This window comes from Chiloscyllium plagiosum, unplaced genomic scaffold, assembly GCF_037043375.1.
Source record: "Chiloscyllium plagiosum isolate Xiang-an unplaced genomic scaffold, Cpla_swu_hap1 HiC_scaffold_46, whole genome shotgun sequence".
Taxonomy (NCBI): Eukaryota; Metazoa; Chordata; class Chondrichthyes; order Orectolobiformes; family Hemiscylliidae; genus Chiloscyllium; species Chiloscyllium plagiosum.
Genome location: NW_028270184.1, coordinates 64,668,453 through 64,740,541, shown reverse-complemented (window position 1 = coordinate 64,740,541; position 72,089 = coordinate 64,668,453).

Below are 72,089 nucleotides of genomic sequence, written 5' to 3'. Positions count from 1 at the left end.
AGGTGCATTGGCCATGCTAAATTGCCCGTAGTGTTAGGTGAAGGGGTAAGTGTAGGGGTATAGGTGGGTTGCGCTTCGGTGGGTCGGTGTGGACTTGTTGGGCCGAAGGGCCCGTTTCCACACTGTAAGTAATCTTATCTATGGCATTAGATTAGATTAGATTCAGTGTTGGAGAGGGAACACAGAACAGAAAGATCTCAGGCAGCATTCCCACCCTCTTGTGAGAGGCCTGCTTTCCCCTCTGTTGTACGGATACTCACTAAGACAGCACAGGCCTGGATTGATAACTCTGAATTCCCGATGCTGTCTCAGTGCAACGTAAGTTAAAGTAGGAGCGGTGATTGAGCCTGGGGTGTGTGTGAACTGTGCTCCACCTCCAACACTGTAACTATGTCATGTCTTGTTTTGCGATGTTTGGAGCCCTCTCATTGCTCTCTGCGCTGTGCACTGTGAGTGATCTTACTTCACTGCAGGATTTATTGAAGGCTCCAGATCTCCCTGACCTTTGTTGCTCTGGCTGACCGACCATTTTCAATGAGACACCCAGCACCTGGGAAGTCTATTTTGTCAGGAACTTCCCGAGTAACTACAGGAGACAGAGAAATAGACAGAATGGGAAATTAGACTGATGCAGTGAAGGTTCCACATGGAGAATGGTCCCGAGTCCCACTGAGATCTGGGAAATCCAAGTGTCCATCCCTGGCCTGTGCTGCCTTGTCTCTCTGGAGTGGAGAGTTATGTTGGCTCAGGAGCTGGAGTAGCTGCAAAAGCTCTGTGCCTCCGCATTTCAATACCTCAGGAGGGAGACCGTCTGCTCCAGCAGCCTTGTTGTTCCTGAGCTGGCATTAAATCCTAATGCAAAATATTTGTTCAGTATCTCACCCATCAGCAGTGATTCCACACAGACAGCCTCATTGACCTTTCAGTGGCCCTATTCTCTCCCGAGCTAATTTTTAGCCCTTGTTGAATCTTGTCAAAATGCTTCTGAAATTTCAAATATCCCCCTAGCGCTACTAGCCTCCCCCAGATTTAACTATTCTGCCATTTATGGTCACACCAAAATATAGAATGCAACAAATTTAAAAATATTCCCCTTTTATAAAATCATGCCTCTCCCATTGTTTCTAAGTGTCTAGTTATCATTTTTTTTGTCATATCCTTTATAACACATTCCAGCATGTTTCTGACTTACTGTCAGGCTAACACCGTTTGGTTTCAGATTGACTGCACAAAGGGTTTTGGGAATCCTTGTGGATCATTCTGTAAAAGGTAGTTTACAGTGTCAGCAGGTAATAGAGAAGACAGATCAAATGCTGCCATTTATTACAGAGGGAATGGAGTCTAAATATAGGGAGGTCTAGTTAAAACGATGCAAGGTACAAGTCAGACCACACCTAGATTGTAATGAACAGTATGCGTGCCCTAAGGAAAGATATTCTTGTATTGGAGGCAGACCAGGGAAAGTTCTTTCGGCTGATCCTGGAGATGGCGGGATGTTCCAATGAGAAGAGGTGGAGTAGATTGACCTTGAACCTATTGGGGTTTTGAAGAGTTGGAGAGAAATTGAATGAAACATCGAGGATTCTGAGGGGCTTTGACAGGGTAGATGCTGTGAAGTTAGAAAATCGAACAGTACAGCAGAGTAATAGACCCTCCGGCCCACCATGGCTGTGCTGACTATGATGCTATTCTAAACTAATCCCATCTGCCTGCACATGATTTATATCCATCCTTCTCTGCCTGTTTATGTGTCTATCTGAATGCCACTTCAAAACTTCGCCCTCGTTGCCACTTCTCCCACCTCCTGAGCAGCGTCCACTCTCTCTGTCAAGAACATTGGCCTCATTCATCTCATTTAAAACTTCTCACTCTCACCTTCAACCAAGGTGCCCTAGTATTTGAGATTTCAACATTGGAAGAAGGATTCTAATTATTCACACTATCCATGCTTTTCCTAATGCTATATATCTGTACCAGGTCACCCCCTCAGCCGCCGATACTCTCTCAAGACAATCCAACTGTGTCTCAACTCCTTACAGTAAACACATTCTCATCCAGACAACATTCTGATAACCCTCTGTTGCACGCTCCCCAAAGCCTCCACATCTTTCCCGTAGTGTGTCGATGAGACCTACACACAACATACCAAACATGGCCGAATGAAGTTTCATTCAGTCACAACATGACATGCAAACGTCTGTACTCAATACTGTGACCAATGAAAGCGAGCAGGCCATACGCCTCCTTTACCACCACATTCTGCTGTGTTGTTATTTTCAGGGAGCTATGGATTTGCATCCAATGTCGCCTGTTTTATCAATGTTTCCAATTAGTCAATTGGTGTAATTCTATCTTACATTTGACTTCATAAATGCATCACTTCACACTTGTCCCGATGAAATTCGATTTGCCATTTCTCTGCCCAGCGTTCCAGCTGATCTACACGCTGCTGCAACTTTTAACACTCTTCCTCACTATCCACAATTCCCCGAACTACCCCTAATCATTACATGCCTCTCCAAATGTTGTCTGCAAAATTACTAATCAAACTGCTGACCTTTTCATCTTGTTCACAGAGATAAATTACAAACAGATATCGCAGCACTGATCCTGTGAAACACCATTGGCCACAGATGTCCAATCAGAAATTCACCACTGCACATGCCTCTTGTCTACTATCACCAATAAAATATTGTATCCAACTTACCAATGACCATTGATTCCATGGATTGTGATTTGATCTTCCAGATTTCCCTTGCTATTTGAAAGTTGTCCATTCAACATGACTATATTTTGATTCCCAGATTAAATTGGTTGTCTCAGGATGCACTGACTGCATCCTTTCTTCACAACAAAACAGGACCTTGTTTGGTTTTTTACTGATCCTGCCTAAATCCCTACAACCCCTCAATAATCACATCCCAGCCATGATCATTCTGCAGCCCCATCTCCATAACAACATTTCGATCATATCTCTTCTCTTCAGTAAATGGTATCATTCCATCTGCCTTGTTGCAAATGCATGGCGCATGTCACCGAGACAGGATCTTTGAGGGATGGATAGAGGTCACAAGATGTTTGGGAGTGCGACGATGTTACAGGGTTAAGCATAGCTACAGTTGCTAGCGAATGTTCACAGGAGAAAACATTTTATTGTTTGAAGGAAGTTAGAGAGATAAAGTGTCTTTGATTAGATTTTAGAGATAGGGACGTGTATAGGGTTGTGGATCGTTACATGGACTATACTGATCAGGGTGTAGAAACATTCGCATGATTCCAGGATGTGGTACATTTAGCAATAGTTGTAGGATCTGGAGAATATCACAGTGATAGGGAGGATGGCATGGACTGGAAAATAGTACAGGGAAAGGGAGGGTGGTATGGACTGGAGAATGTCGCAAGCACATGGAAGATAATATAGACTGGAGAATGTTGTACGGATAGGGAGGAAATTGTGGACTGAATAAACTTGAAAGGAGAGATGATTTTATGCTCTGGAATGTACTTCAGAGAGAGTGAGTGCTGTGCATGCTGCAAGTTACGACAGGGATAGGGAAGCTTGTAGAGACTGGACGAGAGAGTCATAGAGAGGCTTGTGAGAGACCAGATTCACTTATGAGCATAGGATGTGCTACAGCGAGCAGAGCCTTTTGAAGATATAAACGAGGATACAATGGCCACAAAGCAGTCACACCATTACATAGGTATATAGGAACTGAAGGAATTGAAGAGATTACACAGACTGGGAGTGTTGTATGCAGTGGAGGAGATTTAACTTGTAGGGATGGCTTTAGAGACTCAACAACATTCGGAAATAATGGGGGTTGCAATGGTGAGAGTAGGTTTCAGCACGTTGGAAGGTATAGACCTGAAGGAGCTTTCACAGAAAGCGATGGCTTTCGGGTGTGGTGGGGGCTGCAAAGTAAAGGGGATTGTAGAGACTGGAGGCATTTACACAGATAGGGAGAGAATTAGTGGTCGGCAGAATTCACAAAAACGGATCTGCAGGACACGACAGAAATCAGAAGGGTTGTATCAACTTGATGGTGTACACAGGCAGGAAAGCTTGTGGGGGATTGGAGCAGCTCAACATGATAGGGAGGGGCATGGAGACTGGAGATGTTGCAGAAAGATTACTATGTTTAATGCTTTAGAACTCCACATAAGTTTGTTCTGGTTCCTTCTTTATGTTTCTGAACCGCTGTCGATACGCTTCTGGTACTAATCCATAAGCACATAAAATAGCCTGTTTGATATGTGCATCATCTCTTGACCACTCATGGGACAGCGCTGCAAATAGCTCACTGGCTCTGCTTAACAGCTTAGACTGAACTGGCGTTACCCACAAGACCTCAGGCCACTCCATCTGTTAATCCAATTTTTTAAATGAAGTACAGAGGTCGTTGAAAGTAGAGTCACAGGTAGATAGGATAGCAAAGAAGGCACTTGGTATGCATTCCTTTATTAGTCAGAGTATTGAGCACAGGAGTTGGGAGGTCATGTTGCGGCTGTACAGGACATGGTTAGGCTACTTTTGAAATGCCGTGTACAATTCTGGTCTCCTTCCTATCGGAAGGATGTTGTGAAACTTGAATGGGTTCAGAAAAGATTTACAAGGATTTTGCCATTTTTGGAGGATTTGAGCTACAGAGAGAGGCTGAACGGGGTGGGGCTGTTTTCCCTGGAGGTTGAGGGGTGACCTTATAGAGGTTGAGGGGTGACCTTATAGAGATTTATAAAATCATGAGGGGCATGGATAGGATAAATAGGCAAAGTATTTTCCCTGGGGTCGGGTGTCCAGTTCTAGAGGACATAGGTTTAGGGTGAGCGGGGAAAGATATAAAAGAGACCTAAGGAGCAACTTTATCACACAGGGGGTGGTACGTGTTTGGAATGAGCTGCCAGAAGAAGTGGTGGAGGCTAGTACAATTGCAACACTTAAAAGGCATCTGGATGGGTACACGAATAGGAAGGGTTTAGAGGGAGATGGGCCAGGGGCTGATTGGTGCGACTGGATTGTCAAGGACAAGTTGGACCAAAGGGTCTGCTTCCATGCTGTACATCTCTATGATTCTCTGACTTTAATTGCCGAAGTTTCAAATCACTGCAGGCAGTTAGAGACTGAGATAGAATTGTAAGGTCTTTTGGAGGTTCCACAGTTCGGGAGGATTGCAGGACTTAATGATGTTGTACATGGAAGTAGAGTTATAGGGACTGAAGCTGGAAACAGAGATAGAGAGACTTGCAGGGGATTACAGAGATATGGTGGCCAGTGGTCTCTGGTGAAGTTCCATGTAGAGGGATGGTTTTTGGAACTCTTGGACTTTAGAAAGATAGGTAGATTTGGAGGGGCTTGAGGTGTTTACAGATGCATGGAGAAATGTAGTGACTGGAGCATACGGAGATGGTGAGGGCTGGAGGAGTTGCAATAATTTGGCTGGACTGTAGAAACTGGAGGGATTCTCACAGACAAGGAGGATTGTACGAAGGTGGGGAGTTTACGGAGATAGAGGGTTGGAGAATTCTCAGTAATTAGTGGTTTGGAGCACTGCCCAGACTAGGGAACGCTTCAGAATGATGGAGGGGCAGAGCAAAAGATAGCGGTCGCAAAAATTATAGGACATAAACATGTCACTTCGGTGCTGTGCCACTGAGGGTTATCAGGAGGACAGTCTTTCTCATTAAAATGTACAGACCCTCAGGGGAATGGACAGGTGGATGCTGAAAGGATACTTCCTTCTCCTTATGGGAGAGAGGCAGACAACGAGACTCTGTTGACAAAGGTGGAGAAGAGGGAGTTGTCTTTTTGTCCCAATGGCCCAAACCTACTTCAGGTTTGTTTCCACACAGCTCAAAGGAAAGCAATGCGATAACAAAGAGCAAGGTTGTTTGGGACTGCAGGAGATATGAGACGAAGGCCAGGTTGGAAGGGCTGGAGGGAGTGAGAGAGAAGGGAGATGTTCAACAGTAAGAAGGGTTTACAGGGACTGGACATTGTCAGGACTGGAGAACATGCCATGCTCACTCATGAGAGGGAGATAACGATATGGCACAAGGTCAAACACAGCAGGAGGATCCCAAGCTCCGTACCTGTCATTTACTCAGGCAGCGGCTCTCACCCAGTCTGGTGCCAAGCTCCAATGCAAACAGCATGAGGTTTCCCAGTTCCTGGTGCTCAGACCCCAGTGCACTCACCCCTGAACCAGTCGGTGAAGTATTTACACAGTTGTACATTTCCAGAAACATTGTGTCCTAGCTGACATAAACTGGTAAATTCACAATCTACCAGGCAAAGACCATCTGCACTCAGATTTCCTGGTGATACAAACCTCTGAGTGACAGTCTGCAGAGAACAACAGAATCCACGAATCCCCATTGCATGGGTCAGGGTCAATGACAAAAGTTTCCTTATTTCAAAAATGACAACTCCTCAATTCCTGCATCTCACAAAACTACCATTTAAAAATGTGAAAATAAAGAACATTCCAAATGAAGGCTTTGATGAGGTGAGCTCTGGTCAGTAACATAGATCTGGATGTTACGGAGAGTACTTTCTACCAGAGCACCACCAGGTCAGTATCAGGCACACAGACAGAACCGGCAAATAGTTTCACAACGGAATTCACATCTCACAGCCTGGCAACTTGAAGCTGTGCTCACCCATTCCGGTAAAGATCTCGAGAAACAGGACATCAGAACTAGGAGACTGGAGGTTGGCTATCGTGTTGCTACTATTTAAGGAAGGCAGTAAAGAAAATCCAGGAAACTATGGACTGTTGAGCCTGACATCGGTGGGCAAGTTGTTGGAGGGAATCGTAAAGGAGAGGATGTACATGTATTTGGAAAGGCAAGGACTGATTAGGGATAGTCAACATTGCTTTGTGAGTGAGAAATCATGTCTCTCAAACTTGATTGAGATTTTTGAAGAAATAACATAGCGGATTGCTGAGGGCAGAGCGGTGGATGTGATCTATATGGACTTCAGTCAGGCGTTCAACAAGGTTCCCCATGGGAGACTGGTTAGCAAGGATAGATCTCACGGAATACAGGGAGAACTAGCCAATTGGTACAGAACTGGCTCAAAGGTAGAAGACCGAGGCTGCTGGGGGAGGGTTGGTTTTCAAACTGGAGGCCTGTGACGAGTGGAGTGCCACAAGGATCGGGGCTGGGTCCAATACTTTGCATTGTTTACATAAATGATTTGGATGTGAGCATAAGAGGTATACTTTGTAAGTGTTCAGTTGACAACAAAATTGGAGGTGTAGTGGTCAGTGAAAGAGGTTACATCCGATTGCAATGGGATTTTGATCAGATGGGCCAATGGGCTGAGAAATGGCAGGTGGAGATTAATTCAGATAAATGCGAGATGCTGCATTTTACAAAAGCAAATCTTTGCTGGACTTATACACTTAACGGTAAGGCCTGACAGAGTGTTGCTGAACATAGGGAAATTGGAGTGCAGGTTCATAGCTCCTTGAAAGCAGAGTCGCAGATAGGTAGGATAGTGAAGAAGGCGTTTGGTATGCTTTCTTTTTTTGGTCAGAGTATTGAGTACAGGAGTTGGGAGGTCATGTTGTGGCTGTACAGGACATTAGTTAGGTCACTTTTGGAATATTGTGTGCAATTCTGGTGACCTTCCTATCGGAAGGATGTTGCGAAACTTGAAAGGGTTCAGAAAAGATTTACAAGGATGTTGCCAGGATTGGAGGGGTTGAGCTATAGAGAGAGGTTGAACAGGCTGGGGCTGTTTTGCCCGGAGCCTCGAGGCTGAGGGGTGACCTTACAGAGGTGTACAAAATTATGAGGGGTGACCTTATAGAGGTTTATAAAATCGTGAGGGGCATGGAGAGGGTAAAGAGACAAAGTCTTTACCCTTCAGTTTGGCAGTCCAGAACTGGAGGTCATCAGTTTATGGTTCGAGGGGAAAGATATAAAAAAGACTGAAGGAGCATTCTTTTTTCTGCAGAGGGTGCTACGTGTATGGAATGAGCTGCCAGAGGGAGTGGTGGAGGCTGATACAAAGGCATCTGGATAGGTATATGAATAGGAAGGGTTTGAAAGAATATGGGCCAGATGCTGGTAGGTGGGACTAGATTGGGTTGGGATATCTGGTCGGCATGGACGGGTTGGACTGAAGGGTCTGTTTCCGTGCTGTACATCTCTTTTACTCTAAGTGGGGCTGAACGGTCCAATCAAAAATGACCTGTGGTTCAAATCATAACATCCTTCAGTTTCCGTAATCCATTCTTGGTTCCATCTCGCAGGCTCTATGAATCCCGCTCCCTCTACACTCCTACAGGACCCACGTTCCTTCCCATGTTTGTACCATCGTCCAGGTTCTGCAGCCCTTCCTGCCTCTGTAACATGGCCCGGACTCTACAACTCTTCCTTCCTCTGCAATGTTCCCTAGAAGGGCACTGGAGCCCGGTGGCATTTACAGAGTTAGGGAGGGATATCGGGCCTGGAGCATTTTGCAGGCATTAGGAATATATGGACTTGAGGAGGTTTCACAATTTATGAGTGTTGTAGGGACTGGAGGAAGTTACAAAGATAGGGATGGTTTCAGATTGGAGGATTCTGCAGAAAAAAAAACTTTACATGATTAAAGACAGGATACTTAGCAGTGTGCACGAACAGTGTATCCCTGAAGTTACTACTCAAGTTGAGAGGGTGTTAAGAAGGTGTATGTGTGTTGGCTTTCATTAGCGGGGGTTTGAGCTTAAGAGATCCAGGGTTTTGCTGCAGCTCTATAGAGCCCCAGTTACACCACACTTGGAATACTGTGAACAGTTCTGTTCACCTCATTATAGGAAGGATGTGGAAGCTTTAAAGACAGGACAGAGGATACTTAGCAAGATGTTGCCTGGATTGGAGGGCATGCCCATTGAAGGTCGGTTGTGGAAGCTCGGGCTTTTCAGATCGGAGTGAACAAGGAAGAATTGCGACAAGGTAATGAGAGGCATCAATTGCATGGATAACTAGAGGCAACTTCCCATGGCAAAATGGCTATCACAAGGGGACATATTTTTAAGGTAATTGGTGGAAGATTTAGCTTAGATATCAGAGGTACGTTATTTACACGGAGTGTGGTGTGTGCGTGGAATGGACTTCCAGCTGTGGTAGTAGATTCAGACACATTAAGGGCATCTAAGCAACTCTTGCATTGGCACAGCGATTTTTGCAAAATGTAGGGTATGTAGGTTAGTTTAGTCTTCAGAGTAGGATAGAAAGTCAGCACAATATCAAGGGCTGAAGGGCTTGTACTGGGCTGTCCTATTCTATGTTCTAAATAGCGAGGGTTATGATGGCAGGAAGAGGTTTCAGGAAACTGGAGAGGTTGGGGTCTGAATGAAGAGACACAAAGAGGAGGCGTTGCTAAGGTTGTATGAGGTAACAGAGACAGAGGGTTGTGGGGACTGGTGATGGTGCATAGAGCCACAGGAGGTTACAGAAATGTGGAGAGCTGTAGGGCCTACAGGGGTTTCATGGAGCTGGGGTGGTTGGGAGGGTTGGATCAGTTTACAAGGATAAGAACATTGGTAGGATGGGGTGTTTTACACAGACAGGAATGTTTCAGGTGAATGGAGCAGATTACAGAGAAAAAGTGGGTTGTACAAACCCACAAACAGACATATGGAGGGTAGTCATGACTGAAGATGTTTATAGATACAGGAAGGCTTAGGTTCTGCAGGTTATTTAGACATGGAAAGTGTGGAATCATGCAGATTTTCCAAGTGATAATGACAGCAATTTTGTTTGGAGACGGTTTCACAGATTAGGGAGCATTAGGAACCTCCTCCAGTTTGGTCAAATTGTGAAGAGTTGTAGGGGAGGGTGATGTTTACACATGCAAGAAGATTATGGGAATGAGTAGATGGATGGAGACACTGGAGGAGCTTACATTGACAGGGTGGGTGCTGGCAACGGGAAGGTACCACATAGATAGAGGGTCATGTAGGAACTGGATCGGAAGAGTCACAGGCATTGGAATGACTTCTGCAGATTGGGAGTGTTACAGAGACTGAGAGGATTGTGGGGTCTCCATAGATTGTTCGTGTCTTTAAGAATAGATGAGTTTATGTAGATACTGAATGCAGTCTACATTTCAAGACCAGAGCCTTATTTATCCCTCATCAGCCAAGGTTCCCTCACCCTGCCAGTTTTTCCCTTTCCCCCAATGGGGCATACTGGTCCTGGATTCTTGATATCACACTTTGCAAAGCCTCCATTTGCCAGTTGTTCCTTTTCCTTCAAACATACTCACCCGATCGATTAGAATCATAATATGGAGGTGCCGGTGTTGGACTGGGGGTGGACAAAGTTAAAAATCACCCAACACTCGGTTCCAGTCCAACCGGTTTATTTGAAAGCACTAGCTGTCAGAGCACTGCTTCTTCATCAGGTGGTTGTGGAGCACAATCCTAAGGCACAGAATTTATAGCAACAGGATGGCAGTGTCATGGAATGTAATATCAAACAAATTTAGTTTTAGCCTTTCATCTGTTACAGTGATCACCAGCGCTTCCAAAGCGAGTTGGATTATAGCTGGGCATTGTGCAATTTTAAATTCACTGCATTGACATCTGCCAGATCCTGCAGAATGGCCCCAAACCTGGCCCTGTTCCAGTATTCCTCTTCAATCTGTGGACCTATCCTATCTCTTTCCATAACTATGTTAAAATGAAGACAGTTGTGGGCACTGGACCCAAAGTGCTCTCCAAATGACACTTCAGTCACTTGCCCGACCTCGTTTTCTGAGATGAGGTCCAGTGTTGCACCTGCCTGAGTAGAGTAGGCCCCTCTGCATATTGATTTAGGAACCTTTCTTGGACACAAATTGAAAAATTGCTCTCCTTCCAGGTATTTTATACTCTGGCTGGTCCAGTCAATACAGGGAAAATTAAAATCTCCAACCAATACTCCTCTATTATTCCTATAGTTATCTGCAATCTCTCTACACATCTGCTCCTCTGGCATGTGTTGGATCTACAACAGTCTACAATACAGTCCCAACAAAGCGACCCCCCTTCTTCTTTTTAACTTCTAACCATGTGACCTCATTTGATGACCACTTAAGAGTATCCTCTCTGAACACTGTGACTATGTCTTCCCTTATCAAAAGGACAAATCTCCATCTTCACCCCCTCACATACTTGTCCTTCTATCACTCCTGTAGTTTCTTTATCCTGGAACACTGAGCTGCCAGTCCTGCCCTTCTTTCAACCATGTTTCTGATATGACTATAATATCCCAGTCCTCAGAGCTAATCCATGCTCTGAGCCCATCTGCCTTACCAGTCAGGCCTCGTGCGTTGAAATAAATGCCCTTTAAACCAGAAGCCTTTTCCCTGCCTATCCTGAATAGAAAACTTGCTCTCGATGGCTGATGTATTTTCCCCTGACAGGTCGATGGTCCCTCTCTTATTCAGAGTCCCTACCCCCTGCCAAACTAGTTTAAACCCTCGCGGGTAACGTGAACAAATCACCGCACAGGGATGCTGGTGCCCCTCTGCTTCAAGTCTAACCTGTCAACTCTACCTCAGAAGAGGTCCCATTGATCCAAGAACTGACAAGCCTGCCCACTTTAAGAGCTCCTCAATCACATATCCATCTGGCCTATCTTTCTATTTCTATCCTCACTGGCACATGGCATTGGGGGTAATCGGGAGATCCCTTCTCCTGAGGTCTTGCTTTTTAACTTCTTACCAAACTGAGTGGGGTTCTTCCAGGCGCTCCGGTTTCCTCCCAAAATCCAAAGATGTACAGATTAGGTGAATTGGCCATGCTAAATCGCCCATAGTGTCAGGTGCGTTAGTCAAGGGTAAATATAGGGAAGGGGAATGCGTCTGGGTGAGTTACTCTTTGGTGGGTCGGTGTGGACTTGTTGGGCCAAAGGACCTGTTTCTATAATGTAGCGAATCTAATCTAATCGAACTACTTGTGCACATTTCACAAGACACCATCCCTTTTTTTAACTATGGCATGTGTACCAATTGCACAATGACCTCTGGCTGTTCATGCTCCCCCTTCAAAGTGTTCTGCAACTGCTCAGAGATATTCTTGACCCTGGAACCCGGGAGGGAGCAGACCATCCTGGGGTCGCTTCTGCAGCCACACAGTCTCCTGCTTGTCCCTCTAACAACAAAGTCACCTATCAGTATCAATAGTATCAGTATCTCCTATCAGTATCATTAGACAGAGACTGTGAGGAACTACCTGCAGTTGGATCTATATTCGGAAAGTGGGAGTAGTTTAAAGTGATACAGTGAGAATTCAGGGCCAGCGTATTCCTGTCGAATAGTAAAGGCCACATGTCCAGCGATATTGTGAGTTTCATAAAGAAAGTACAGTGCAATAAAAACAGGTGAAGCTCTTCAAAATTTCAGTGAGTGAAAGAGGATTGTCGAAAATGAAAGGCAAACAATAGACAAGAAATATATTTAGCAGATATGATTGAGGAAAAGCCACAAGGTATTTTATCAGCTTGTTAGAGTAAGTGAATTACTGGGGAAAGAATGGTGCCGATTAGAAACCAAAGGGACAATTGTTACATGGAGCCAGAGGAAGTAGGTGAGGTCTTCAATGAATACTTCCAATCTGTATTTACACAGGAGAAAGACACTGTAGCCGGGGATTTAGGTGGGATGGTGAGGTCCCAGAACATGTTAAGATCAATAAGGAAGAGGTATTAAATGTTTTCACAGGCATAAAATGTGCAGAAATCCCCAGTGCCCAATGAAATGTATCTCAGGCTGCTGTGGAAGGTAAGGGAGCAGATTGCTGGGGCCCTGGCAGAGATATTTAATACTTTGCTGGCCACAGGTGAAATTCAAGAAGGGCAGCAGGGATAGGCCAGGTATTTAGAGTGTATAGCCCAACATCAGTGTGAGGGAAATTATTGGAAACAATTGTGAGGGTCAATTTGAATCAATAATTGGAAAGGCAGTGATCGATTAGGTATACTCAGTACGGATTTGGTAGGAGAAGATTCTGTCTGATGAATTCAGCTAATTGTTCTTTGAAATTACAATTAAAAATATTGAAGAGGGTAGTGTAGATGACATGGGTTCCATGGAGTTCATTAAGGTCTTTGACAAGGTCCTACATGGAGAGCTCATCCAAATGGTCTGAGCCCATGGGATCCAAAGCAAGTTGGAAACTTGGATCCAAAATTGGTGCAGGATTGGTTTTGTGATTGAAAGCCTTTGCCCAGCGGGTGTACCACAGGGATCTGTGCAGCAACCATTGCTGTTTATTATGTACATTAATGAGTTGGATGTGAAAGCAGAAGGTATCATTAGTAGGTTTGCAGATGACATGAAAGGTGAGGGTGTTGTCTACAGTGAGGGGGACAGTCTCAGGCTACAGTCTGAAGGTTGAGGCTGGATCAGAATTTCAAGAGAGTCATTTCAATTGACAAGGCAGGCAAGAGCACAGCACCGATGAGGGAAAACTAATGTATTAAACTGCATTTACTTTGATATAAAATGCCTGACAGGAAAGGCAGATGAATGCATGGCATGGATAGGAACATGGGACAGGGATATCACAGGAATTACAGAGGTACCGCTGAGGGAAGGATAGGCCAAGCAACTTAATGTTCTGGGGTACAGATGCTACAGGATGAAGAGAAGGAGAAGCATTTGAGGAGGAGGAGGAAGAGGAGCGGATGTTTTGATCAGTGAAAACATCACTGCAGGATTTAGAGAGGATATTCCTGGCGATCACTCAGTGAAGCTCTAATAGTGCAACTGATAAATGAGAATGGGTCGTCAGTTTGGTATGACTGTACTACAGGTCCTCAGTAGTCAGCAGGAATTTGAGCAACAGATATGTGGGAGATGTCAGATATTTGGTCCACAAGACGTGACATCGATACAGTGCTGGAGGGACAGCACTGTACAGAAAGTTCCCAGTCAGCATTACAACCTACTCATGGGAAACCTGCTTTCCCCTCTGTTGTACTGATGCTCGCTAAGACAGCACGGGCCTGGATTGATAACTGTGACACCCTCGGTGCCGACTTAGTACAACAAAACTTACAGTCGGGGTAGTGACTGAGCCTGGATATGTCTGTACTGTGCTCCCCCTCCGGCACTATATCCATGTCATGTCTTGTTAGCTGATGTTTGGAGCCCTCTCATTGCTCTCTGTTGTGTGCACTATGAGTGATCTTACCTCACTGCAGGATTTATTGAAGGCTCCAGATCTCCCTCCCCTTTGTCTCTCTGGCTGACCGACCATCTTCAATGTGGCGATGGACGATACATCCAGCAGTTGGGAAGTCTACTGAGTCAGGAACTTCCTGAGTACCTACAGGAGATAGAGAGATAGACAGAATGGGAAATTAGACTGATGCAGTTAGGGTTACATGTGGAGAATGGCACTGAGTTCCACAGAGATCTGGAAAATCGCAGTCTCCATCTATGGCTTGTGCTGTTGCGTCTCTCTAGAGGCAGCAATTAGACCCTCACAGTGTAGGTTACCACATGGAGAGAGACCGACTGATATCACTAGAGTGGAGGAAGATGGCAGGATCGCACAATTGTGTCGGAAGAACGGGTTTTACTTCATGATGCACTGGTATAACTGGTCAGGAATGAGCAACCAGTGAGCAGGCGAAGTGATGGCCTAGTGGTATTATTGCTAGAGCATGTATCCCAAACCTCAGCTCATGTTCAGGGGAGGCAGGTTTGAATACCACCATTTGAAATGGTGGAATTTTAAATGAATATACTTTTTAAAAATCGGAATTAACAATCCATAAATAAGTATCGATAAAAATCCAAACACTTGACCTTCAGAGAAAGACAACAGTTCACTCTCACGTGGTCTGCAGGACATACCCACAGCAAAGTGTTTGCCTCTCATTAGCCCTCTGAAATGGGCGAGCCCGCTGCTTAGCTCAAGGGCAACAAGGGATGGGCAATAAAGGCTAGTCAGCCAGAGACATCCACATCCCATACCTGATTTTAAAAATAAAAATCCATTCAGATTGTTCCACTGGAACGAGCTGGGACCAGGGTCCTGGCCAATCACGTCGGTAGGTTTATGGACAGGGCTTTAAACTGACAGAGAGGACAGGGTTCAGGTGAAAGGAGCTCTCCAAATCCAAAGAGAAAAGGTGAAGCATCAGGGCAGCATGGGAATGTGACCGAAGACAACAGAAAGGAACAGATGGGACAAAGTTTAACTAAAACTGTACATCAGCAAATCGATTTGTGACAGGAAATTGTGGGAAAGAGTAAATTATGTTTTATTTTAATGGACAAAGTCTCTGCATCAAGGTAGTTGGATTTGTGACAGAGATAAAAGAGATTTATCACCAGGGAATTGTGGTTACAGGGTGAACAAAAGGTGGAACATAAATATTCAATGGTTCACAACTTTGCGGAAACTCAGGCAAAATGGGCAACGCTAACAATAATGGATAACAAAGGCCTTACAGAGAAAGCATTTGGTCTCAGATCATGAAGTAGAGTCAGTCTGAAGTAAATTCTGGCTATTACTTACCAGGGACACAAGCAGCAGAACAGTTTTAGACCACCGAACAGTATTTCATTGCCCATCACTGCAATAAATAGGAATTCAATGGAATTTTTAATAAAGGCACTGTGAAAATTTAGTGAAACGTCAATATTCACACTGACAAGAGTGATATTGGAAGAGGAGTTCGGAGAATTTTTTTTCAGTGTTTCTTTGAATAATACATTGTGCAAATAGCTAGGGACATAACTATCGCAGAGCGACAGTTGTGGTGATGACACTTCGTGAGTGACTAATGTCACTTGGAGAGATCCTCTGGGAAATTGTGATAAAGTGCAGTTTAAAGAAATATAAAGTTTTAAAGTGAATCACAGAAAGGACAAACTACAACTAGAAACAAAAATAGACAATGACATGAGTTTGAGAGGAGAACTGACCAAGGTAAACAGGCTGAACAGACTGAAACATGTGTCTGTAAATGAACAGTGGAAAACTTTTGAAGGAACAGTGTAAAACACTCAAAAGGTCATTCCACTGAACCAGACAAAACCTCAGCAAGAAATCCCCACTGGTCCCTCACTCAGGACAAAATGGATCATATTAGATGATCAGGCTGAGAAGATCACCACAAAGTACTTAAAGTCATGAAATGAGAGAGTGTTTTAGGAGTAAGTTTTGAAGGGATTGTAAAGGGTCTGCTAGCAGGGGGAGGGCAGTGGGAGGGGGAATTCATGGGATGTGGGTGTCACTGCCGAGACCAGCATTCTTTGACCCCATGCTAATTACCCAGAGATTGCTGGGGCCCTGGTGGATATATTTAATACTTTGCTGGCGACAGGTGAAGTGCTGAATGACTGGAGGATCGCTAATGTGGTTCCTTTGTTCAAGAAGGGCAGCAGGGATAGGCCAGGTAATTACAGAGCAGATAGTCTAACAGCAGGAGGAGGGAAATTATTGGAAACAATTGTGAGGATGAATCAACACTTGCAAAGGCAAGGATCAACTCGGTTTGGTCATCACGGATTTGGCAGAGGAAGATACTGTCTGAGGAATTCAGTTCAGTTTTTTTTAAAATGGTGCTTAAGTATATTGATGAGGGATGTGCAGATGATGTGGTTTACACGGACTTGACTAAGTCCTTAAACAAGATCCAACATGGAAGGCTGGTCCAAAAGGATTGGGTTCCAAGGCAAGTTGGCAAATTGGATGCAAAATTGGTGGATAGCATACTTTCACCAGCGGGTGTACCACAGGGATCTGTGCAGGAAACATTGCTGGTTATTCTGTCAAATAGTAACTTTGAAGTGAGAGCAGAAGGTATCAAGAGTAGGTTTGCAGATGACATGAAAGATGAGGGTGTTGTTCACAGTGAGGAGGATGGTCTCTGTCTGCAGTCCGATGTCGATCGGATGATAATCGAAGCAGAGTTTAGTTCTGATTGAAGTGAGGTAACACTCTGTGGGAGGTACCATAAGCGAAGGACAGACATAATGAATGGTAGGACCATGAGGAGTACTGAGAAATACAGGGACCTTGGTGGGCAAGTCCATAGATCCCTGAAGGTGTCAGCACAGGGAGACAGGGTGGGAAAGGCATCTCAACTGGGAGCAGGAGAGGGACCCACATCCTGGTGGGGTGAATTGCTAGAGCTGCTTGAGAGGATATAACCTAATCTGGCAGGGTGTTGGACCTTAAACAGTCGTAAGGCCAGAAAGAAGATTGAGGCTGGTACACAAGTTAAAGAGAGTGATTTCAAACGACAAGGCAGGCAAGAACACAGCAGGGAATGGGGGAAAACTGGTTATTAAACTACATGTATTTCAATGCATGGGGCCTGACAGCTAAGGAAGATGAACTCAGGGCATGGACTAGAACATCAGACTGGGAGATTATAGTTATCACAGAAACACAGCTGAGGGAGGGGCAGGGCTGGCAACTCATTGTTTCAAGGTAGAGGGACTGCAGGAAGCATCGAAGGGGAGGCAAGAGAGGATGAGTGGTGATAAGTCCGTGAATAGGAAATGTTTGGAGGGATATGGGCCAGCAACAGGCAGCTGGGATGGGTTTAGTTTGAGATTATGTTTTCTACCAACTGTAGGGTCTGTTTCCATGCTGTACAACTATGACAAAAATATCGTTTTGGTCCATTTTTTGAGAAACACTGTGATAGAATGCTAGGGAACTAAAGACCAATTAGCCAGATGTCAGGGATGGGTAGGTTGTGGAAGTGATTCTGCCAGGCAGGAGTTACATGCATTTGCACAGGCCAGGATTTATGAAAGCTAGTCAGCACAAAGTCAGGACTCACTAACTTTGTGCGTACAAAGTCAGGTCTCACTAACTTGATTGCTTCTGTTGAAGTGGTGACCATACATTGTCTACACTCAAGTCAGCAGGACCTTTTGACAGGGTTTAGCATGATATACTGGTTCAGAAGGTTAGATCACATGGGATCAGGGAGAGTTAGCCAACTGGATACAAAATTGGCTTGACAGTTGGAGACAGAGGGTGGTGGGAGAGGATTGTTGTTCAGACTGGAGGCCTGTGACCAGCGGTGTGCTATAAGGATCGGGGCTGGGTCCACTGATATGTATCATCTACATAAACGATTTGGTTGAGAATATAGGAGTCATTGTTAGTAAGTTTTTAGATGATCAAATTAATAGAGTCGTGTCGAGTGAATATGGTTATCAAAGGGGCTCTTGAACAACGGGGCCAGTGGACCAAGGAATGAAAGATGGGGTTGATGTATGGTGTTGGGTTTTGTTGAGACAAACCAGGGAGGACTAACTAATGGTTTGGCCCTGGACAGTGTTGCTGAACAGAGAGAGACCAAGGGGTGCAGTTACATTGTTCCTTGGAAGTGGCATTGCAGTTGGACAGGGTGGGGAAAGCAGTATTTGACGCACTTTCCTTCACTGTCCAGAGCTTTGATATGAATTGGAGACATTTGTAACATTGTCCTCAATATTTGCCTTAGGCAGAGGAGGCTACAGATTGACCTTATAAAGGTTTATAAAACCATGCGGGGCCTCAGTAAGGTGAATAGCCAAAGGTAGGTGAGTCCAAAGCTAGAGGGTGTAAACGTGGGGTGAGAGAGCAAGGATTTAAAGAGGGAGCTGAGGGACAACATTTTCCACAGAGGATGGTGCATAGACGGAATTGACTGCCAGAGGAAATGGTAACAATTGCAACATGGAAAAGACATTTGGGGAGATACATGGAGAGGAGAAGGTTTGAAGGGATAAGGGCCAAACACATGCGACATGTTTAGTATAAGAATCATGGTCAGCATTGATGGGTTGGAGTGAAGGTCCTGTTTCCGTGCTACATGACTCTGTCTCCAGTTAAAGAGGAGGAGACTACTGAGATAAGGCATGTTGTAGACACTGAAGCAAGTTACAGCGATAGGGATGGTCGGCTGGAATGCAGTACGTTTCAAATTAGTGAAGTAACTATAAGGAAGGGAGGAGGCTACAAAGATAGCAACTGTTATAGGATTTTAAAAAATATTGAAGACATTGGTCAACAAGATATGATATAGATTCAGTGTTGCAGTGTAGTTAGTCTTAGTACAACAGACCTTACATTATGGGCAGGGATTGAGCCTGGGGTATGTCTGTATTGTGCTCCCCCTCCAGCACTGTATCTGTGTCATGTCCTGTTAGCTGATGGTTGGAGCCCTCTCATGGCTCTCTGCCCTGTGCACTGTGAGTGATCTTACCTCACTCCAGGATTTTTTGAGGACTCCAGATCTCCCTGATCTTTGTCTCTCTGGCTGACTAACCATCTTCAATGAGGTGATGGACGACACACCCAGCAGTTGGGAAGTCTATTGAGTCAGCACCTTCCTGAGTACGTGTAGGAGACAGAGAGATAGACAGAATGGGAAATTAGACTGGTGCTGTGAGGTTTACACATGGAAATGGCACTGTGTCCCACAGAGATCTGGAAAATCCCAGTTTCCATCCCTGGCCTGTGCTGCTGCGTCTCTCTGGAGTGGAGAATTCTGTTGGCTCAGGATCTGGAGTAGCTATAAGAGCAAGAGACACAGACAGAGGCAGCAATTAGACCCACACAGTGACGGATACCACATGGAGAGAGACTGAGTGATATCACCAGAGTGCAGCAAGTTATCAAGATCAAACAATTGTGTTGGAAGAACGGGTTTAGCTTCATGATGCACTAGTGTCAGTGTTCAGGGATGGGCAACCAGTGAGCAGGTGAAGTGATGGCTGAGTGATATTATTACAGCATGTATCCAAAACCTCAGCTAATGTACAGGGGAGAAAGGTTTGAATCCCACCATCAGAAATGGTGGAATTTGAAATCAATAATTTTAAAAATCGTAATTAACAATCCACATGTAAGTATGAGACCATTGCTGATGTACAAAAAGCCCAAACACTTGTCCTTCAGAGATGGACATCTGCCCATCCTAACATGGTCTACACTACATAACCACAGCAAAGTGTTTGCCTCTGAAATGGTTGAGCAAGTTACTCAGCTCAATGGCAGCTAGGGCTGGGCAAGAAAGGCTGGTCAGCCAGATACACCCACATCCCATAGCTGATTTTTAAAAAAATAATCCATTAGGATGGACCCACTGGAACCGTGCTGGGAACAGTGCCCGGGCCAATCATGTCGGTAGGTTTATGTACAAGGCTTTAAACTGACAGATAGGATGCAGGGACAGGGTACAGGTGAAGTAACATTCCAAATCCAAAGAAAGGTGACGCATCGGAACAGCATGGGAATTTGGCTGAAGACAAGCAGAAAGGAACCGAAAGGGACAGAGTTTAACTTAACCTGTACTTCAGCGAATAGGTATGTGACAGGACATTGTGGGAAAGAGTAAATTATGTCTTTTTTTAACATGGGCAAGATCTCCGCAATAAGGTAGATGGATTTGTGACACAGAGATAAAAGAAATTTAGACACCAGGGAGACATGGTTACAGGGCGAACAAAAGGTGAACATAAGTATTAAATTGCTCACAATCTTGCGGAAACTCAGGCAAAATGCGCAACGAGAACTATAATGGATAACAAAGGCATTACAGAGAAAGCATTTGGCTGCAGATCATGAAGTAGAGTCGGAATCGTACTTCGTATGAGGAAAGGCTGAGGCACTTGGGGTTGCTTTCATTGGAGAAAAGAAGGTTTAGGGGTGACTTGATAGAGGTTTACAAGATGATTAGGGGTTTAGATAGGGTTGACCGTGAGAACCTTTTTCCACGTATGGAGTCAGCTATTACGAGGGGGCATAGCTTTAAATTAAGTGGTGGTAGGTATAGGACAGATGTTAGGAGTAGGTTCTTTACTCAGCGAGTCATGAGTTCATGAAATGCCCTGCCAGTAGCAGTGGTGGACTCTCCCTCTTTATGGGCATTTAAGCGGACATTTGGATAGGCATATGGAGGATAGAGGGCTAGTGTAGGTTAGGTGGGCTTGGATCGGCGCAACATCGAGGGCCAAAGGGCCTGCACTGTGCTGTATTCTTCTATGTTCTATGTACTTGCCAAGCACAGAAAAAGTAGAACAGATTTAGCCACCGAACAGCATTTCATTGCACATCACTGCATTAAACAAGAATTAATTGGATTTTTTTAACAAAGATATTGTGATAATTTTGGGAAACTTCAATATTCGCATAATCTGGGATAATCACACTGACAACAGTGATAGTGGAAGGGGAGTTCGGAGAATTTTTTTTCAGTGTTTCTTTGAATAACACATTGTACAACTAGCTATGGACATAACTGTCAGATCGATGGTTTTGTGATGAAACTTAGTAATGTCACCTGGAGAGATCCTCCGGGAAATTGTGATAAAGTGCAGTTTAAAGAAATATAAAGTTTTAAAGTGAATCACAGAAAGGACAAATTACAATGAAAAACAAAAATAGCCAATTGCATAAATTTGACAGAAGTGACCAAGGTAAACAGGCTAAACAGACAGGAACATGTGTCTGTAAATGAACAGTGGAAAACATTTGAAGGAACAGTGTAAATCACTCAAAAAAGTACATTCCATCGAAACAGACAAAACCTCAACAAGAAACTCACTCCTGTCCCTCACTCAGGACAAAATGGATCATGTTAAATTATGAGGCAAACAAGATCAACAAAACGTGCTTAAAATCCAGAAGTGAGAGCGTGCTTTAAGAGTAAGTTTTAAAGGGTCTGCTCGCAGGAAGAGGGCAGTGGGAAGGGGAATCATTGTCAGGGTTTAATGACGTGACAGGAACAGGGAGAGATGAAGGTGCTGGAGGTGGTGAGAGTGTTACAGAGAGTGGCCAGGTCCTGAACGGTGTTACAAAGCCAGTACGGATTGCTGCAGCTGAAGGGGTTTGCAGAGATAGGGAGGGACATTGGAGGGAGAGAATCAACCAGCTGCTCATCCAAAACCACCACATCAGTGGCCACAGGATTTTTCATAAACACTACTGACCATCCTCAGGCAAAGGATTACTCACACACATTATTGACCATCTTCAGGCCACAGGATTATTCACACAGTTTTGAGCATTCACAGTGCACAGGATTATTCATACTCTATTGACCATGCACAGGCCACAGTATAATTAACAAACAGAAATGACCATGCAGAGACCACAGATTATTAACACACAGCATTGACCACCCACAGGCCACATTATTACTGGATTATACCTCTTCCCACCTTACCTCTTGCAAAAATGCCATCCCGTATTCCCAATTCCTCCGCCTCCGCCGGATCTGCTCCCAGGAGGACCAGTTCCACCACAGAACACCCCAGATGACCTCCTTCTTTAGAGACCGCAATTTCCCTTCCCACATAGTTAAAGATGCCCTCCAATGCATCCCGTCTACATCCCGCACCTCCGCCCTCAGACCCCACCCCTCCAACCGTAACAAGGACAGAACGCCCCTGGTGCTCACCTTCCACCCTACCAACCTTCGCATAAACCAAATCATCCACCGACATTTCCGCCACCTCCAAACAGACCCCACCACCAGGGATATATTTCCCTCCCCACCCCTTCCTGCCTTCTGCAAAGACCGTTCCCTCCGTGACTACCTGGTCAGGTCCACGCCCCCCTACAACCCACCCTCCCATCCTGGCACTTTCCCCTGCCACCGCAGGAACTGTAAAACCTGCGCCCACACCTCCTCCCTCACCTCTATCCAAGGCCCTAACGGAGCCTTCCACATCCATCAAAGTTTTACTTGCACATCGACTAATATCATTTATTGTATCCGTTGCTCCCGATGCGGTCTCCTCAACATTGGGGAGACTGGGCGCCTCCTAGCAGAGCGCTTTAGGGAACATCTCTCGGACACCCGCACCAATCAACCACACCGCCCCGGGCCCAACATTTCAACTCCCCCTCCTACTCTGCCGAGGACATGTAGGTCCTGGGCCTCCTTCATCGTCGCTTCCTCACCACCAGACACCTGGAGGAAGAACCCCTCATCTTCCGCCTCGGAGCACTTCAACCCCAGGGCATCAATGTGGACTTCAACAGTTTCCTCATTTCCCCTTCCCCCAACTCACCCTAGTTCTAAACTTCCAGCTCAGCACCATCCCCATGACTTGTCCTACCTGCCTATCTCCTTTTCCACCTATCCACTCCACCCTCTCCTCCCTGACCTATCACCTTCATCCCCTCCCCCACTCACCCATTGTACTCTATGCTACTTTCTCCCCACCCCCACCCTCCTCGAGCTTATCTCTCCACGCTTCAGGTTCACTGCCTTTATTCCTGATGAAGGGCTTTTGCCCGAAACGTCGATTTTGAAGCTCCTTGGATGCTGCCTGAACTGCTGTGCTCTTCCAGCACCACTAATCCAGAATCTGGTTTCCAGCATCTGCAGTCATTGTTTTTATCACATTATTACTCAAACACAGTCTTGACGAATCACAGGCCACAAAGTTTATTAACATACAGTATTGACCATTCTCAGGCTGCAGGATTATTCACACACAGTATTGCCCATTCATAGGTCTCAGGATTATTAATACACAGTATTGAACAACCTCAGGCAACAGGATTATTCACACACTGCATTGACCATCCTCAGGCCACAGGAGTATTCACACACAGTATTGAATATCCTCAAGGCACAGGATTATTCCCACACAGTATTGACTATTTTCAGGCCACAGGCTTATTGCCACACAGCATTGACCATCATCAGGCTACCGGATTAGTCACACACATTATTGAACATCCTCAAGCAACAGGATTATTCCCACACAGTATTGATCATTATCAGGCCACAGGATTATCCACATACAGTATTGACCATCCTCGGGTCACAGGATTTCTCACACACTGTATTGACCAGCCTATGGCCACAGGACTTTTGAACACACTGTCTTGAACATTTACAGGTCACAGGATTACCCACACACAGTATTGACTACCCTCAGGCCACAGGATTATTCACACACATTATTGACCATTCACAGGACGCAGTATTATTAACAAAGAGTATTGACTATGCACAGGCCACAGATTATTAACACACAGTAGTAACCATTCAATGGCCACAGCCTTATTCCCGCACAGAATTGACTATCCTCAGGCCACTGGATTATTCCCACAAAGTATTGACTACACTCAGACCACATGTTTATTCACGCAGAGTATTGAGCGATCACAGTGCACAGAATTATTAACACTCAGTATTGACGATCCTTAGGCAAAGGTTTATTCCCACAGAGTATTGACGATTCACAGGCTACAGCAATATTCATACACATCATTGACCATCATCAGTCTGGACGATTATTCACACACAATATTGACCATCCTCAGGCCACAGGTTTATTCACACACAGTATTGACCATTGACAGTCCAAAGGATTAATCGCACATCGTGTTGACCATCCTCAGTCCACAGGATTACTCACATACAGTATTGACCATCCGAAGACCACAGGATTATTCACTCACAGTATTGACCATTCACAGCCCACAGGATTATTCACACAATTCACAGGTAACAAGATTATTCTCACGCAGGATTGAACAACCTCAGGCAACAGGATTAATCACACATAGTATTGATCATCCATAGGCTACAGGATTACTCACACACAGTTTTAGTCATCCTGAGGCCAACGGTTATTCACACACAGTACTAATGATTCACACGCCAGAGGATTAGTCACGCATAGTATTGATCATCCTCCGGCAAGAGGACTAATGGACACACTGTTTTGACCACTTACAGGCCACAGAATTATTCACACACAGTATTGACCATCCACAGGCCACAGAATTATTCACACACATTATTGAGCATTCACAGTGCACAGGATTATTCAACACTTTGTATAGTCCATCCACAGGCCACACTATTATTAACAAACAGTATTGACGGATCACAGGCCACAGGATTGTTCACACACAGTTTTCACCATCCTCAGGTCAAGTGTTATTCACACACAGTATTGATGATTCACAGGCCGGAGGATTATTCACACATGATATTTACCATTCACTATCTAATGATAATTCACACACAGCATTGACCGTCACAGGCCACAGGTTTATTCACACACAATATTGAATATCCTCAGAGCACAGGATTATTCACGGTATTGACCATCATCAGACCACAAGATTATTCACACACTGTATTAACCAGCCTCCGGCCACAAGATTATTCACAACAGTATTGACCATTCACAGGCAACAGCCTTATTCACACACAGTATTGACTATCCTTAGGCCACTGGATTATTCCCACAATTTATTGACTACTCTCAGGCCACAGGTTTATTCATACAGAGTATTGCGCAGTCACAGTGCACAGGATTATTCACACACAGTATTGACCATCCTCAGGCCACAATATTATTAACAAACAGAAATGACCATCCACAGGCCACAGGATTTTTCATCCACAGTATTGAACAACCACAGGCAACAGGATTAATCACATAGTTTTGACCATCCTCATGCCACAGCATTTTTCACACGTGGTATTGACCATCCTCAGGCCAAGAGTTATTCACACACAGTATTGATGATTCACAGGCCAGTGGATTATTCACACGTGGTATTGACCATTCATTGTCCAAGGATAATTCACACACAGTATTGACCGTTCACAGGCCACAGGATTATTCACACACATTATTGACCATCCACAGGCCAAGGGTTATTCACACACGGTATTGACCAGTCTACGGCCACAGGATTATTCACACACATTATTGACAAACCTTAGGCCACAGGTGTATTCATAAACAGTATTGAGCATTCATAGTTCCCAGGATTATTTACACACAGTATTGACAATCCACAGTCCACAGAATTATTCATACAAGTATCCTCCATCCTCAAGCTGCAGGATTATTCGCACACAGTATTCTACATCCTCGGGTCTCAGAATTATTCACACACTGTATTGACCATTCACAGTACAAAGGAATAATTACACATCGTGTTGACCATCCTCAGTCCACAGGATTATTCACACACAGTATTGACCATCCGTAGACCACAGGATTGACCATCCGTAGACCACAGGATTATTCACTCACAGTATTGACCATTCACCGGTAACAGGATTATTCTCACACAGGATTGAACAACCTCAGGCTACAGGATTAATCACACATAGAGTTGATCATCCTCAAGCCACAGGATTATTCACACATGGAACTGACCATTCACTGTCCAAAGGATTATTCACACACAGTATTGACCATCCTCAAACCACCGGATTAGTGGCACACATTATTGAACATCCTCAGGCAATAGGATTATTCACATGCAATATTGACCATCCTCACGCCAAGAATTATTCACACACAGTATAGACCACCCTAATGCCACAGAATTATTCACACACAGTATTGACAGTCCGCAGGCCACAGGATTATTTTCACACATTATTGACCAGCCTCCAGCCACAAGATTATTCACTCTCATTATTGACCAACCTCAGGCCACAGCAGTATTCATAAACAGTATTGCGCATTCATAGTTCTCAGGATTATTTAAACACAGTATTGACAATCCACAGTCCACAGGATTATTCACACAAGTATTCTCCATCCTCAGACCGCAGCATTATTCGCACACAGTATTCTACAGGTTTAGTGACATATTATTGACTATCCTCAGGCAACAGGATTATTCTCATACAGTACTGACCATCCTGATGCAACACAATCATTCACACATGGTATTGACCATCCTCAAACCACAGGATTATTTTCACATGGTATTGACAATCATCGGGCCACAGGATTAATCACATATGGTTTTGATCAATCACTGTGCAAAGGATTATTCTCACACAGTGTTGACCATCCTCAGGCAACAGGAGAAGTTCACAGAGTATTCATCAACTCAGGCAACAGGATTATTCACACGCAATATTGACCATCCTCACGCAAAGAATTATTCACACACAGTATAGACCTCCCAACTGCTACAGGATTATTCATACACAGTATTGACATTCCGCAGGCCACGGGATTATTTTCACACATTATTGACCAGCCTCCAGCCACAAGATTATCCACTCACAGTATTGACCAACCTCAGGCCACAGGAGTGTTCATAAACAGTATCGAGCATTCATAGTTCCCAGGATTATTTAAATACAGTATTGACAATCCACAGTCCACAGGATTATTCACACAAGTATTCTCCATCCTCAGGCCTCAGGATTATTCACACACTGTATTGACCAGCCTACTTCCACAGGATATTTGAACCTACTGCCTTGTCAGTTTACAGGTCACAGGATTATTTACACATTGTATTGACCATCCTCAGGCCACAGGATTATTCACACACCGTATTGACCATCCTCAGGCCACAGTATTATTAACAAACAGAAATGACCATCCACAGGCCACAGGATCTTTCATCCACAGTATTGAACAACCACAGGCAACAGGAGTAATCACATAGTTTTGACCATCCTCAGGTCACAGGATTATTCACACAAAGTATTGACCATCCTCAGGCCAAGGGTAATGTACACAGTATTGACCAGCCTACAGACTCAGGAGTAATGAACACACTGTTATGACCATCCTCTTCCCACAGGATTATTCACACACCATATTGACACTTCACAGGCCGGAGGATTATTCACACACAGTATTGACGATTCACAGGCCACAGGATTAGTGACACACATTATTGACCATCCTCAGGTACCAGGATTATTCACACACGGTATTGACCATCATCAGGACACAGGATTATTTTCACAAGGTATTGACTTTCATCAGGTCATTAGGTCCATTCCTGAAGAAGGGCTTATGCCCGAAACGTCGATTCTCCTGTTCTTTGGATGCTGCCTGACCTGCTGCGCTTTTCCAGCAACACATTTTCAGCTCTGATCTCCAGCATCTGCAGTTCTCACTTTCTCCCCACAGGTTTATTCATATACAGTATTGACTTACCTCAAGCCACAGGACTTTTCACACACAGTATTGACGGTCCTCAGGCCACAGGATTATTTTCACAAGGTATTGACCATCATCAGGCCAAAGGATTATTCACACACAGAAATGACCATTCTCAGGCCACAAGATTATTCCCACACAGTATTGAGCATTCATAGTTCCCAGGATTATTTACACACAGTATTAACCATCCTCAATATAAAGGGATACTCAAAAAAAAAATAAACATTCTCAGGTCACAGTAATACTCAAACACAGTATTGACCACCATTAGGCCACAGGATTAATGAACACACTGTCTTGACCATTTATAGGTCTCAGTTTCATTCATACACAGTTTTGACCATTCTCAGGCCACAGGATTGTTCACACAATATATTGATCACCCTCAGGCTGCAGGATTATTCACAGACAGTACTCACTAACCTCAGGCCACAGGATTCTTCACACAGTGTATTGATCACCCTCAGGCTGCAGGATTATTCACAGACAGTACTCACTACACTCAGGGCACAGGATTGTTCACACAGTGTATTGATCACCCTCAGGCTACAGGATTATTCACAGAGAGTACTCACTACCCTCAGGCCACAGGATTGTTCACACACAGTAATGACCATCCAAGGGTTATTCACACACAGTATTCAGCATTCACCGTGCACAGGATTATTTACACACAGTTTTGAACTTCCTCAGATCAAAGGATTATTCCCATACAGAAGTGACCATCCTCAGGCCACGGGATAATTCCCACAGAGTGTTGGCCATCCTCAGGCCACAGGATTGTTCACAAATAATATTGACCAGCCTCGCGCCGCAGGATTATTCGCACACAGTATTCACCATTCACAGTCCACAGCATTATTCACACACAGCATAGACTGTTAACAGACCACAGGATTATTCACACAGAGCATTGAACAACCCCAGTCAACATGATTAATCTCACATAGTTTTGACCCTTCTCAGGCCACAGGATTGCTCTCACACAGTATTGACCATCCTCAGGCCAAGGGTTATTCACACACTATTGACCATTCACGGGCCAGAGGATTATTCACACGTGGTATTGACCATTCACTGTCCAAGGCTAATTCACACACAGCATTGACTGTCACAGGCCACAGGTTTATTCACGTATAATATTGAACATCCTCAGGGCACAGGATTATTCAGTATTGACCATCATCAGACCACAAGATTATTCACACACTGTATTAACCAGCCTCTGGCCACAAGATTATTCACAACAGTATTGACCATCCACAGGCCACAGCCTTATGCACACACAGTATTGACTATTCTTAGGCCACTGGATTATTCCCATACTTTATTGACTACTCTCAGGCCACATGATTATTAACTCACATCATTGACCATTCTCAGGCCAACAGGATTATTCACACACAGTATGGACTGTCCACAGGCAACAGGATTATTCACACAAAGTATTGGCAATTCTCAAGCCACTAGATTATTCACATACTGTATTGAACATTCTCAGGTCACAGGATTATTCCCACACAGTATTGACCATTCACAGGGCACAGGATTATTCACACACAACATTGACTAGCATATGGCCACAGGATTAATGAACACTCTGTCTTCAACATTTGCAGGTCACAGGATTATTCCCACATAGTATTGACAATTCTCAGACCACATCATTATTCCCACACAGTATTGACCATCCTCAAACCACGGGATTATTCACACACAGTATTGATCATCCTCAGACTATAGGATTATTTACACACAGTATTGACAGTATACCGACCGCAGGATTACTCACACACAGTATTCACAATACACAGGCCACAGGATTACTCAGACACTGTATTCATAATCCTCAGCCCACAGGATTATTCGCACACTGTATCGAACATCCTCAGGCCACTGGATTATTCACACACAGTACTGACCATCCTCAGGACACACTAGTATTCACACACAATATTCAATATTCCCAGCCCACAGCATTATTCACACACAGTATTGATTGGAACACGGTCACAGGATTAATGAACACACTGTCTTAACCATTTAAATGGTCACAGAATTACTTCCACACAATATTGACTATCTTCAAGCCACAGGATTGTTCACACACAGTATTGAACATCCTGAGACCACACGAGTATTCCCACACAGTTTTGACCATTCTCAGATCGCAGGATTATTCACACACAGTATTGAACATCCTCAGGTCACAGGATTATTCACACATAGAATTGACCAGCATGCGGCCACAGGATTAATGAACACACTGTCTTGACCACTTACAGGTCACAGAAATATTCGCACCCAGTATTGACCATCCTCAAGCCACAGGATTGTTCACACTCAGTATTGACCGTCCTCAGACCACAGGATTATTCTCACACAGTATTGGCTATCCTCAAGCCATAGCATTGTTCACACACAGTATTGCCCATTCTGAGGCCACAGGAGTAGTCACACACGCTATTGATCATCCTCAGGGCACATGATTATTTTCATACTGTATTGACCATCATCAGGCTACAGGAATATTCACTCACAGTCTTGACAATTCTCAAATTACAGGATTGTTCACACACAGTATTGGCGATTCACAGGCCAGAGCATTATGCATACATGGTGTTGATCATTCACTGTCCAAAGGATTATTCACATACAGTATTGACGATTCTAAGGCCACAGGATTATTCACACACAGTATGGCTGTCCTCAGGCAACGTTATTTTTCACACAATGTATGGAGCATTCTCAGGCCACAGGATTATTCACTCACTGTATTGAAATTCCTCGGGCAGAAGGATATTTAACACACACAGTATTGACTATTCTTCGGCCCAATGGTTATTCCCACACAGTATTGACCATTCTCAGTCCACAGGATTATTCGCACACAGTATTGCCTAGCACACGGCCACAGGATTAATGAACACTCAGTCTTCAACTTTTGCAGGTCACAGGATTGTTCCAACATAGAATTCACAATCTTCAGGCTACATGATTATTCACACACCGTATTGACCAGCCTATGGCCACAGGATTAATGAACACACTGTCTTGATCATTTACAGGTCACAGGATTATTCCCTCACATTATTGACAATCCTCATGGAAGAGGAATATTTACACAAAGTATCACCATCCTCAGGCCATGGATCACTCACACACAGTATTGACAATCCTCAAGCCACAGGATTTTTCCGACACAGTATTGAACATCCACAGGCACCAGGATTATTCTCACACTGTGTTGACCATTCTCAGGCCACAGGATTATTCACACACAGTATTGAGCATTCACAGTGTACAGGATTATTCCCACACTGTATTCACAATTCTTAGGCCACAGGTTAATTCACACACAGTATTGACAATTCTACGTCTACGGGATTACTCACACACAGTATTGACCATTCACAGCCCACAGGATTATTCACACACAGTATTGACAATCCTCGGGTAGCAAAATTATTCACACACATTATTGACCAGCCTGAGGTTACAGGATTAATTACACACTGTGTTGATAGTACAGAGGCCACAGGAGGAGTATTCACACACAATATTCAACATTCTCAGCCCACAGGATTATTCACACACAGTATTGACGAATATACGGCCACAGGATTAATAAACACATTGTACTGAATGGTCAAGGCAAACAGTACTGAACATGCACGGGCCACAGTTTATTCACACCCAGTATTGACCATCCACAGGCCACAGTTTTATTAACAAACAGTATTGAACATGCACAGCTACAGATTATTGATACACAGTATTGACCAGTCACATTCCACAGGATTTTCAGCACACAGTATGGACCGTCCTCAGGCAACATAAGTTTTCACACAATGTATTGACCATCCTCAGGCCACAGGATTATTCACTCGCTGCATTGAACATCCTCGGGCAGCAGGATATTTAACACACACAGTATTGACTATCCTTCGGCCCAACGGTTATTCCCACACAATATTGACCATTCTCAGTCCACAGGATTATTCACACACAGTATTGACCACCATATGGCCACTGCATTAATGAACACACTGTCTTGATCATTTACACGTCACAGGATTATTTCCACGCAGGATTGACGATTCTCAGGCCACAGCAATATTCACACACAGTATTGACCATTCAAAGAGCACAGGATTATTTAGGCACAGCATTGACTAGCGCACGGCCACAGGATTAATGAACACTCTGTCTTCAACATTTGCAGGTCACAGGATTGTTCCCACATAGTATTGACAATCCTCAGGCCACAGGATTATTCCCACACAGTATTGACCATCCTCAAGGAACAGGATTATTTACAAACAATATTGATGATTCATAGGCCACAGCATTATTCTAGCTGTGGCTAGCAAATGTGGTTCCCTTGTTCAAGAAGGGGAGTAGGGATAACCCTAGTAACTATAGGCCGGTGAGTCTCACTTCTGTTGTGGGCAAAGTCTTAGAGAGAATTGTAAGGGATAGGATTTATGAACATCTGGATAGGAATAATGTGATCAAGGATAGTCAGCATGGTTTTCTGAAGGGCAGGTCGTGCCTCACAAACCTTATTGAATTCTTTGAGAAGGTGACTAAGGAGGTGGACGAGGGGAAAGCAGTAGATGTGGTGTATATGGATTTTAGTAAGGCGTTTGATAAGGTTCCCCATGGTAGACTACTGCAAAAATACGGAGGTAGGGCATTGAGGGTGAGTTGGAGGTTTGGATTAGGAGTTGGCTGGCTGGAAGAAGACAGAGGCTGGTAGTTGATGGCAAAGGTTCATCTTGGAATGCCGTCACTAGCGGTGTTCCGCAAGGATCTGTTTTGGGACCATTGCTGTTTGTCATTTTTATAAATGACCTGGAGGAGGGGTTAGAAAGTTGGGTGAGCAAGTTTGCGGATGATACGAAAGTCGGAGGAGTTGTAGACAGTGAGGAAGGATGTGGCAGGTTACAGCGGGATATAGATAAGCTGCAGAACTGGGCAGAAAGGTGGCAAATGGAGTTCAATGTAGCTAAGTGTGAGGTGATTCACTTTGGTAAGAGTAATAAAAAGATGGGGTACTGGGCTAACGGTCGGATACTTGATAGTGTGGATGAGCAGAGGGATCTTGGTGTCCATGTACACAAATCTTTGAAAGTTGCCACCCAGGTAAATAGTGCGGTGAAGAAGGCATATGGTGTACTGGCTTGTATTGGTAGAGGAATTGAGTTCCGGAGTACTGAGGTCATGTTGCAGTTGTATAATACTCTGGTGCGGCCACATCTGGAGTATTGTGTGCAGTTTTGGTCGCCATATTATAGGAAGGATGTGGAGGCACTGGAACGGGTGCAGAGGAGGTTTACCAGGATGTTGCCTGGTATGGTAGAAAGATCGTATGAGGAAAGGCTGAGGCACTTGGGGTTGTTTTCATTGGAGAAAAGAAGGTTTAGGGGTGACTTGATAGAGGTGTATAAGATGATTAGGGGTTTAGATAGGGTCGACAGTGAGAATCTTTTTCCTCGTATGGAGTCAGCTATTACAAGGGGGCATAGCTTTAAATTAAGGGGGGGGGGTAGGTATAGGACAGATGTTAGGGGTAGGTTCTTTACTCAGCGAGTCGTGAGTTCATGGAATGCCCTGCCAGTAGCAGTGGTGGACTCTCCCTCATTATGGACATTTAAGCGGGCATTGGATAGGCATATGGAGTATAGTGGGCTAGTGCAGGTTAGGTGGGCTTGGATCGGCGCAACATCGAGGGCCGAAGGGCCTGTACTGCGCTGTATTCTTCTATGTTCTATGTTCTATATTCACACAGTGTATTGACCACTCACAGTCCAAAGAATTATTCACACACAGTATTGACCATCCTTAGGCCAAGGGTTATTCACACACAGTATTTACGATTCATGGGTCATACGATTATTCCCACACTTTATTGAGCATTCACAGTGCACAGGATTATTCACACACTGTATTCACAATTCTCAGGCCACAGGTTAATTCACACAGATATTAGCCATTCTCCGTCCACAGGATTACTCATACACAGTATTGACCATTCACGTCCACAGCATTTTTCACACATAGTATTGACCATTCTCAGGCCAGAGGACTATTCACACACAATATTGACCATCCTCAGGCAACATAAGTTTTCACACACCGTATTGACCATCCTCAGACCACAGGATGATTCCCAGAGTCTTGACCATTCATAGGCCACAGGATTATTCACATACAGTATTGACCGTCCTCAGTCAACAGGATTTTCCCCACACAGAATATGACCACACTCAGGCCACAGGATTATTCACACAAAATATTGAACATCCTCAGGCCACAGGATTATTCCCACACAGCATTGACCATTCTCAGGCCACAGGATTATTCCCACACAGCATTGACCATTCTCAGGCCACAGGACTATTCCCATACATGAATGACCATTCTCAGGCCACAGGATTTTTCACACACTGTATTGACCATCCTCAGGCTACAGGATTATTCACTCGCTGTATTGAACATCCTCGGGCAGCAGGATATTTAACACACACAGTATTGACTATCCTTCGGCCCAACGGTTATTCCCACACAATATTGACCATTCTCAGTCCACAGGATTATTCACACACAGTATTGACCACCATTCGGCCACATAATTAATAAACACACTGTCTTGATCATTTACACGGCACAGGATTACTTCCACACAGTATTGATGATTCTCAGGCCACAGCAATATTCACACACAGTATTGATCATTCACAGGGCACAGGATTATTCACACACAGTATTGACGAGCACATGGCACAGGATTAATGAACACTTTGTCTTGACCATTTACAGGTCACAGGATTGTTCCCACATAGTATTGACAATCCTCAGGCCGCATGATTATTCACACTCAATATTGACCAGCCTACGGCCACAGAATTAATGAACACACTGCCTTGACCATTTACAGTTCACAGGATTATTCCCACACAGGATTGACCATCCTCAGGCCATGGATTATTCATACACAGTATTGATAACCCTCAAGCCACAGGATTATTCCTAGACAGTACTGACCATCCTCAGGCAACAGGATTATTTTCACACAGTATTGACCATTTTCAGGCCACAGGATTATTCACACACAGTATTGACCAACCTCAGGCCAAGGGTTATTCACACACAGTATTGATGATTCACAGGCCACAGAATTATTCACACACAGTATTGACCATTCTCAAATCACAAGATTGTTCACACACAGTCTTGACCATTCACAGGCTACAGTATTATTTGCAAACAATATTGACATTGCACAGGTCACAGATTATTAACACATAGTATTGACCATCCACAGCCCACAGGATTATTATCACACAGCATTGACCATCCACAGGCCACATTATTATTCACACAGTATTGCCCATCCTTAGGCAAAGGGCTATTGACACACAGTATTGACAATTCACAGGCCACAGGATTATTCAAACACATTATTGACCATCCTCAGACTGCGGGATTATGCACACAGTGTATTGACCATTCACAGTCCAAAGGATTATTCACACACAGAATTGACCATCCTGAGGCCAAGGGTTATTCACATACAGTATTTACGATTCACGGGGCATTGGATTATTCCGACACAGTATTGGCTGCCCTCAGTACACAGGATTATTCACACACAGTATTGAGCATTCACAGTGCACAGAATTATTCCCACACTGTATTCACAATTCTCAGGCCACAGGTTAATTCACACACAGTATTGACAATCCTCAAGCCATGGGATTATTTCTACACAGTATTGAACATCCTCAGGCCACACGATTATTCACACATAGTATTGACCATCCTCAGGCCACACGAGTACTCACACACAATATTCAACATTCTCAGCCGACAGAATAATTCCCACACAGTATTGACTAGCATACGGACACAGGATTAATGAACAAACTGTATTGACCATTTGCAGGTCACAGGATTATTCACACACAGTATTGACCATTCTCTGGCCACAGGATTATTCACACCCAGCATTGACCATTCTCAGGCAAAGGTTATTCACACACAGTATTGACCATCCTCAGGCAAAGGTTATTCACACACAGTATTGATGATTCACAGGTCACAGAATTATTCACACCCAGTATTAACCATTCTCAAACCACAGGATTATTCACACACAGTATTGACCATTCTCAAACCACAGGATTATTCAGACACAGTATTGAACATCCACAGCCCACAGGTTTATGATCACACAGCATTTAACATCCACAGGCCATATTATTATTCACACACAGTATTGCCCATCCTTCGGCAAAGGACTATTCAGACACAGTATTGACAATTCACAGGCCACAGGATTAGTCACGCAGTATTTACCATCCTCCGGCCGCAGGATTATTCATACAGTGTATTTGCCATTCACAATTCAAAGGCTTATTCACACACAGTATTGACTATTCTTTGGCCAAGGGTTATTCACACACAGTATTGACGATCCTCATTCACAGGATTACTCTCGCACAGTATTTTCCGTTCACAGTCCACAGCATTTTGCACACACAGTATTGACCATCCTCAGACCACACGAGTTTTCACACACATCATTGATCATCTTCAGGCCACAGGATTACTCCCACACAGAATTGACCATCCACAGGCCACAGATTATTAACACACAGCATTTACCATCCACAGGCCACATTATCGTTCACACACAGTATTGACAATCTTTAGACAAATGGTTAATCACACACAGTATTCAGCATTCACAGTGCACAGGATTATTCACACACTGTATTGACCGTTCACATTCCAAAGGATTATTCTCATACAATACTGACCACCGTCATTCCACAGGATTACTCAGTCACAGTGTTGATCATTCTCAGTCCACAGGATTAACCACACACCGTATTGATCATCCTAACCCACAGGATTATACACAAACTGTATTGACCAACCTCAGGCCACAGGATTATTCCCACACAGTATTGACCATGTTCAAGCCTCGGGATTATTCACATGATGTATTGAGCATTCACAGTGCACAGAATTATTCACACACTCTACTGACCATCCTCAGTCCATGGGATTACTCACACACAGTATTGACCAGCATACGGCCACAGGATTATTCACACACAGTATTGCCTATCTTTAGACAATGGATTATTCACACACAGTATTGACGACTCATAGGCCACAGGATTATTGACACACTATTGACCATTCACATTCCAAAGAATTATTCACACACAATATTGACCACCCTCAGTTCACAGGATTACTCACACGCAGTATGGACCATCCTAAAACCAAAGGATTCTACACACACGGTATTGACCATTTACAGTCCACAGCATTACTCATACACAGCATTGACCATTCACAGGCTACAGGATTACTCACACACAGTATTCTACATCCTGAGGCCTCAGGATTACTCAAACACAGTACTGACCATCCTCAGTTGACAGGATTACTCACGCACAGTAGTGACGATTCAGAGGCCAGAGGATTATGCACACATGGTATTGACCATTCACTGTCCAAAGGATTATTCACACACAATATTGACCGTCCTCAGTCCACGGGATTTTTCAGACACAGAATATGACCACACTCATGCAACAGAATTATTCACACATAGTATTGAACAACCTCAGGCCACAGGATTACTCCCACACAGTATTGACGATCCTTAGGCCACAGGATCATTCGCACACTGTATTGTCCAACCACAGGCCACAGAATTATTCACACACAATATTCAACATTCTTAGCCAACAGGATTATTCACACACAGCATTGACCAGCATATGGCCACAGGATTAATGAAACATTGTCTTGATCATTTACAGGTCACAGGATTATTACCACACAGTTTTATCCGTCCTCAGGCCACAGGGGTATTCACAAAGTATTGAACATCATCAGGCCACGGGATTATTCCCACACAGTATTGACCATCCTCCGTCCACGAGATTACTCACACACAGTATTGATCATCCTCAGGTCAAGGGTTATTCACACACTGTATTGACCATTCACAGGCCAGAGGATTATTCGCACACAGTATTGATCATCCTAAGGCTATAAGATCATTCACACACTGTATTGACCAACCCGAGGCCACAGGATTAATGAACACATTCTCTTTACCAATTAACAGTTCACAGGATTATTCCCACACAGTATTGAACATCCTCAAGCCACAGGATTATTCTGACACTGTATTAACCAACCTCAGGCCACAGGATTATTCACACACAGTATTGACCAGCATACGGACACAGGATTAACGAACACACTGTCTTGACCATTCACAGGGCACATGATTATTCCCACACAGTATTGACTATCCTCAAGCCATGGGATTGTTCACACACAGTATTGACCATCGTCAGGCCATAGGATTATTCACACACAGTGAAGACCATCCTCCGGCCACAAGATTGTTCCCACAGTATTGTTCAACCTCAGGCCACAGGATTATTCACACACTGTATTGAGCATTCTCAGGCAACAATATTTTTCACACACAGTATTCACCATCCTCAGGCCACAGGATTATTCACACAGTATTGAACATCTTCAGGCCACTGGATTATTCCCGCACAGTATTGACCTTTCTCAGGCCACAGGATTATTCACAGACAGTATTGACCAGCATCAGGCCAGAGGATTATTCAACACAGTATTGATCATCCTCTGGCCACAGAACTATTTACACACGGTGTTGGCAGTACACAGGTCACAGGATTAATCACACACAGTATTCACCATCCTCGGTCCACTGGATTATTCTCACACAGTATTGACTATTCTTAGGCCACTGGATTATTAACACACAGCATTGACAATCCACAGTCCACATTATTATTCACACAGTATTGCCCATCCTTATGCAAAGACTTACTCACACAGTATTTACGATTCACAGGCCACAGGATTAGTGACACACAGTATTGACTGGCCTCAGTCCACAGGACTATTCACACACGGTATTGAGCATACACACGGTACTGAACATTCACAGTGCACAGGATTATTCACACACTGCATTGACCATGCACAGTCCAAAGGATTATTCCCACACAGTATTGACCATCCTCCGTCCACAGGATTGCTCATACACAGTATTTACCATCCTAGAACCATAGGATTATTCACACAGAGTATTGACCATTCACAGTCCACAGCAATATGCGCACACACCATTGACCATTCACAGGACACAGGATTATTCACACCCAGTATTGAACAACCTCAGGCAATAGGATTAATTACATACAGTTCTGACCATTCTCAGGCCACAGGATTGTTCACACATAGTATTGATCATTCTCAGGCCAAGGGGTTTTCACACACGGTACTTACGATTCACAAGCCACAGGATTAATGAACTCAGTGTCTTGACAATTTACAGGCCACAGGATTATTCATACACAGTATTTACCATCCTCCTTCCAAAGGATTACTCACACACAGTATTGATCATCCTCAGGCCAAGAGTTTTTTTTACACACTGTATTGACCATTCACACTGCAGAGGATTATTCACACACAGAATTGACCTTCCTCATACCACAGGATCATTCATTCACTGTACTGACCAACCTCAGGCCACAGGAGTATTCACACACAGTATTCAACATTCTCAGCCAACAGGATTACTCCTACACAGTATTGACCAGTCTATGGCCACAGCATTAATGAACACGCTGTACTGACCATTTACAGGTCACAGGATTTTACACACACAGTATTGACCATCCTCAATCCACAGGATTGCTCACACACAGTATTGACTATCATTTGGCCACAGGACTATACTCACACACAGTATTGAACATCCTCAGGCCACAGGAGTATACGCACACATTATTGACCAGCTTCAGGTCTCAGGATTAATCGCACACACGTATTAAACAACCTCAAGCCAGATTAATATTCACACACAGTACTGACTATCCACAGACCACAGGATTATTCCTACACAGTATTGTCCATCCTCAGGCCAAAGGATTTTTCACACATATTATTGATCATCCTCAAGCCACAGGATTACTTTGACACAATATTGACAGTACACAGGCCACAGGATTACTCACACACAGTATTGACCATTCACAGGCCAAAGGGTTATTCCCACACAGTATTGATAATCCTCAGGACAAAGGATTATTTACAAACGGTATTGATAGTACACAGGCCACAGGATTATTCACACACGGTATTGACTGCCCTCAGGCCACAGGATTATTCACACTCTATGTTGAGTATTCACAGTGCACAGGATTATTCACACATAATACAGAATAACCTCAGGCAACAGGATTAATTACACAGAGTTTTGACCATCCTCTGGCCAAGGGTTATTCACACACAGTATTGACCATTCACAGGCCAAAGGATCATTCACAAACTGTGTTGACCAATCTCAAGCCACAGGGGTATTCACACACAATATTCAACATTCTGAGCCCACACAATTATGCACACACTTTATTGACCAGCATGCGGCCACAGGATTATTCACACACTATATTGATCATCCTCAGGCCCCAGGATTATTCACACATTGTATTGACATATGTCAAGCCACAAGATTATTCTCACACAGTATGGACCACCCTCAGGCCAAAGCATTATTCACACACAGAATTGATCATCCTCAGGCCACAGGATTATTCTCACATAGTATGGATCTTTCTCAGGCAACAGGATTATTCACAGACAGTATTGACTATCCTCAAGCCGCAGGATTATTCTCACACAGATTGACTATCCTCAGGCCACAGGATTATTTACACACAGAATTTACCAACCGCAGACCACAGGATTATTCTCACACAGTATTGATCATCCTCTGGCCACAGGATTATTCACATTCCATATTGTCCATCCACATGCAAGGGTTATTCACAGTACTGGCCACACAAAGTGAGAGCGTTAGAGGTGCTCGGAGGAGCAAACAGAGATGTGGAGTGTTGTTGCGACTGGAAAAGGGTCTGAAAAGGATTTGACAGTGACAGGGTGGACTGTAGGTATTGTGAAAAACTACAGAAATAGTGATTAACGTACTGATTGCAGGATGAGATTATTGAGATTCAGGATATTATCAAGACTGGAACAATTTACAAATAGGAAGAATCATCAGTATTGCAGTAGGGATCAAATTAATAGTGGGATTGTGGGCAGGGTTAAGGTTACAGAAATAAGAACATTTCTGGGAATTACAAGCATTCAAGGCCCTGGCACAGATGAGTTGGACCGAAAGGTATGTGTCCTTGCTGAATGACTCCATCCCATGACAAAAGTCAGCGTGATCGGGGGAAATATAGAACAGAAAGATCCCAGGATTTAAAACCATCTCCTTGGGGGAGGCCTGCTTTCCCCTCTGTTGTACTGATCCTCACTAAGACAGCACAGGCCTGGATTGATAACTGTCAACTTCCTATATTGACATAGGAAGGCTCAGTATAGCAGAGATGAAAGTAAACAAGAGAGTGGGGATTGAGCCTGGGACCATCACACTCTGTGTTCACCCTTCAACTCTGTATCTATATCATGTCCTCCATACCAAAGATCGATCGTTGAAATGCTATCTGCTCTGTTCACTGTGAGAGGTCCTATCTCGCTGCAGGATTTCTTGAAGGCTCCAGGTCTCCCTTTCCTCTGAATGAAATGTATCCCAATCTGCTTTGCGAGGTAAGGGAGGAGATTGCTGGGGCCCTGGTGGATATATTTAATACATTGCTGACCACGGATGAAATGCCAAATGACTGGAGGATAGCAAATGTGGTTCCTTTGTTCAAGAAGGGCAGCAGGGATAGGCCAGGAAATTACATAGCAGATAGGTCACCCCATTAGAGGAACGATGTGTAAGATTTGGAAAGGGTTCAGTGGAGATTTACTACAATGTTACCTGGTATGGAGGGAATGTGATATGAGGAACTTCAAGCTGTTTTTGTTCGAGAGAAGACGTTTGAGATGAATTAATTGAGACATTAAGATAATCAGAAAGTGAAATGGATTGGACAGTGAGAGTCTTTTCCCTCAGATGGCGATCGGAGGGGGGAATAGCTTTAAATTGAGGGGTGAAAGATATATGACAGATGTCAGAGATAGTTTCTTTACTCAGAGTAGTAGGGGCATGGAACAAACTGGCTGCAACAGGAGTAGATCTGCTAACCTTAAGGGCATTTAAACGGTCATTGGATAGTCACATGGACGAGAATGAAATCGTGTTGGCTACTTGGGCTTCACATTGGTTCCACAGGTTGACGCAACATCGAGAGCCGAAGGGCCTGTACTGTGCCGCCATGTTCTATGTTCCAGAGGGAATAAATATAAGGTGAGGGGGAAGGACTTGAAAAGGATTGGAGGAGAACATTTTTCACACAGAGGATGGTGCAGGTGGTAGAGAAAAGTACAATAACAACATATAAAAAAGATTTGGGCAGAAACATGGAGAGAATGTTTGAAGGGATTTGGGTCAAATGCAGGAAAACGCAACTCGGCCAGGGACTCTGGTCAACATGGACTAGTTGGATCGAAGGAACTATTTTCGTGCTGCATGACTCAGTCTCCTCCTCCAATAACTGGATACAACCGAGATAAGGCATGTTGTAGACACTGAAGCAAGGTACAGCGATAGGGATAGTAATCTGGAATGCAGTACGTTTCAAATGCGTGGAGTGACTATTGGGATAGGAGGAGGTTACAGAAATATGAACTGTTATCGGAGTTAAAAATTATTGAAGACACCAGTCCACAAGACATGCCATAGGTGCAGTGTTGGAGTGTAGCAAGTTTTATTACAACAGAACTTAAAAGTAGGGGTGGGGATTGTGCGTGGGGTGGGCCTGTACTGTATTCCCCCTCCAGATCTGTATCGATGTCATGTCTTGTTAACAGAAGTTTGAAGCCTTCTCATTCCTCTCTTCTCAGTTATCGAGACTGGATGAAGTTATCAATACTGAGGGTTGCAGAGTTAGTAAGGACTCTTCAGACTGGCCAAGGTTACAGGTAGAGAGAGTTGTTGGGACTGGAAGAGGTGACAGTCCTCAATAGGATGGTACACATTCACGGATGATTTTAGTGACTGCAGGAGGTTACAGAGTTAATAAGGCTAGTAGTGATGGGAGGAGGTCACAGAGATAATAAGATTGCAGAGATTGGCCAAGGTTACAGATCTGGGGAACGGTCACGTGGCTTCATAATTTACACAAAGGCAGGATGGGCAGGAATGGCTGTGGGAGCTGGAGGGGTTTATACAGATAAGGAGGTTTATAGGGATGGTAGAAGGTTTATGGGAGTGAGGTGCTGTAGGATAGGATGGAGGAGTGCTGTGGGGACTGGAGAAGTTTGCAGTGATATCATATGATGGAAAGGCTTGAGGAAGGTACGCAGATTAGTAAGGGCTGGCGGATATTAAAGAGACAGAGTGGGCTGTAGGTACTGGACATTTTGACAGAGATAAGGATAAGGTAGTGTTTGGGGATAATGACCATAATTCTGTATGTTTTGAAGTCATGATGGAAAGAGCTAAGGATCATGCAGAAGTTTGGGGAATGCTACTTATCATTTCATTATCACTATCAGTGATCATTATCACTAGCATAAGACAGGATTTGAAAAAATATAGACTCAGAGGAACTATTTGCAGTCGAGCCTACAATTGGAAAGAGGGAGTATTTTCAAGTGATACAGTGAGAATTCAGGGCCAGCATGGCCATGAACAGTGAATGACAAAGGCACCAAGTTCAGCGAATACTGGTCAAGTGATATTGTGAGTTTGGTAAAGAAAATACAGTGCAATAAAACTAGGTGAAGCCCTTCAACAACTATAGAGAGTGCAAGGGGGTCCTTAAAAATGAGGGGCACTCAATGGCCATGAAACCTCCTTGGCAGACACTAGTAAGGAAAAGCTACAAGATATTTTATGACGAGAGTCAGAGTAAGAAGATTCCCAGCTAAAGAGTGTGGCCTGTTGGAAACCAAAGGGACGATCTGCGCATGGAGCCAGAGGAAGTAGCTGAGGTCTTCAATATATGCTTCCCATCTGTATTCACACAGAATAAAGACATTGTAGCCGAGGATTTCAGTCGGGATGGTGAGACTCGAGAACATGTTAAGATCAATAAGGAGGTATTAAATGCTTTCAAAGGGAGAGAAATCCCCAGTGCCCAATGAAATGTATTGCAGGCTGCAATGGGAGGTAAGGGAGGAGATTGCTGGGGCCCTTTTGGATCTCTTTAATACTTTGCTGGCCACAGGGATATTGGGTAAAAATTGGGAACAATTCTGAGGGATAAGGAGAATCAACATTGAAAAGGAAGGAATAGATTCAGGACAGATTTTGTAAAGGAAAATCCTGTCTGATGAATTCAATTGAGTTTTTTTTGAAAAGTTATCTAAAAATATTTATGAGAGCAGTGCAGATGATGGGGTTATCATGGCGTTCGGTAAGGCCTTTGACAAGGTTTCAGTCAATATGTAAATGGCCCAGCTGGAGAAAGGAGCGAAACTTGACCTCCCCTTGGGAAACAAGGTAGGGAATAGGACTGAGGTGTTAGTGAGGGAGCACTTTGGCAAAGTTACCGCAGTTCTATTAGTTTGAAAATAGCTTTGCTGAAAGACAGGCCTGGTCCAAAAGTTAAGTTATAAAATGTGGCAAGACAAATCTTGATAGAATTAGACATGAACTTTTTTAAAAGTTGAATAGAGAGTCTAGTTTCAGGTAAAGGGAATTCTGACAATTAGGAATATTTTAAATGTGAGATAAAAGGACCGTTCAGCACCAGCATGTTCCTGTTTGTGTGCAGCTCAATGCTGACAGCTTTCAGAAACACTGGCTGTCAACTGAGACACTGATCAAGGAAAAGGGGGCACATGTCATGTATAGCCAGCTGAATCAAGGGAATCCCTGAGGAGCATAGGGGCTGTAGGAATACTCTTTGGATGGAAATCAGGAATGCAGAAAGGGGACATGAAATAACTGTGGCAGATAAAGTTAAGGAGAATCCAAAGATATTCTACAAGTGTATTAAGAGCAAAAGAAGAGCTAGGGACAAAACCAGTATTCTAAATGATCAACAAATCCAACGATGAGTGAAACTACAAGATCCTAAACAAATATTTCACTTTGGAGCTTACTGTGGATAAGGCCTGGGGCGCTCAGGGAACTAAACATGGTTTGACCAGAACACTATTGGAATATTGTGTGTAATTCTAGTCTCAATGCCATCGGAAGGATGTTGTGGAACTTGGAAAAAGTTCAGAAGAAATGAATAAGGATGTTGCCAGGGTTGGAGGGTTTGCATTACAGGGAAAAGCTGAATAGACTGGGATTATTTTCACTTTAACATGGGACGCTGAGGAGTTATCTTATAAAGATTTCTTAAAATCATGATGAGCATGGACAGGGTCAATAGATAAGGACTTTTCTCCAGTCGTGGAGGGCGGGGGGTGAGTCCAAACCTACAAGACATAGCTTTAAGGTGAGAGGAAAAGATTTAGAAGGGACCAAAGGGACAGCTGTTTCCTGCAGAGGTTGGTATATGTATGATACAGAAGAAATTTCAACAACCAGAAGAAATGGTGGAGTCTGACAGAAATATATTTAGCAGGCATCTGGATGTGTATATAAAAAGCAGGATTTTAGAGGGATATTGGCAAAGTTCTGGCAAATAGGATGAAAAGCGTCATGGAGGAGTTGGACCAAAGGGTCAGTTTCCGTGCTGTTCACCTCGATGACTCCATGTCTTGAAATGAGTCCACATTATAGAAGAGGCGGTGTTGGAATTTTTGAAACATAGAGGTAGATAAATCCCCAGGACCTGATCAAGTGTATCTCAGAACATTGTGGGAAGCTGGGGAAGAAATTGTAGGGGCCTGAGCAGTGATATTTGTGGCATTCTGGGCAGTGATGGAGGTTTTCTGAGATTTCAAAGGGATCTTGATGAAATGCGTGAATGGCTGAAAAACTGCAGATGGAGTTCAATTCGGATAAATGCGAGGTAATGCATTTAGGTTACAACAAACAAGGGTCGAGCTTTCACAATTAATGGTAGGGTCTTCAGTAGTGTTGTACGCCTTGGGGTTCAGGTACATAGTTCTTTGAAGTTTGCCACAAGGAGAGACAGGATGGTTATAAATGGTACTCGCCTTCATTGCTCAGTCATTCGAGTTTAGGAATTTGGGAAGTCGTGTGTAGATTGTACAGGTCATTGGTAAGGCCTGTTCTGGAATACTCTGCCCAGTTTTCGGAAGGATATTAAGCTGGAGAGGGTTCAGATCACATTTACCGGGATGGTGATGGGTATAGAAGGTTTCAGTTATAAAGGAAGGTTGTATAGTCTGGGACATTTTTCACTTGAGCCTGGAGGTTGAGAGGTGAGTGTATAGAAGTCTATAAAATAATGAGGGGTATAGATAGAGTTAACGTGACTTGTCTTTTCCCAACAGCAGGTCATTTTAGAACTAGGGGCTACATTTCTTAAGGTTAGAAGGGAGAGATTTAAAATCAGAAAACATGAGTAGCAAACTGCTACAGAGCGTGTTTTGTGTGTGGAATGAAATTCCCAAGGAAGGGGTGAATGTGTTTACAATTACAATGCTTGAAATATTAGTACAGGAATAGGAAAGGTTTGAAGGGATGTGATCCAGGAACAGGCAGGAGGGACGAGATTAGTTTAAGATTATGGTCGGCATCAACCGAACAGTCAGTTTCCATGCTTTATGACTGTCTGACTATGAAAATAATGTTGTGGCCTTATTTAAGAAAGACTGCAAGAGGAAGCCAAGGAACTGCAGACTGAGGAGGCAGAAATCAAGGATGGGTAAGGTGTTGGAGATCATTCTGAGACGTAGGATTTATATGCATTTGGAAATACAGGACTGATTACAAACAGTTAGAGTGGCTTTTTGCGTGGGAAAACAGGAATCACAAACTTGACTGAGTTTGTTGAAGACGTGACTAAGAACATAGATGAAGGCAAAGCAATAGACGTTGTTTCTGGGTTCAGCAAGGCCTTTGACAGGGTTGAGCAGGCTTCATGGGTTAGTAAGGTTAGATCACATGGGATCAGGGAGAGCGAGCCAACTGGATACATAATGGGGTTTGATAGGAGGAGGTAGAGGATTGTTGTTCAGACTGGAGGTCTCTGACCAGCAGTGTGCTGTAAGGATTGGTGCTGGGGCCACTGATGTGCATCATTTGTATAGAGGATCTGGGTAAAAATATAGGAGTCACTGTTAGTATGTTTGCGGATACCAAAATTAGTGGAAGAGTGGCAGGGAATATAGTTATCGAAGGGGATGTTAATCAACTGGGTCAGTGGGCCAAGGAATGAAAGATGGAATTTAATTCAGGTGTTGGATTTAGTTAAGACAAACAAGGGAGGGCTAACACAGGTAATGGTCGGGCCCTGGACAGTGTTGTCGAACAGAGAGAGACCAAGGGGTGCAGTTACACTGTTTTGGAATGGAATCACAGGGGGACAGGGTGGGGAAAGCAGCATTTGGCACACTTGTCTTCATTGGTCAGAGCATTGAGTACATGAGTTGGAGATATCTGTAACATTGTCGTCAATATTTCTCCTGGGCAGAGGAGGCCACGGGGTAGCCTTATAAAGGTTTACGAAACCATGTAGGGCCTAAGTAAGATGAAAAGCCAAGGGTAGGTGAGTCCAAAGCTAGAGGCATAAACGTGAGGTGAGAGAGCAAGGATTTAAAGAGGGAGCTGAGGGGCAACATTTTCCACAGAGGATGGTGCATAGACAGAATGGACTGCCAGAGGAAATGGTAAAAACAAGTACAATTACAACATGGAAAAGATACTTGGGCAGGTACACGGAGAGGAGAAGATTGGAAGGGGTATGGGCCAAACACAGGCAAATGCAACTCGTTCCGTTTAGGAAACCTCAAACAAAGAGTCATGCAGCACAGAAACAGACCCGATGTCTCCAGTTGTTGGAGGAGGAGACAATCGAGACAAGGCATGTTGTAGAGACTGAAGCAAGTTATAGCGATATGGACGGTCGTCTGGACTGGAGGTTTCAAATATGTCAATTAATTGGTAAGAGGGGAGGGGATGACAGAGATAGGAACTGTTATAGGAGTTGGAATGATTGAAGACACTGGTCCACAAGATGACCCATAGATACAATGTTGGAGAGTGAATAGAGAACAGAAATATCCCAGGCAGCATTACCACTCTCTCATGTGAGGCCTGCATTCCCCTCTGTTGTCCTGGTGCTCACCAAGACAGCACACGCCTGGATTGAAAACTGGGAACTCCCGATGCTGTCTCAGTACAACAAAACTTAAAGTAGGGGTGGTGACTGAGCCTGGGGTGTGCCTGTACTGTGCTCCCCCTCCAGCACTATGTCTCTGTCATGTCTTGTTAGCTGATGTTTGCAGCCCTCTCATTGCTCTCTGCTCTGTGCACTGTGTGTGAACTTACCTGGCAGCAGGATTTATTAAAGGCTCCCGACCTCCCTGACCTTTGTCTCTCTGGCTGACCAATCCTCTTCCCAACAAGCAGTTGGGAAGTCTATTGAGTCAGGACCTTCCTGAGTACGTATAGGAGACAGAGAGATAGACAGAATGGGAAATTAGACTGATGCTGTGAGGGTAACACATGTAGAATGGCAGTGAGCCCACAGAGATCTGGAAAATTCCAGTCTCCATTCCAGGCCTGTGCTGCCTCATCTCTCTGGAGCAGAGAATTCTGTTGACTCAGGATCTGGAGTAGCTGCAAGAGTGAGAGACGCTGACAGAGGCAGCAATTAGACGCATACAGTGAGGGATCCCACATGGAGAGATACTGAGTGATATCACCAGAGTTCAGGATCAAATAATTGTGCGGGAAGAAAGGATTTTGATTCATGTTGCACTAGGATGCGCAACCTGTGAGCAGGCGCGGTGATGGCCTAGTGGCATTATTGAGAGGCAATTTATCCAGAAACTCAGCAAATGTTCTCTGGACACAGGTTTAAATCCAGCCATTGCAAATGATTGAATGTGAATAAAGTGTTTCAAAAAAGATGTAATTAAAAACCTATAAGTGAATATTAAACAATTGCTGATGTTAAGAAAAATCCGTCGGGTGCATTCCTGTTCTTTAGTGAAGTAATCTAAGATGGGACTGGGATATCACAGGTATTACAGAACAACAGCTGAGGGAGGGACAGGACAGGCAGCTCAATGTTCCAGGGGACAGATGCTACAGGAAGGACAGAAGGGGATCTGAGAGAGGAGGAGAGCTGCTGGTTCTGACTGGGTGAACCATCACAGCAGGACTGAGAGAGGATATTCCTGCGGGACCGCCCAGTGACGCTGTGTTCGTGGAATTAATCAATAACAATGGGTCTTCCCTTTCCTCTGATTGTTCTACAGACCCCGAGAGCCCCGCCCTCTTGCACCTTGACCTTCTCAAGATGGCGGCCCTAAAACCCTGCGCTCCCTCTTCCCTCAAACAAATGGCGGTCGTGACCCTGGGCCCCTTCTCTGATCAGAGACCGCCACCTCTTTACCCGGGCCTGGAGGGTCTTTTCCGAGTTTTTTTTTAACCTTTATCCGGGACTTGTGAATTCTCTCGCTCCTTTCTCCCAGCGAGGCTCCCACACACCAGCTCTGAGCGCCGCTCTCTGAAGCCGATTGCAGCCACTGCCGGAGAAAGCAACTCCATGTCTCTCTCTCTATCTCTGTCCTGACCGATGTGACACTGCGCATGCTCTGCATAGAAACCAAACTGCGCGTGCGTCTGAGGTTATCAGTGAGTTTATAGAGAATATTCATATCTGCACAGACTGATGGGTAAAATATTCGTCATTAACAATTGCTTTGTCGAGTTATAGTCATAGAGATGTCTAACATGCAAATTGTCCGGTCCAAATGAACCATACCGGCCAAGTATGTAAATTACCAATCGTTCTGGGCGTTTGAAAAAAAGTTTCTTACTCGAGTAGTGTAAATCGATTGGAAATATGTACGTTATCAGATTTGCATTTCAACTACAGTATTTTTAAAAAAAGTCTCACATTGATTTATGAGAGACGTTTAATGCTCCACTATGTCGTGAGAATGATCAATCCTGCAAAATAGTTTGCTCTCTGACCAATCTTGAAGCGTTCACTCCCGAGAATAATTTTGCCCCTCTCCTCATTCACTCTGGTTCGGGGACCGGCCGCTACTCGGTCTTCCTGTTCTGCCCCTTCCTCCCAATTGCAGAGTTGATTCAGGCGTGACTTAGCAGGCAAGGGACAAAGAATGTTCAAATCGATGTTTTGTGACGCGGTGAAAATATCCCGAATCTTGGACCGAGAGGCCTGGTTTCAATTCACAGCTTGTGCAGATGTGTGTAATAACAACTTTTAGCAGGTTCATTATGAAAACCAAGGGAAGTCAGGAACAGAGTGAAAACAAGAGAAAATGCATGCAATGTGGTGGGGCTCTCAATGCTCAGATGATTTGACTCTTTACCAAGCGTTTCAGAGTCCCAGTACAGACTGTTGCACTCCTCTTAGTGCACAGCCAGATACCACGATTGTGAGGCAAAGTGGTGGAATATAGAGTTGCTTTTCTGGAAGGCGCTCGGTTTTTGTGGTGAACAGTTGAGAAGAAGTCGGGTTTTGTATGGAGCTACCTGTCCCCCTTCTGTTGTAGCCTCTTATTATTGCCCTGACTCTATATCGTACATGGAGAAAGTGAGGACTGCAGATGCTGGAGATCAGAGCTGAAAAATGTGTTGCTGGAAAAGCGCAGCAGGTCAGGCAGCATTCTCTACCTCGTACATGTTTGGTAGAGATCAGTGACACTTCGTAAGCCCACAATACAAGATCCATCACTCTGGTTGAGACAGTAAAAAATCTCTTGTAGCACAATAGTCAGAGAACAATACAGCGCAGAACAGGCACTTCGATCCTTGATGTTGCGCCAACCTGTGAACTATTCTCAGCTCATCCCCCTACACTATCCTGAAATCACCCATGTGCTTATCTAAAGGATTGTTTAAATCTCACTAATGTGGCTGAGTTAACTAGATTGGTAGGTAGTGGATTCCATGCCCTAACCACTCTGAGTAAACAACCTGCCTCTGACATCTGTCTTAAATCTATCACCCCTCAATTTGTAGATATGCCCCCTCATACACACTAATGTCATCATCCTAGGAAAAAGACTTTCACTGTCTATTAGGGGTTTAGACAGGGTCGACAGTGAGAATCTTTTTCCACGTATGGAGTCAGCTATTACAAGGGGGCATAGCTTTAAATTAAGGGGGGGTAGGTATAGGACAGATGTTAGGGGTAGATTCTTTACTCAGCGAGTCGTGAGTTCATGGAATGCCCTGCCAGTAGCAGTAGTGGACTCTCCTTCATTATGGGCATTTAAACGTGCATTGGATAGGCTTATGGAGGATAGTGGGCTAGTGTAGGTTAGGTGGGCTTGGATCGGCGCAACATCGAGGGCCAAAGGGCCTGTACTGCGCTGTATTCTTCTATGTCCTATGTTCTATGTACCCTATCTAAGCCTCTAATCATCTTGTATGTCTCTATCAAATTCTCTATTAGCCGCCTTCTTGCCAATGAGAACACGTTCAAGTCTCTCAACCTTTCTTCATAAGACCTTCCCTCCAGACCACACAACATCCTGGTAAATATCCTCTGCACCTTTTCCCATGCTTCCACATCCTTCCAGAAATATGGGCATCAGAACTGCGCACAATATTCCAAATATGGCCGCATCAGTGTTTTGTATAGTTGCAGCATGATATTGCGGCTCCAGAACTCAATCCATCTACGAATGAAACCTAACACACTGTTTTCCGCCTTAACAGTATTGTACACCTTGGTGGCAACTTTCAGGCATCTATGTACATGACCTCCAACATCCTTCTGCACATCTACACTACCAAGAATCTTTCCATTGACCCAGTACTCTGCCTTCCTGTTATTCTTCACAATTTAGCTGCATTGAACTCCATTTGCCACCACTCAGCCCAATTCTGCAGTTTATCCAAGTCCCCCTGCAACCTGTAACATTCTTCCACATTGTCCACTACTCCACTGACTTTCGTTTCGTCTGCAAATTTACTAATCCATCCACCTATGCCTGCGTCTAAGACTTTTATAAAAATGACAAACAGCAGTGATCCCAAAACAGATCCTTGTGGCACACCACTAATAACCGCACTGGAGGCTGATTATTTTCCATCATCCACCACTCACTGCCTTCTTTCAGAAAGCTAGTTTCTAATCCAAACTGCTAAATCACACTCAATTCCATGTCGCTGTATTTTCTCTAACAGCCTACCATGTAGAACCTTATCAAAGGCTTTACTGAAGTCCATGTATACAACGTCAACTGCCCTACCCTCATCTATATGCTTGGTCACCATCTCAAAAAACTCAATGAGGTTTGTGAGACACGACCTACCCTTGACGAAACCATGTTGACGATCTGAAATCATATTGTTGTTTGCCAGATGATTACAAATAGTGTCTCTTATAATCCTTTCCAAAACCTTTCCTACAACAGAAGTAAGGCTCACTGGTATATAATTACCTGGGTCATCTCTACTGCCCTTCTTGATCAAGGGCATAACATTTGCAATCATCCAGTCCTCTTCCAGAACTTGTAGGCAATGACAACTCAATATCAATGCTGAAGTCTTTGCTATCTTCTCCCGAGCTTCCCAGACAATCTACGGATAAATCCCATCCAGTCCAGGGGACTTGTCTACTTTCAATCCTTCTAGAATTGATAACACCTGTTCGTAACTAACCTCGATCCTTTCTAGTCTAACATCTTCTACCTCATTATCGTCCACAATATTCTAATTTTCCTGAGTGAAAACCAATGAGAAATGTTCATTTAGCACCTCTCCGATTTCCACAGTGCCACACTCAACTTCCCACTTCTGTCTTTGATTGGCCCTATTTCTACCCTATCCTTTATTCCTCACATACCTATAGAAAGCTTTAGGGTTCTCCTTTATTCTATTCGCTAAAGACTGCTCGTGTCCTCTCTTTGCTCTTCTTAACTCTCTTTAAATCCGTCCTAGCTGATCTGTAAGTCTCCATCGCCTCATCTGTACCATTTGTCTCATCAACACATAAACCTCCTACTTCTTCTTAACAAAAGATGCAATTTCTGTGATAAACCGTGGTTCCATTACCTTATCACTTCCTCCCTCCCTGACAGGGACATACCTATCAAGGACACGCAATATCTGTTCCTTAAACCAGCTCCACATTTCCATTGTCTGCATCTACTGCATTTCGCTACCCCATCCTATACATCCTAATTCTTGCTGAATCGCATTATAATTGCCACTGCCCCATCGATATGTCTTCACCTGTGGCATGTGCCTATCCCTTTTCATCGCTAAACTAAACATAACTGAATTATGATCACTCTCTCCAAAGTGCTCACCTACAACTAAATCAAACACCGAGTCCGGTTCATGACCAAGCACCAGATCCAATGTGGCCTCCCCTCTTGTCGGCCCTTCGACACACTGTGTCAGGAAACCCTCCTGTACACATTGGACAAAAACTGATCCATCCGACCTACGAGAGTTATAGCATTTCCAGTCAATGTTGGGGAAGTTAACGTCCCCCATAATGACCACCATGTTACTTTTACTCCTACCCAGAGTAAATTTGCTAATCCTCTCTTCCCCCTCCCTGGAACTCTGTGGCGGCCTATAAAAAATCCAAGCAGTGTGACCTCCTCTCTCCTGTTTCTAACCTCAGCCCACACTACTTCAGTAGACAAGTCCTCATCAAATGTTCTCTCAGCCACCGTTATACCATCCTTGACTAACATGACATGCATGGGCCCATTGCGGTGCTTCAAATTCCATGAGGCAGCCATACTGTCTATGACAGACAGACTCAGTCTGGAATCTTCTCTATCCTTAAGACCTTATGCACTGCCTACGCTCCTCCATTTCCCCTTTGCACGTTCCCTTTTCAACCCACCCCACCTGCATCACTTCACGAATGGTGCTGTCAAGGGCAGAAGTCTGTGGAATACCCTCCCTAACCTTCTCTATCCTCCTTTAAGATGTATTTTAAAATCATTCTCCTTAATCAATGTTTTGATCATCCATGAAGCACCTTAGGAGATTTGCCATTGTGAAAGATTCCATACAAAGCAAGTAGTTGTTGTTATTGCTGTACATTAGGAGAATGATGCTTTCAAAATTCTAACAAGAAAGTCACTGATAGGTGCAGTGTGTAGGCCAAATAATAACATCACATTGGGATGGGCATTAAACAAAGAAATAACTAAAGCCTGTAAAAATGGTACGGCTATTACCATGGGTGATTTTAATCTACATGTAGATTGGTCGAACCAGCTCAGTCAGGGTAGCCTTGAGTTTATTAAGTGTATCCATGATAGTTTTCTTGAACAATATGAAATGTAACCGACAAGGAGCAAGCTATCTAAGATCTGGCCCCTGTGCAATGAAACAGGAATAATTAATGACCTCAGAGTTAGGGATCCTCTTGGAAGAAGTGATCACTGTATGGTTGAAGTTAGAATACATTTGGAGAGTGTGAAGATAAAATCTAATACCTTGGTCCTGTGCTTGAACACGGGGAACTAAAATAGAATGAGGGAGAACCTGGATAAAGTAGACTAGATTTTATGGTGGGACAGTTGATGAGCAGTGAAAGATTTTCAAAGACATTTTAGGAAGTGCTCAGCAAAGGCATATTCTAGTGAAAAGGAAGGACTGTAAGAAAAGGCGGTGGACAAAAGATAGGGAATTCTACACCAGTTAGTTTATTCTCTGTAGTTGCAAAGATGCTTAGGTCTATTATCAAGGAAGAAATAGCAGGGAATCTCGATAAAAATTGTCCTATTGGGCAGACAGAGCATGAATTCATGAAGGGCAGGTCATGCTTGACAAATCATTTGGAATTCTATGAAGGTGGACAATGGGGACCCAGTGGATGCGGTGTACCCGGATTTCCAAAAGGCCTTCAACAAGGTGCCACGCAAGTGGCTGTTGCATTATATAAGGGTGCATGGGATAGAGTATTTGCATGGATAGAAGATTGGTTGACTAACAGGAAGCAAAGAGTGGGGATAAATAAGCCTTATTATGGCTGGCAAATCAGTAACTAGTAGTGTGCCTCGAGGATCAGTGTTGGGACTGCAATTATTTAGAATTGATACAGATGATTTGGAGTTGGGGACCACATGTAGGGTGACAAAGTTTGCATGTGAGACTAAGATGAGTAGCAGTACAAAGTGTGCGGAGGACTGGGAAACTTTGCAGAGGAACATAGATACATTGAGTGAGTGGGCAATAGTTTGGCAAGTGGAATATTGTGTTCATAAATGTAAAGTCATACTCTTTGGTTGGAGTCACATTAATAAAAAGATTATTACTTGAATTTTAAAAAAGTTACATTATTTGCTATGAATAAATATTTGGAATGAATAAAATAGAAGTAGAGAGGATGTTTCCATTGGCAGGTGAAGCTAGGACAAGAGGGCATCACCACAAGGTTAGAGGCAGCAAATTTAGGAGTGAATTGAGAACGAACGTCTTGACCTCGATGGAGTGCATTGCCCAGGGAAGTAGTTGATGCTAGTTCAATGAACGTTTTTAAAGCTCAGTTAGTTTTTTAAAAAAAGAAATAATTAACTAAGGAATACGGTGAGAACATGGGTAAATGGTTCTGCATCCACAAAATGATCAGCCATGATCTTATTGATTGGTAGAGCCGGCTCGAAGGGCAGGACGGCCTTCTCCTTTTCCAAGATCTTTTGTTCTTATGTTATGCATTCCTGCCTCACTCGTGACTTGGAGGTGCTGGTGTTGGATTAGGATGGACAAAATTAAAATTCACAGAACACCAGGTTATAGTCCAACAGGTTTATTTGGAAGCACTACTTTGCTGGTCCTTCATCAGGTGGTTGTGTGATTTTTAACTTTGTCCCTAACTCTTGTAACTGAGAAACAGCAACAAAAGCCACGAAGCAGCAGTGCGCATGCTCCAGGCAACAGTTGGTATTGTGGACAATGAAGAAGGTTTTCTCATAATACAATGGGATATTGATCAGATGCACCAATGGGCTGAGGACAGGCAGATAGAATTTAATTTAGACAGATTAGGTTAGGATACCTGGTTGTCATGGACTGAAGAAGTGATTGATGTCAGCGGCGGACCAATGCATAAGCAGGGGAAGAGCTGGAGGACCTGGCGGGGCAGTTGATCCTCCGACCAATCAGTAAATGAGGGCGGGACTAGACTATACCACGTGATCATCCTCGAGGTGGGCACGAATCTTCGGAGTGTGTGCGCGCGGAGGGCTGTCGGTAAAGAAAGAAATAAACAGCAGGAAGCGGGAGGGAAATGGTGTTGGTATGGTCTGAGAGGCTTTACAATCATTTGGTACACATCGGAAAATACAAATTTGAAACTTACAGTCCCGTTTTTGCAACAAACAGGAAAACGCCTCGTTGAGTAATCGGCCCGAGTGAGCGCCGCCATCTTTATTTGGGGCAACGATTCACTGGACACGTGCGCGGCCGCCAGTTTTGTAGGGGGCAAAGTTCAGAGGGATGTATGTGCAGCCTTCCCTGGTAAAACGAGTCATAGGGCAGCATTTACACAGAGCACATTCAAACCCAGGGAAATGTTTTTTTTTTCTGGATTTGTTTCGTCATTCATTTAAATGATTTGGATGTGAATAGAGGCCGTATAGTTAGTAAGTTTGCAGGTGACACCAAAATTGGAGGTATTGTGGACAATGAAGAAGGTTATCTCAGAGTACAGTGGGATATTGATCAGATGGGCCAATGGGCTGAGGGGTGGCAGATAGGACTTAATTTAGATAGATTAGGTTAGGATATCTGGTTGGCATAGGTTGGACTGAAGAAGTCTGTTTCTGTGCTTGACACTTGTTCATTATCTAGCTTCCTCAGTCTCACATGGGTGTATTTTTGCACTGTATAGTATTTTACAATTACTTTCACAGCTGTTTTGTAAATGAATTGAAAAATGTAGAGCTGGAAAAACACAGCAGGCCAGGCAGCATCCGAGGAGCAGGAGAATCGACGTTTTGGGCATAAGCCCTTCTTCAGGAATGTAAATGAATTGTCCACTGCTGCCCGGCTCCTCACCATATGCTGTTCCATTATCAGGTTATTTTTTCCACAATATCTTCGACAGTCAAGAATACTTTTTTTCCAATAAGCGAGTGCATTTTCCTTCAATTTCTGAGAGTCAAATTCTGCACCATTTTCATTCCCTGTAATTCACTCCCTGAAACATCAACTGTGTATTTCTCCTTCCACAGAAACCAGTGATCCATGCCAAAGCCTTGTTGCCTGTGGAGAGGGTGATGTTTGACTTCCTTGTACTGCTGCAGTTTGTATGGTGAAGGTGCTCCCACAACGTGGTTGGGTAAGAGACATTACAGATTATTCACTCAGTGATATTGAAGAGTAGACGATATCTGTACAAATCATCATGGTTTTAATTTCACAAAAATATTATTGAGAACTTTTGACTAACGCTATAGATGGAGAATATTGTGTCCAGTGACCAAAACCATCGCCAAATAAGCAGTTTTTCAAGAATGCCTTAAAGGAAGAAAGTAGATCTTAGAGGATTAGAGTGGGGATTCCAGACAATGTTCCCTTGGAGTCTATAGAAACAGTCACACAGGTGAACGCAAAAAAAACACATCATTGAGAGTCTGAACTAAAATGAGTTATTGAGATATGAAAGGGTGTGTGGTGCAGGGAGATAGGAATGCTTACAGCCAGGAATTAATTCAAAGGTGCGAAAGTAAATTGTTGCTGCTTATAAATGGGAGTCTTTTGATCGATCAGCAAGTTTTGGGACAAGTGAGCACTTCGGCAGTAGAGTTTTCAATATTCTTGAGATTATCGGGAGGGTTAATGTGGGATGCTGGCCAGGAGTGGGTTTAGATAATGAAATCTAGACTTAACAAAAGGAATGAATGAGAGTTTCAGCAAATGAGCTGAGACTGTGGTGAGGTTATCACTGAAGTCGAAATAGTCTTGGAGTGGGTCTTGGAGTGGGTCTGGCATCCTCACCTCATTCAACTGTTTGTCAGTTTGTGAATCAAGTCTGTAACAAGCTCAGAAACTGAGTGGCCCTGGCAGAACCCAAACTGGGCATCGCTGAGCAGGTTATTGCTGAGCAGGTGCTTGACAGCACTGTTGATGACACCTTCCATCACTTCACTGCTGAGCGAGTGTGGACTGATGGAGGGGAATTGGTTGAGTTGGGTCTCCCCTGTGTTTTTGAGTTGGAACATCCCTGAGCAATGTTCCACAAAGTCAGTAGGTGCCAATGCTGGAGCAGTACTTGCCTTGGTGGGCAGCAGGTTCTGCAGCACAGCCAACAGTATTATTGCCAGAATATTGGCAGGGCCCATACCTTTACACTGCTTATCCATTTCTTGATCTGATTTGAAATGAGTTTTCAACCAAGTCGATTCATATCTGTGATGTCAGGGACCAATGGAGAAAGCTCATTCACTTGGCATTGCTAGCTGAAAATCGCTGCTCGTGCTGTCCTCTTATCTGTTGTATGAATGTGTGAGACCCCTCCATCAGTAAGGGTGGGGATATCTGTGATGCTTTCTCCAGTGAGTTGTTTAATTGTCCATCACTATTCTTGACTAGGTGTGGCAGAACTGCAGAACTCAGATCTAATCTATTGGTTATGGGATTACTTAGTTCTATTTGGTGTTGCTTGTGCTGTTTGGCCATGCAGGTTTGGTAGCTGCACCAGGTTGGCACCTCATTTTTAGATATGCCTGGCACTGCTCCTGGCATGCTCTCCTGCATTCACCATTGAACCAGGGTTGATTCCCCTGGCTTGATGTTAATGGTTGAATGTGGGATATCAGGCCGTGAGATTTCAGGTTGGGCTGGAGTACAGTTCTGCTGCTGTTGTTGGCCCACAGTGAGGCAGAAGTTGCAGAGTCAAGAGGGCTGATTGTGTGGTTGTATTTGCTAGTGCAATTGGTAGATGTAATGTGGTCCATCCAGTTTCATACCTTTGTTGAGACTGTGCAGTGATTAATACAATGAGTGATTTGATGGGCCATTGACGGGTTTCTTTAACTCAAGGACATTGTCAATGGCAGAAAAACATCCCCAATGATTCCATGGCAAACAGTAGATTCTTCATTCCAGTTATTTTTTTCTTGACTACAGAGCCACCCTCTACCGTTTTGGGATTCAAACCTGAACTTCAGTTGTATATTTTAATATTCTTGATAAATGATAAATACGACAGGTTTATTCACTTATTTTTAGAATCGCTATCACAGGTTTTGTTTATTGTTTTGGAAATAAAAAAAAATGTCCATTATCCTGTCTCCTCCATCCGCCCCTCCAACAACAAGAGTGAGGAGCACATGGAGTTTCTCTGTCAATAACATTGAGACAATCCTATCAGCTACCTCTGCTTCTTTCCTCCCTCTCCACTTGGCCACCGAGCCAAACTGCCTCACAAGGGTGCTCCTCATTTTAGATCTAAACTTGCATTTCCTAGAGTCTCTTGTCAAGCCTTATTAGAGGTCATCTTGACCATTTACCCTAGTGTAGCTAAATCATGGACATTCAAAATCGCTGTCTCATCCTCCTGCTTGTCACTGCTCCCCCCTCCCCACCCGCCACCCCCTCCCCCCGCCCCTCACCTTGCCAATTCACAGATATTGTTCCATGATCTGTCTGTCTGCCTTTTATGGTTATGTCCTTCTCTCCCATTCTGCTAAAACCTAATATTTAACCTCACCATCATTGGAAAATCCTGCTCCATCTCCACTCTCCCTTTTTTTTTCTGAATTCATTCTATTTGGTGTCCCTCCAGGATCTATCCTTGGTCTGTCCTGTTTCTCACCTACATACTGCCAGGAGGTAACATCGCCCAAAAGCACTGTGTTAGGTTTCACATGTACACTGACAATGTCCAGCTCTCCCTCCCCATCATCCCTCTCCATTACTCCACTCTTACTCAGTTATCAAACTGCTTACCACGCATCTATTAGCTGCAATTCACTCCAATGAAACACTATAACTGTTAAACCCATTGCCTTCAGTTGCTATTCCAAATTCATTTCCCTTACTGCTGTGTCCCTCCCTCTCACTGGGAAGTGTCTGAGGCAGAACTACATTCTTCACAATATTGCTTTCATATCTGACCCCAAGGTGACATCTGATCAGACATCTACACAATCACAAACACCAGGAATTCCAATTTCTAAAATTTTGCTTGTCTCCTTCTCATCCCAGCTCCATTGCTACTGAAACCCTAACCTGTGTCGGTGTTGTCTTTAACTTGACAAATCTGAAACAGAACCCTTGATTCCGCGACTGACCCAGAATCTGGTTCAAGACTCACCCGTAATGGGACACACCCTCTCCATATTTACCCTGTCAAACCTCGACAGAATCCTGTATGTTTCAAAGAGATCACCTCTCATTCTTCCAAAGTCCAGTGAGTAGATTACCAGCTTATTCAGCCTTTGCTTACAGGATAATACCTTCAAAACAGGGATCATCCCAATGGATCTTTTCTGAAATGCCTCCAATAAACTGCTCTATTTTGTTAACTAAAGCGACCAAATCTGTTCACGTTACTCCAGATGTGGTCTCACTCGCCATTTGTTTAGTTGCCCTAAGGTATATACTGCAAACTCTTATATTGCAAACTCTTTGAAATAAGGGACAGCATTCCATTCCCCATCCTGATTCCATGTTGTAACTGTGTGCTAGCCTTCTGTGTTTCCTGCTCATTTTCCCCCAGTCCCTTTGTGGTGCAGCTTTCTACAGTTTATCCTAAGTTATACCCTATTTTCCAACTTGTTGCCCACTTTTCCTTTTGAATATCTCTCTGTAAACTGTTTATAATTCTTTTGGAACTTTCCTGTTATGCCTTTTCTAGGAGATTTCCCTCCTCATTATTCGAAACATGTACTGTGAGCACTGGGCAGTGGGAAGCACGCGCAGTTGCTATCTTTCAGGGATACTCTGTTTCATGACTGGGAGGAGCTTGCTGCCCATTGGTCAGAATGGAGATATCTTGCCCATCAAGCTGCATGAGCCTTTCCCACCCCATGTCTTATTGAGGAGGCACAGCGGCAGAACGGAAGGAAAGAAAAGGAAGCAAATCCTGCTCTCCATATCTCACTGAATCTTGGGACATTCTGTCCCATGTTCAGTCACATGAAGTCCCAAGGTGGAAACTCGTAGAAACCCACATAGATTTGCCCTTGAAGTGACTGCTAACCTCCACCAGGGGTAATGTGTACAGTCATCCTGGGCCAGGAGGAGGGTATTGTATGAGTTTCAAACTTGAACTGACAGTGACGGATTTTATAAACTTGTATTACAGGCAGATATTCAGATGGTAATCTCAGTCATTGTAACGCCAAACTCTGACAGAATTACTCCATTCATCAGGACCTGGATATTCATATTGTGTGAGAGTATTGCTGAATAAAAGTTCTCCTTTGAATCAAACCACCCTCTCAATATATCTTCCCAAATCTTCAACATGTGTCCTTTAATCCTTGTATAATGAGCTGATGGGTGTAAGGTTTATTATTATAACGTGTAACTTTTGTAAACCGCTTTGTCACAGCTCCCCAAATTTCCTTTGCTACAAGGAGAACAATCTCAGTTTTTCCAAACCCCTGATTCCCCAATGTCTGTTTGCTCTCTATAAGGTACACATCAGGGTTGTGTTGGAACATTATCCACTTGCCTGCATCAGTGCACCCCCCCCCCCCCCCCCCCAACAGTATTAAAGAAAGTGAAAATCCTCCAGGATAAAGCACTGTACCTGAATGGTTTCCCATCCACCACCTTCAGCATTCCCTCTCCCCACCCACGAGGCACAGTGGCATCACTGTGTAAAAGATCAAGTCAGCATTGTCCTACCCGACCATAGGACTGCTCTCTCATTAGAGAGAGAGATGTCTGGTAGTGGTTAACCTGAATATTACCACAGCGCAGGCAAGGGGAGAGGTTGAAAAGGAGAGTCCATTAAATGTGGATGATTATTCTTGACATGTATTAGCAACACACATGTCACGTGAACACTTAATGTTAAAAAAGCCCCACAAATTCTGCAACTAAAATCCCCCATTCCTTGAACCATCCTGGTAAATCTCCTGTGCCCCCTCTCAGGGACCCTGCCATCCTTCACTATGTGTGGGCAATCTGTGGTTCACACAGACCCAGCTGCTCTGAACCCTGTGTGTGATAGCATAGAGCAACAGTTGCACTAAACCTCACTGTCTGGAAGAGAGTGAGAGACAGAAATCCCGATGGCATTTAAAATCTATTTAGGAACATACTTGCAAGGCCAAGGCTGACAGGTCTATGGGCTCTGTGCTGGAAAATGGGATTAAAATAGTTAGCTGGGAGATTTCTTTACAGTATAAACCCAATGGACCACAAAACTGTTTTCTGTTATGTAGATCACAGACGCATAATATAGGAATATGACAAGCCATAATAGAAACCCGGTCAGAGAAGGTGATATTAGAATAGATGAGTGATTGATTAATGTTTTTTGGAGGAAAATGTGACAGAGGTTAAGCGGGACATTGTGGAGCTCTGGGTGCAGGAATCTGAAATAAAGATGGGTTATCCTGAAGGCTGGAATTAAACAAAGGCACATCATAGAGATTTGTGAGGGTGGACAAGAGAGGGTGTTGAGACTGGAGGAGATTAGAGATTGGAGGATGTTGCAGAGATTGAAATGTTTTTGGTGCAAAGATAGCGATAGTTCTGAGGCTAAAGAGGAATTATAGAGATAAGCATGAGTTGTTAGCTTTCCCAACACTACCTCTTTACTGATAATGATTGTTTCCCTGTCCTCATCTGCCATTGCCTCCATAGGTCTGCGACAATGAGAGTACACAGACAGTATGTTCCTGTTAAGGCCAAGGCTGGGAGGCGTCGAGAATGCTGCATGACCTGCGAAATTGAGGCTCTGGTCAAGAAAATGAAAGCAGGATATGGCAGGTACAGACCACTGTTTGTGTGAATCCCTCGAGGGCAGTAGGAGTATGCTCGCGGGAAACCAGGAGGCAAAAAAGGGAACATGAGATAGCTTTGGGAAATAGGTTTAAGGAGAATCGAAAGAGATTCTACAAATACACTAAAGACAAAAGAATAACTAGGCAGAGAATAGCGACCCTCAAAGTTCAACAAGATTGTCTATGGAACAACAGGAGGTGGGAGAGATTCTGTAAGTATTTCATGTCAGTTTTTACTGAAAGGGGATATTGAAGTTAAAGAAGTTGGAGAAATAAATAGTGATAACTTGGCAAGTGTACATATTACAGAGGAGGAGGTACTGGATGTCTTAAAATGCATAAAGGTGGATAAATCCCTGGAATCTGATCAGATGTATCCCAGAACTTTGTGGGTAATTAGGGAAGCTTTTGCTGGGCCTCTCGCTGCGATATTTGTATCATCGATCGCCACAGGTGAAGTGCTGGAAGACTGGTGCCATTATTTGAGAAAGTTGGTAAGGAAAAGCCAGGGAACTATAGACCGGTGAGCCTGTCAGTAGCAGAGAAGTTGTTGGAAGGGATTCTCAGGGACAGGATTTACATGTCATTGGAAAAGCAAGAAATGATTAGGGAGAGTCAGCATGGCTTTGTGCATTGAAATCATTAACTTGGACTTGAGAAAGACACAAGGTTTCACATAACACACTGGTTAGCAGGTTAAACACCATAGAATTCTGGCGGAACTGGCTGTTTGGATACGGAATTGGCTGGAAGGTCAACGAGTCATAGATGGACAGCACAGAAACAGAGACCTGTCGGTCCAACCAGTATATGCTGATCAGATATCCCAACGCAAACTCGTCCCACCTGTCAGCACCCGGCCCATATCCTTCCTATTCATATACACATGAAGATGCCTTTTAAATGTTGCAATCGTAATGGCCTCCACCACTTCCTCTGGCAGCTCATTCCATACACGTACCACCCTCTGTATGAAAACGTTGCCTCTCAATTCTCTTTAAAGTCTTTCCCCTCATATCATAAACCTATACCCTCTAGTGCTGCGTTCCCCCACGCCAGGGAAAAGACTTTGTCTATTTATCCTATCCATGCACCTCATGTTTTTATATACATCGATAAGATCTCAGGTCAGCCTCCGACGCTGCAGGGGAAACAGCCCCAGTCTATTCAACCTCTATTCAACCCCCAGCCTAGCTCCAATCCTCCAACCCTGGCAACGTTCTTGGAAATCTTTTCTGAACCCTTTCAAGTTTCACAACATCCTTCCAATAAGAGGGAGACCAGATTGGTATGCAACGTTCCAAAAGTGGCCTAACCAATGTCCTGTACAGCCGCAACATGATCTCATAACTCCTGTACTCAATCCTTTGTCCAATAAAGGAAAGAATACCAAATGCCGCCTTCGCTATCCTAACCACCTGCACTCCAAGGTCTCTTTGTTCAGTAACACTCCTCAGGACCTTATCATTAAGTGTGTAAGTCCTGCTAAGATTTGCTCTCCCAAAATGCCACTCCTCAGCCCATTCACCCATTTGATCAAGATCCCATTTTACTCTGAGGTAATCTTTTTCACTGTCCACTACACCTCCAGTTTTGGTGTCATCTCACTAACTATACCTCCTATGTTCACATCCAAGTCATTGATGTAAATGACAAAAGGTAGTGGATCCAGCAGTGATCCTTGTAACACTCCACTAGTCACAGGCCTCCAGTCTGAAAAGTAACACTCCATCACCACCCTCTGTCTTCTGCCTTTGAGCCAGTTCTGTATCCAAATGGTTAGTTCTCCCTGTATGACATGAGCTCTAACCTTGCTGAGCAGTCAGTGTCATAGTGGAGGGTGCTTTTTGGACTGGAAGCCCGTGATGAGCAATATGCTGTCAGGCTGGGTGCTGGGTCCACTGCTTTTTGCCATTTATATAAATGATTTCTATGTGAATATAGGAGCTATGGTTAGTAGGTTTACAATAGACACCAAAATTGGAGGTGCAATGGCCAGCAAAGTTACGTGAGAGTACAATGAGTCTCCGATAAAATGGGCTGAGGATTGGCAGATGCAGTTTAATTTAGATATATGTGAGGTTCTGCATTTTGCAAAAGCAAATCAGGGTGGGACTTATATACTTAATGGGAAGGTCCTGCGGAGTGTTGCTGAACAAAGACACCTTGGAGTGCAGTTTCATAGTTCCTTGAAAGTGGAATCATAGATAGACAGGGTAGTGAAGAAAGTGTTTGGTGTACTTGCCTTTATTGGTCTGTGCATTGAGTACAGGGGTTGTGACGTCATTTTGCGGCTGTACAGGATATTCATTCAGCCACTTCTGGAATTCTGCTTTCAGTCCTGGTCTCCCCGCTATTGGAATGATATTATGAAACTTGAAAGGATTCAGAAAAGATGCAAAGATGTTTCCAGGGTTGAGGGATTGAGCTATAAGGAGAGGCTGAATAGACTGAGGCTGTTTTCACTGGAGAATCGGATGCTGAGAGGTGACCATAGAGGTTGATAAAATCGTTAGGGGCATGGATAGGGGAAACAGCCAGGGTCTTATTCCTGTTTAGGTGAGTCCAAAACTAGAAAGCACAGGCGTGAGGGAAAAGATTGAAAAGGGATATTAGGGGCAAAGTTTCAAGCTGAACGTGGTATATGTATGGAATGAGCTGCCAGAGAAAGTGTGGAGGCTGGTACAGTTACAACATTTAAAAGGCATCTCATTGGATATGTGATTGGGAAAGGTTTAGAAGGCTATGGACCAAGTGCTGGCATATGGGACGAGATTAATTTGGGATATCTGGTCGGCATGGACAAGTTGGACTGAAGGGTCTGTTTCTGTGCTGTACATCTCTATGGCACTAATAAATTAAAATTAAGATAGGTTTCTCTTTTATGGAGAGTTAGCAGAAGGTCAGACAATTCTCCTTGGAGCTGAGAAGGTTAAGCAGTGATTTCGACCAGGAGTTGATTTGTTTCCAGGGTATTTCATTGACAGAGAGACAGAGTGAGAAATTTTTAACGTCACAATTTTTAGTAACTATTTTCAGGTAACTGGCAAATAATGCAGAGGAAAAATGTGAAGATTATTTTACTCACTAAGTTCTGAGCATCTGGAACTGTTTGAAAGACAGCTGGATGCAGATTCAGTAGTTATTGTCAAAACAAATTTGAAATTTAACTTTATTAAGGAAGGATTTGGAGGGCTATGTCCAAATGGGAGGTGAGTTGGGATAGACTGGCACCATCTCCAGAGGGAGAGAGTACAGCCCCAATGGGTTGAATAAACCCCAGTCCCTGTGCTCTATGATACTGACCCATTCACTGTGAATGATGAAGCTCATCACAGAGCAGAGCCGTAGAGCTGTACAGTATGAGAATAAACCCTTTGGTTAAACTGGTCCATGCTGACCAGATATTCCAACCTAATCTAGTCCCATTTGCCAACACTTAGCACATATCACTCTACACCCATCCTATTCATATACCCATCCAGATGCCAAATGGTATAATTGTACCAACATCCTCCACTTCCTGACAGAAGATTCCATACACGCACCAACCTCAATGGGGAAAAAAAATTGCCCCTCTGATCCATTTTAAATTCATCCCCTCTCATCTTAAACATATGCCCTCTCATTCTGGACTCCCCCACCCCAGGGAAATGACCTTGTCTATTTATCCTACCCATGCCCCTCATGATTTTAAAAATCTCTGAGGTCACCCCTCAGCCTCTGATGCACCTGGGAGGATCCCACCACTCAGGTCACAATGGGGCCTGGCTGATTGACACGGCTTCAGACCAATAGGAGAGTTGGCGTGATCCTCCAGCCAATGGGAGTGAATGAGGGGTGGGTCCTGCAGGCCAACACATGACCATCAGCTTTGCAGGCGCAGTGTCACTGTGAGGGGGGACTGAATGTGAAGGAGTGGGTGAGACTGCAGAGACTGGGAGAGAGATGGAGTTAGTGTGAACTGGGAGGGTTGATAAACAATGTTTCAGTCTGCTGGACCTGAATTAGATACTCCGGGTAAATTAGAACCAAAAGAACTGCAGATGCTGTAAATCACACACAACAACCAGAAGGTACTGGTAAAGCTCAGCAGATCTGGCAGCATCTGTGAAAAGAAATCAGTTCGCATTTTCGATCCAGTGACACTTCCTCAGGAACTGATGTTACTGAGAAAAAAATGTCTGTTTTTATGCAGAAGGTAGGGGTTAAGGAGTAAATGATAGGTGGGGATAGAGTCCAAAGAGAGAGATAGGAGCAGTTGGACAAAGAGGTGGATAACGATCTGAGGGGGAGGGTGAATAGCTGTTTATGGAGACTGTTAGTGGCTAACCATAGGTAATGTGTCATGGCAGGCTACGTAATAACAAGGCCTGGTATGTGGGGTAGGGGGCAAAGACACTAGGACGTGGGAGAGTTCAGGACCTAAAATTATTGAATTTGATGTTGAAGCCAGAGGGTTGCAGGGTCCCCAAGTGGGAGATGAAGTGTTGTTCTTCCAGCTTGTGTTAAAGTGTGGCGCTGGAAAAGCACAGCAGGTCAGGCAGCATCCAAGGTGCAGGAGAATTGACGTATTGGGCATGTCAGCACTTCATCAGAAATGTGGGTGGTGGAATACGGCTGAGAGATAAATAGGGAGGGGTGTTTGGGGTTGGGGGAAGGGAGCTAGGGAGGCAATAGGTGGTTATAGATGGAGGGTAGTGGTGAGAGGGTGGAATGGATAATTGGGAAGGAAGATGGCCAGGTGGGACTGTTCAAGAGGCCAGTGCCGAGTTGGAGGGTTGAATCTGAGATAAGGTGGGGGAGGGGAGATGAGGAAACCTTGATGCCATGTGGTTGAAATTTCCCAAGGTGGAAGATGAGGTGTTCTTCCTCCAGGTGTCGGGTGGTTCGGATTTGGGGATGGAGGACTTGCATGTCCTTGGCAGCGTGGTGACGGAGGGGGGTGGGGGTAGCCGAAATGGTCGGCCACAGGGCGGTGGTGTTGGTTGGTACATGTGTCCCAGAAATGTTCCCTGAAATACTCCACAATTTGGCGTCCCGAGAGCAAGGGACACAATAGGTGAGGTGTTTGGGTGGGCAGGGAAATCTCTGCTGGATGTGGGAGGATCCAGTGGTTCCTTGGATGGAGGTGAGGGGAAGGTGTGGGCAAAGGTTTTCCACCTCTTGCAGCGGCAAGCGAAGGTGCCTGGAGTGGAGGGTGGGTTGGTGGGGAGTGTGGATCTAACATGGAAGTCACAGAGGGTGTGGTATCTGTGGAATGCTGAAAGGGGTGGGGAGGGAAATATATCTCAGGTGGTTGGATCTGATGGTGGAAATAGCAGAGGATGATGCGTTGTATCTGGGTGGAAGGTGAGGATGGTGGGATTCCATCTTGCATTTGAAGGGGTGGGGTTCAAGGGCAGTGGTTTGGGAAGTGAAGGAGATATACTGGAGAGTATTGTTGACCACATGTGAGGGGAAATTGCAGTCCTTGAAATAGGAAGCCATTTGGTTTGTTCTGAAGTGTTCTTCCAGTTTGCATAAAACTTCACTGGAACACCGCAGTAAGCATGAGACAGCGATGTTGGACAGGGAACAGTCTTGTGTGTTAAAGTGCAGGCGACTGGAAGCTCAAGGTCTTTTTTGCAGGCACAATGTAGATCATCAGACCCCATTTCCACCACCGCCACTGAGATGCTAGAAGGTTCCTGTCTCCTCCATTAACAGCTTTCCACCTTCCCACTCCTTTATCTTTCCAAATAATCCTGTGTCTCTTTGGGCTTTGTCCCCACCTATTATTTACTCTTTAACCCCTATCCCCTGTAGTCCAAAGATCTGTAGGTTAGGTGAATTGGCCCAGCTAAGTTTCCCGTAGTGTTCAGTGATGTGCATTAGTCCGGGGAAATGGAGAGTAATCGAGTAGGAGGATGGGTCTGGGTGGGATAAACTTCGGAGGGTGGGTGTGGAATTGTTGGGCCAAAGGGCCTGTTTCCTGATGGGATTCTATATTTTCCCAGCTGTCATCGGTTCTGAGGAAGGGTCACTGGATCCATGATGACCCTTGGTGTGTGCAGGAGGCGGAAAGGGGAGAGTGGCAGCAGAAACCGGATGAAATATATCGGTGTAGACTGGGAGGGTTTAGTTACACTCTGTGCCAGTCATTAGTCTGAATTAGAAACTCTTGGTCCCACGTTTGCAGCAAAGGGGAAGATGGCTTGTGCCTCAGGCAGTGAGAGGTCCTGAGTTATGGCCGTCATCTTTATTTGGGGCAAGGTACCGCAAGGAGCATGCACGTGTCCTCTTCCTGGGTGGGGGAGGGGTGATTTGAAGAGGAACATTTACACATCAAACACATACCAAGAGAAGTGTTTGCCTTCACTATTCATCTTACACTGATTGAGCTTTGTTTTGTGAATTCATTTTATAGGATATTAATTGAGAATAATTGAGACTGGGATCTCAATAAACAATTTTCTACAGTCAGCGGAGTCATCAGGATCTGAATATCATTGGCATTTAACTGTGGAACGAGAAAGGTTTGTCTGTTCTGTCTGGGAAAATATCTTCAATATTTTTGTCAAGCCAAAAGCAGAAAGATGTTCAAATTCATGGTTGGATCACCCTTGGGGTATGTGTTCAATTCTTGGCCCTGCAGCTGTGGAAGGAGGTATTGGCCTGAGAGAGAGCACAGATTTATCCAAATTACACCTCGTCTTTTTGCAGGAACTGTCAGATTTAGTCTCAATCATCCACTTTATAATGTTAATCTGTAAACTCCCTACTTACAGTTCACTGCAAATTTCTCATTGATATTCCTTGTGGACTCAAATTCCAGCACCATTTCAGGTGGAACATTCCAGATTCTGACAACTGTCTGTTCATTCAGAAACTGCTGAAGTCCATTTTGACTCTGGGGTTACAAAGGGCTGAATTGAAAGATGAGATGCTGGTCCTGAGCTCCCATTGAGGTGCATTTGAACAGTACAGGAGGCTGAGGGCAGTATAGGTGTGAGCAGACCTATGAAAATGACAGGGCTGCACTGAGAGTGCTGCTTGGCTCAATGAGAGTGTTTTGCAGTTGGGTGTAAATAGTGAGGTGAGACAGGAAGAAGCTGAAGCTGAAACTCAGTTTTAGTTCAGGCCTTTCAGAAATTCACAGTCTCAATGGGAATAGCCAATTTGTCAGTGATACCTGCGGAGTACTTAACATTTTAAAGTATGACATATCAGCTTAAGTAAAGATTTTTTTTGTTATTATAATGGGCATGTTTGAAGTGAAGGAAGGTTGCTCACTCATTTAAATTCTCTTAATGGGAGTAACTAGATGAATGTAGAGAGACGTGACAGGAGCCCTCAGACCCGTGGTGTGCTCCTCTTGCACAATGTGGGAAATAAGGGACGCTTCCAGTCTCCCTGACGGCTATATGTGCAGGAAAGGTTCCCATCTGCAGCTATTGGGAAACTGCTTTTCAGAGCTGGAGCTGAGTGGACTCACTGTGGAGCATCTGCAATACTGAGAATGTTATGGACAGCACGTTTATTGAGTTAGTCACACTGCAGGTTAGGGTTACGCAGGCGGAAAGGGAATGGGTGAACATCAGATCTAGTAAAAGGCTCAGGAAGCGAGTACAGGAGTCCCCCGTTGTTATCCCCTTCTCATACAGATACTGTATACTGCTTGGGATTCTGTAAGGGCGGGAATGGGTGGGGGGGGGGGGTGGTTTCTCGGGAAATCAGCAACAGCCAGGTTCATGATCTCTGCTGATCAGAACAAGAGGACTGAGAGTGGCAGGGCTATAGTGACAGGGGATTCAATAATCAGGGGTACAGCCAGGCACCTCTGTGCCCACAGACATGAATCCCCCTGGTGCCAAGATCCATGATATCATGGAGTGGCTGCAGGACATTCTGGAACTGGAGGGTAAACAGCCCGTGGCCGTGCAACACACAGATACCAACGACATCGCAAAACAGAGGGATGAGGGCCTGAAAGTTGGACATAGGGAGAGCAGAGATGCATTAAAATGTAGCTCCTGAAATGTAATAATGTCAGACTTACTCCCAGTGCCATGTGCTAATGAGAGCAGGAATGAGAAGGTAGATCAGCTGGATGTGTGGCTGGGGAAATGGTGTACCAGAGAAGGGTTTTGATTCTTCAGGCACTGAGACTGTTTCTGGGTTAGGTGGGACCTATACCAGCCTGACCGGTTACCCCTGGGCAGAGCTGAGACAAATCTGGTGGGGGCTTTTGCCAGTTCTATTGGTGAATTTGTAACTAGTCTGACAGGGGGATGGGAACTAAAGTGTAGGCTTAGATGGGTCAGGTTCAGGACAGGGAATGGGAGAAAGAATATTAGTGATGTAGTTAGCGGCTCAGAAAGCCAAAGGAAAGGAGGATTAAACGAAGATTGAGTCCCTCTTCAGCCATCAGTCCTGACATCCCAGGAATGTGAGTCAACAAAATATGGAGCTGTATACATGTCTATGACTCTGTGCTTCAGCAAAATGGTGGAAATCTGCAATAAAAACAAAAAGCGCTGGAGATCCTCAGCAAGTCTGTCAGCATCTGAAATGGTGACAGATACAGGAAACATTGCAGCCTTGAAGAAGTGTTTAGATGATCACACCAAGCACTACAATATCGGTTACACGCTGAGTCCCAGAACGTGGGACTAGCATAAATAGGTGCTTGATGACCAGCATGAATACGATGGGGCTGGAAAGTTGACGTTTCGGGTCAGGGCTATTTATCAAGATGACAAAGGGTCCCGACCCAAAACATCAACCTTCCTGCTCCTCTGATGCTGCCTGACCTGCTGCACCTCCCCAGGTCCACATTGTACAGACTCTGACTTCCAGCATCTGCAGTCCTTAACTATCTTCACATCCCTGGACTCATCTGGTGATCCTCCTTTACACTCTCTCAATAACCAGGAGAGCCTTCCTTGGAAAAGGGGAACAAAGGTGTAGAGTAGTCCAGGTGTGGTCTCACCAAGGCCCTTCCAGAAAGGGATCCCTGCCCCCATCTTCTCCATATTGGTCATCAAGCACACATGCCTGGAGTGATCATCTAAACACTTCTTCAAGGCTGCAATGTTTCCTGCATCTGTCACCATTTCAGATGCTGCCAGAC